We start from the raw sequence: 72,089 nt of genomic DNA, 5'->3' as shown, positions 1-72,089 counted from the left end.
TTGACGATCTGGGCATGTTACAACATGCAGTCGTGCTGCTCCAGTCGTTCTGCCATTTCCTTGCAAAGAAAAAACGACGAGAGACTCCACCCATCCTCACACAAAGGCTGCTTACAAGCAAATGACGCAACCGACAAGCGTGAAAAAAATCACGCATGCGCACGAAGGTTCAAGGTTGGCTCATGCAAGCACACATGATTCAAATCCATCAGGCTTTTGAAAAAAATAACTTTTCTAACAGACCTCGTATGATTCAGTTCTAAAAAGGTACAAATTCTGTGATAAATAAAACCATTACACACAAACCAGTTATTTAAAATAAATGTTAGAAGCCCTGTGTCAAAGATATTTGGTGCTATGGCATCCCATAGAGGAGGAGATGAAGATTATCAGGGAATCTGAATGAGGTTAGATGATGTGACCATACGGGGAGGGGGATGACTTGTTAAAAACCTGATTTTTTTTGCCACTGGTTACAATGGATATACAGTGAGTAAAATAAGCATTTGAACACCCTGCGGTTTTGCAAGTTCTCCCACTTAGAAATCATGGAGGGGTCTGAAATTTTCATCTTAGGTGCATGTCCACTGTGAGAGACATAATCTAAAAAAAAAAATCCGGAAATCACAATGTATGATTTTTTTTTAATAATTTATTTGTATGTTACTGCTGCAAATAAGTATTTGAACACCTGTGAAAATCAATGTTAATATTTGGTACAGTAGCCTTTGTTTGCAAATACAGAGGTCAAACGTTTCCTGTAGTTTTTCATCAGGTTTGCACACACTGCAGCAGGGATTTTGGTCCACTCCTCCATACATATCTTCTCTAGATCTTTCATGTTTGGAGTTTCAGCTCCCTCCAAAGATTTTCTATTGAGTTCAGGTCTGGAGACTGGCCAGGCCACTCCAGCACCTTGAAATGTGTCTTACGGAGCCCCTCCTTAGTTGCCCTGGCTGTGTGTTTGGGGTCATTGTCATGCTGGAAGACGCAGCCATGACCCATCTTCAATGCTCTTACTGAGGGAAAGAGGTTGTTTACCAAAATCTCGCAATGCATGACCCCATCCATCCTCCCTTCAATACGGTGCAGTTGTCCTGTCCCCTTTGCAGAAGAGCACCCCCAGAGTATGATGTTTCCACCCCCATGCTTCACAGTTGGGATGGGGCTTCTTGGGGTTGTTCTCATCCTCTAAACATGGTAATTACAAAAAGCTCTATTCTGGTCTTATCTGACCACATGACCTTCTCCCATGTCTCCTCTGGATCATCCAGATGGTCACTGGTGAACTTCAAATGGGCCTGGACATGTGCTGGCTTGAGCAGGGGGACCTTGCTGCCCTGCAGGATTTGAAACCATGACAGCATCATGTGTTACTAATGTAATCTTTGTGGCTGTGGTCCCAGCTCTCTTCAGGTCATTGACCAGGTCCGCCTATGTACAAGGGTAGGCTGACAAGTTCTAAGGCTCACCAAGAAGGAGAAATGCCATTTCAGTAAAACTTGGCATGCATTAAGTTCAACTCTTCTGATGACTAACTGTGTTTTTTTCTTCCAGGTTGTGAGGTAGTTTGTGGTTCATAGCCAAGTTTGAAAGTTTGTGGTAGAGGGAAACAGCAAAAATGGACAAAATCTGGCATCGAGGTGTGATTAAGTACCTGCATAAGAAGGGGTTAAAGCCCAAGGACATTCATGCAGATATGGTTGCAACATTAGGGGATGAAGCTCCCTCCATATCTACAGTCCAGAAGTGCGCAGCTGAATTTAAGAGGGGCAGAGAGAACCTTGAAGACAACCCTAGGTCTGGGCGGCCTGCAACAGCCACAACCCAGAAAAACATTGACCTTGTTCATGAAATGGTGATGGACGACAGACGATCGACAATTAATCAGCTAGCAGATGCAGTGGGAATATCCTGTGAGAGAATTGAACACATTCTGCATGAAGAACTTGGAATGTCAAAGGTGTCAGCTTGGTGGGTGCCACATCTTCTGACGCCTGATCAGAAACGCACCAGGCTAGTCATGTCGAAGGCAAACTTGGCGCAATTTGAAGAGGATCCAGCCAATTACATGGAACGTTTTCTTACCAAGGATGAGTGTGGGTTCACCACTTTGAACCAAAGACAAAAAACAATTAATGCAGTGGAAACACCCAAGGTCACCACCTCCAAAGCAGGCCAAGGCCGTTTCGTCTGCGGTGAAGGTCATGGTTTCAGTTTTCTGGAATGCCAAGGGCATTTTGTTCGTGGACTATCTTGAAAAGGGACAAACCATAAATGGACAGTACTATTCTAACCTACTGAGACAGTTACGCGAGGCTATCAAAAAGAAGCGACCAGGAAAGCTGACGAAAGGGGTGCTGTTCTATCAAGACAATGCCCCAGCTCACAAGTCAACAGTGGCCATGGCCACTATCCACAAGTGTGGATTCGAACTGGTAGATCACCCACCATACTCCCCTGACTTGGCACCCTCGGACTTTCATCTGTTCCCAAACCTGAAAAAAAACTTGGCTGGGAAGCACTATCAGAGCATTGATGAGGTGATGGCTGCTGTTGAGGACTATTTTGACTCTCAAGATGAAAGCTTCTATGCCAAGGGAAACGAAGCACTCAAGCACCGCTGGAAGAAGTGTGTGGAGTTACAGGGAGACTATTTAGAAAAATAACCCTGAATTTGTTCAATTCAACAACTGCATCATAGTCAGCCTTAGATCTTTTCAACTTACCCTCGTAGTTCTGAGCTTTCTCAGAATCATCCTTACCCCACAAAGTGAGATCTTGCATGGAATCCCAGGCCGAGGGAGATTGACAGTCATCTTGTGTTTCTTCCACTTTGTAATAAATAATCATAACAGTTGTTGTCTTCTCACCAAGCTGCTTGCCTGTTGTCCTGTAGTCCATCCCAGCCTTGTGCAGGTCTACAGTTTTGTCCCTGGTGTCCTTAGACAGCTCTTTGGTCTTGGCTATGGTGGACAGGTTGGAGTGTGATTGTTTGAGTGTGTGAACAGGTGTCATATATACAGGTAACAAGTTCAAACAGGTGCAAATAATAAAGAGTGCAGAATAAGAGGGCTTCTTAATGAAAAATTAACAGGTCTGTGAGAGCCAGAATTCTTGCTGGTTGGTAGGTGTTCAAATACTTATTTGCAGCAGTAACATACAAATAAATTATAAAAAAAAAATCATACATTGTGATTTCCGGATTTTTATTTTTTATTTTTTAGATTATGTCTCTCACAGTGGACATGCACCTAAGATGAAAATTTCAGACCCCTCCATGATTTCTAAGTGGGAGAACGTGCAAAACCGCAGGGTGTCCAAATACTTATTTTCCTCACTGTACATGTAAAATACATGTAAAATTATTATTATATGTATTTATAACATGAACACTGCTTGTGAGCAAAAACTAACAGGCTAATTAATGTTATCATACGAGGCACAAAAATGTGAGCGTAAACTACTGCTTGTGGCCACTGTACAGATGATCATAGGTGAGGTAAATGTGTGGTGTAATTAAATGTTTGAAAACACATGCATTATTTATGAATAACACAAACACTGCATTAGTGAGCAGAAACTAATGGGCCAATTATTGCTATTGTACCAAGTAGAAGAATCTCAGTGTAAACTGCATCTTGTGGCCACTGAACAGATGCAAATCACTACTCAGTAGCTCTGCTCAGTGCAATTAAATGTTTGAAAACTGTTTTGTGAGACATTTGCAAAAATAGCCTTACCATAGCTAGCATAGCTGTCCCACAGGTTGCTGTTCTTGTTGTCTCATACAGTCCAAACAAGTGGAGCACTGAGTAGTTTGAATGTTATGTTCCCTCTTTTTATTCCAGAGCCTAGTCTTTCAGTTTAAGAGCGTGATTTATTAATTTAACTTGTTCTCTAAAAAATAGAGTATCTCTCTCATTCATAGCTTATTATCATTCTTCTTGTTTTATGGAGGTTCTTATCCTATGTAATGGTGTATTACTGCCACCTTCTGTTCCAGAGTGTGAAGTCACAGTATCTCATTCAGTATACAGGAGCAGCTTGTCACTCATGTAGACAGTACCATCTTGTGGTCATAGATGATAATACAGTAATTTTTCACATAAAGGTTGTCACAGCACATCCTCCCAAACTAGTAACAAAAAAGACTTATGGTCCAGAAAATACAGGTATACAGTTTTTGTCCCACCCACCACACACTTATGTAGTATAGTGATGCAATGTCCAAGTTGGAGCTTGACATGAAATCGATAGCAATAGCGTGTGCTATGATAGCCAGACTGAGGCATGAAGGTATTTTTTAGGCTCTGTAGTAAGATGAAGATATATTTTTTTCCACCAATGACACAATATGTGATGGCAGACTGAAATTTACCAAATGTTCCATAGAGTCACTCAAAATCAAGGTTTTAGGGCACAGAAATACAAAGCTGGGCAGAACAAAAAATTAGACAATCAGACATACGAGGTCTGTCAATAAAGTATAGGTCCTTTTTATTTTTTTCAAAAACTATATGGATTTCATTCATATGTTTTTACGTCAGACATGCTTGAACCCTCGTGCGCATGCGTGAGTTTTTCCACGCCTGTCGGTGACGTCATTCGTCTGTGAGCATGCCTTGTGGGAGGTGTGGTCCAGCCCCCACGTCGGAATCCCTTTGTCTGAGAAGTTGATGAGAGACTGGCGCTTTATTTGATCAAAATTTTTTCTAAACTGTGAGGCACATCGAAGTGGACACGGTTCGAAAAATTCAGCTGGTTTTCGGTGAAAATTTTAACGGCTGATGAGAGATTTTGAGGTGATACTGTTGCTTTAAGGACTTCCCACGGAGCGGGACGTCGCGCAGCGCTCCCAGGCGCCATCATCAGCCTGTTTCAAGCTGTAAACCTCCACATTTCAAGCTCTATTGATCCAGGACGTCGTGAGAGAACAGAGAAGTTTCAGAAGAAGTCAGTTTCAGCATTTTATCCAGATATTCCACTGTTAATGGATATTTTTTTTAATGAAAGACGTGCGACGAGCCGCCGCGATGCGCCGCCACTGGAAAAACACCTCTGTTGGAAGTCTTAAGGACAATTTGGAACATGCCCAGCTGTTAAACAATTTCTCAGATACTCACTCCACTGAAAGCCATCAAAAGCCGCCTGGATTTTACAAATGGTTATCAACACGGAGGTGTTTTTCCTGTGGCGGAGCGTCGCGGCAGCTGCGAGCCGACGCTGCAATCTGTCCGCACGTCTTTCATTAAAAAAATCTCCTTTAACAGTGGAATATCCGGATAAAATACTGAAACCAACTTCTTCTGAAACTTCTCTGTTCTCTGACGACGTATATAGTTTTTGAAAAAATAAAAAGGACCTATACTTTATTGACAGACCTCGTATATGATGAGAAGAGATGATGAATATGGTATTAAAAGAGTGCTGAGAATAGAAGCAGATGGGAAGAGAAAGCCTCAGTGGTGGGTAGATGGAATGAGAGGAAGAATGTTCATCTGACACATCAACCCCATGTAGGTAAAGATAAAAGAATGAAGATGAATAAAAAAGAATCTGTTAAATTTCCATGATGATCTGACACTGCGGATGTCTTTAATATGATCTAAAGTCCATGAACAGCTGTACGCTTTTCATAGTGAAAAGCAACACTGTCTGTTAGCTTTTTCACTTTGGTGTGTTGCGTCATTATCTGCAGAAACACCTTTTTCCCAATATGCATCTGCTTCTTGCCTGTCTAAAGTGGAATGCTAACTCTTTCTTTCTAATACTGCAAACCTGCTTTTGTCCTTTGTCCAAATTTAGTTGATTTCTGGATTCCCCGTATCTTTGGCTCATTAACTCTCATAAATTACTTCAAGAACTAATAAAAAAAAATTCTTGCACCAACCATCAAAAGAGTAAGGGAACCTTCACACATAGTACGAATAAGTACAACTCAGGGCAACTCACGGCGAATCAGCTCTTATGAATGAACCACAAAAATATCGCAGCGACACTTAGGCGTGCACGATCCTGGTGCGATGGTTTGTACACGTGATGGTGCATTTCAAGCAGGAACACAGTGCGAGCAGCTGCAACACATCATGCCACTGATGTGGAGAACAATAAAATAAAAACCTGCTGTATAATTAGTGAATATCACTGGGTTGATATAAATAATACATAAAAGGGGACGCAATACAGATCCTCGAGGTAAAACAACCCTGGTTAAAAAAAAAAAATGTCACTCACAGGATTCAAACCCATAAACTCTGATTACAAGACAGAAACTTTACCACTGCACTACCATTGCTGGCCTGTAATCAGTACAGAAAAATGCCTGAAATCAACAAAGACATGGATGAGGTGCGCTGTGTCTGGCCGCTGCAGCCTGGCAAAAGGCTAAAGATGTTTTATATATTTCTACATGAGGACAGCAGGCAGAGACACACACCTCATAGAGGAATGTTGTAAGTTCATGTCCTTCCAAACACGGAAAATGTTCTCAAGCTGGGACGTCCAGGAGCAGAGATCTTTACAGCCACGGCTGTGAGCAGACATGCCTCCCCTGTCCGTTCAGCACCCAGACCAACGTGTCACTCTCTGTGTTCTGTGGTCATTCAGTTTCATTATTTGTTATGTAATTGTGTATGTAGGTATTGTCGTAATTCTTTATATAACTGTCCTGGCTGTGGATTGTGTGTTTGTAATGTACTGAGCTGTCATCCAGCTGGCAGTGTGCTGTGATCAGCTGACAGGCCCCTCCCCACGCTGTGTGCGATCAGACCTGGCTGTCTGGCCCCCATGTGATCAAATCTGTACATACATATAAGCATTTTATGCAAGTGTGCCCCATGCACACACGTGCGAGACACATGCACCACATGTGTGTGGCTTTTTGCAACTCCACAGTTGCAAAAAGATCTCTGCTCCTGGACATCCCAGCTTGAGAACACTTTCCGTGTTTGGAAGGACATGAACTTACAACATTCCTCTGTGAGGTGTGTGTCTCTGCCTGCTGTCCTCACTGCCAGAAACAACCATTTAGCCTTCTTGGACTGTGATGTTACGATGGGAGAGAACAGGCAGCTCCAGACAGGGGTTTACATAAAACCCACTCACACTGACCAATATCTGCTCTTTAGCTCAAACCACCCCCTTGAACACAAGCGTGGGGTGATCAGGACTCTTCAACACAGAGCCCTACAGGTGCCTACAACTGCAGAGGAAAGGGCTAAAGAACAACAACTTGTCTGGAAAGCCCTCACAGTATGTAGGTACCCACGATGGTCCCTGGACAAAGTGCAGAAGTCCCAGAGAACAAAGAGACAAGATAGACAGGACACAGAGACAAGAAGAAGAGGAGTGTCTCTCCCTTATTTAACAGGAGTAGGGGAAAAACTACAGAGGATCTTTAGACAGCACAAAATCCCAGTTTACTTTAAACCGGTTAACACCTTGAGACAGAAATTAGTTCACCATAAGGACAGGATCCCTAGTTACAAACAGAGCAATGTAATGTATTCTATCAGATGTCAGGAAAACTGTAACGAACACTACATAGGTGAGACTAAGCAACCTTTACACAAAAGGCTATACCAGCACTGCAGAGAGGGCACCAGTGGACCTCAGTCTGCAGTTCATCTCCACCTTAAAGACACTAACCACACGTTTGAGGACAAGGAAGTTAAAATCTTAGCCAGAGAGAAGAAATGGTTTGAGAGAGGGGTCAAGGAGGCATTCTATGTGAAACAGTTGAAACCCAGCCTTAACTGGGGAGGGGGTCTGAGATACGCTTTGTCCCCTGTTTAAAATGGGGTACTCAGGTCAAAGCAGTTTCAGTCTTTTGTTCATGGTAATGAGTCATTCACGTCATCAGGATAGTCATCAAGGGAGCCATCAGGAGAGGCCTCCATCCCATCATTAGGAGGGACAGCTGCCCTGTCATTAGGAGGGTGCTAACTAGAGCACAATAGGTGCTAATAAGAGCTATTGTTTAGTCACTAGCCTATAGCAGTCTGCCTCTCGGTAGGAGGGGTCTGGTTAGGTTAAACTCCAGCTTTTGTGGCTTCTGTTTATTCTTCTCTACAAGAGTCAAGACAGAAATCAGACTTCCAGAGCAAGAATTTTAGCTGAGGAAGCTTCTGTGATTTGATGCGAAACATCCTCGCATCAAGCAACCCAGTTCAGTTGGAGATTCAAGCTTCTCCACTATGGAAACCACCTGGACAACTGAGAGCCTACACAGAAACAAAACTCCACAGTCGTGGGGCACTTTGACAAATTTCACATCCAGCTCAACAGTGATTGTCTGCGCACTGTTTTTGTTCTAATAGTGCGAAAGGCCACACATTTTCTAAGTGCCATGAGAGTGGTGTTAGATGTTCTTGTGTGTCAGATGGAATTTGGCCAACACCTGCCACGAGAGGGTTCAGTGGGCTCTCACAGTGCACACTCTGTCTTTCAGCCACTAGTGTGCACAAATAGCAGCTACGATTTTACACGTTTTGCATACGATTCCTGCTACATGCACACTTGATGCGCAATTTGAAGAAATTCACAGTATTTGTGAAGGGGCCCTAAGGGGGACTAAGTTGATTGTTGTAGAGTTGGGCAGATCCTGATACACCTTTGAGCTACACTACACGACTATTTGCTGCTAACAACAGGCAACATAACCTGCTCTCCTTACAACCTCCACAATCTCATAACAACATACTCCAGTCTGCTGGAGTAAATCGGGATCAAATCAGAACAGACTTGGATTCACTGATACTGTGTGTGGATTCAGGATATGTGACTGATAGATCCAATGAGTGGTTGAGATACACTTCCTCATCAGTGTGAATCAGATTGGAGTAAGATTTGTTGATCATGGTTCCCTATGTGCTGACTCAAGGCTGATGTCACAGATTGGCTGTGAAGAGTAGGTTCACTTCCTGCTTACAAGATTCATGTGACTCAAAAAATCTCAACAAGTGCAACACAGAGGACCACAGAGTCCCGCACTGGGATGTTAAACATTTCCAGTGTCACTGTTCTTAGAGGTGATTCTCCACTCAACTGTGAATCACCAAATGCTCATGAGATTGCAAATGCTGTGAAACAGCTGAGAGCAGGTAAAGCTCCAGGGACCTGCGCATTGTTGCTGAGCACCTTCAGGTAGTTGGAGATGCTGTTTTCCTGGCATTGCAAACATCCTTTCAGTCTAGAACAGGGGTGGCCAAGTTCGGTCCTCGAGAGCCACATTGCTGACACTCTTAGTTGTCTCCCTGCTCCAACACACCTGAATCCAATGAAAGACTCTTTAGCAGACTTTTAATGAGCCTTTCATTGGATTCAGGTGTGTTGGAGCAGGGAGACAACTAAGAGTGTCAGGAATGTGGCTCTCGAGGACTGAACTTGGCCACCCCTGGTCTAGAACATAGGTGTCAAACTGATTCCAGAAAGGGCTAAGAGGGTGCAGGTTTTCTTTGTAACCACTAACTCCAGCAGGTGATTTCACTGATGAACTCTTCCCATCTGCTCAAAGTAATGTTCATCAGTAAGTAAGACATACCTTACTGAATTTTCATGAATACTAGCAGTGCTTCTTTGCCACCAAAGTTCCTTTTCACACAGTTGATTGGGCTGCTCTTTGGACACCCTGAGAATTTGGGGGATTGCCAAAAGTTGCTCGACATCATAGCCAGCCCATACCTAGATACTGTGAGTGCTGTACAGGGCAGAAGCAGAGACGCCGTGTTTTTCCCAGTAAAAACTGGTGCCCATCTGGGATGTGTTCTGGCTCTGACACTGTTGAATACTCGCATGGACTGGGTGTTTTGTAGGGTTGTGGAAACCAGTGACTTGGCCCCTATGCGTACTGGAAAGACGTTTACTGACGCTGACTTTGTGGATGATGCTGTGATCTTTGTGGAATCAGTCGATACTGATTGCAGCACTTGAGAAGCTGAGTGATGAATATGAGTGACAGTGTTTATGATTTCCCTGGATCAAGATGAACATCCAGGCTTTTAATGACTTCATGGACTCACCCAACAGACGTGTATCTGAATCTGGTGAAAGTGTTGAACTTGTAGATACATTCACTTATCTTGGCAGTGATATTCACGTCTCTGGGTCCTCAGCTTTTGAGATTGAGATCCACATGGGAAATGGAGTCATGTGGGTGCTGGAGTGAAGTATTTGCAGATAACACTGCAGAAGAAGGAAACCAGTCACCTAAGGTGATGACTGGATGTCTTTGGGACCATGTCTGTTCAGAGGATCCGATTCCTTAGGTATTGCTGGAATGGCTTTGTCTTAAATAAGCGGCAACTCAGGGTGACTAAGATGATTCAATGTTTTGGCCATGTGGAAAAACACACATGGATGATCTAGCACAATGGTGCCTGAGTGCTGAGGACCAAAGTGACTGGAGAAAGCCAAAGGGAAACCTATGCTTTGCCTGGCTGTAGCAGATAGATATTTATTTTCAAGAAATGCAGATGGACTAGTTATTTGCCTGGTTGGATGCCATACTTGACCCAAGGTGGGTCTATGGGTTCATGAATGAGGTGAAGCACAGTGCCAGTGCATGCTCCTAGAGTTCACTTGACTTGACTTAATGCAGTGTTTTATTTTAGAAATCAAAATGAAATACACACAAACAAAAGGCTACCCTTAATTTACAGTATTTATTTGTTGACAGAAAAAGTTACGTTACTGCGCCGTTTATAATACTGACTCAAGTGAGTCAAAGAACTCGCAAAACACAGGTCTGGGTAGCCAGGGACTCATAATGTGTTGGAGCCATAAAATAAATTGAAACCACACAGAAGGCATGTGCATGGTGTGTTAGTGTCAACCATTGCCATGTTATGAACTCGCTCATACTGGGGACATCCGGCATACTGTATGTGCAGCATGTAACCATGACACATTCATGCCATGTGACCGCTATGTGCACAGTGATCAGTGGTGCTGAAGGTAACATGCTGTCTGCTGCTTCTTGGCCAATGTTTTATGACCTATGCCTTTTTTTTTTCCTTTTTATCATGGATTCCTCATTTCAGAGGAACCTTGTCCTTTCCAATCTGTCACACAGATGGCGTGTGCATGGTGTGCATGTAGACAGTTAATGGCATGTAAGGGGAGACCTCTCAACAAGTGAAGTTGAGTGCTGGTGTCGCTGACTGAGCGGTCACCCCTAAAAATCGGTCCTCCTGCTTTCACTGTGCCTGCGTCATTTCAGAGCATCAGCAGCAATTATCGTTTCATCTGTGCTTAAAACGGCCTCGTTCTGCTTAAAACTGACTTTAGAATTATTTAAGAGGTTTAACTTTGTCTTCTGATGGTTAATAATCACATTATTCCCTTTGATCACTTTGGGTGTAGAGAGTCAGACTCAGAGAGTCAGACTAAGATGTGCTGCTGAGGCGCTCTGATTGCTTCCTCCATCTTTTATTATGAAATAAAGATGAATTGATGTGGAAATGATTGTTGTACAAAAGCTTCTGATATCTTTCGCTGAGATAGATGATGACTGGAGTGCAGTTTTAAGCAGAAATGAGGTGATAATCAGTGAATTGCTGCTGACACTCAGAAATGACGTGTGAAATGTAAATAAAAACAGAATACAGTGATTTGCAAATCCTCTTCAACCTATTTTCAGTTGAATACACCACAAAGACAAGATATGTTCAAACTGATAGATGTTTTTGTTTTGTGCAAATATTTACTCATTTTGAAATGGATGCCTGCAACACATTTCAAAAAAGCTGTGACAGGAGCGACAAAAGACTGGGAAAGTTGATGAATTCTCAAAGAACACCTGTTTGGAATATTCCACAGGTGAACAGGTTCATTAGGAACAGGTGATTGTGTATAAAAGCAGCATACCCAAAAGGCTCAGTCGTTCACAAGCAAAGATGGCGCAAGGATCACCACTTTGTGAACAACTGCATGAAAAAATAATCTAACAGTATAAGAGCAATGTTTCTCAACGTTCAATTGTAAGGAATTTAGGGATTCCATCATCTACAGTCTATAATTTAATCAGAAGATTCAGAGAATCTAGGTGTCAAACTGATTCCAGAAAAGGCCAAGCAGGCGCAGGTTTTCTTTTTAACCACCAGCTCCACCATGTGATTTCATTGATGAACTCATTCAATCTGCTCAAAGTGATGCTAATCAGTGAAATCGCCTGGTGGAGTTGGTGGTTACAAAGAAAACCTGCACCCTCTTGGCCCTTTCTGGAACCAGTTTGACACCTATGTTCTACACATAAGTGGCAAGGCCGAGAGTTTATACTTTTCAAAAAGCTTTGAGGATTCTGTTTTGGACTGTAAATTTCATTTTCATGTGCTTCAGAGTGAGAATGATGGGTGAATAATTAATTGTTGGCTAACCCAAAGAATCTGAAGAAAAGAGAAGTACCCAGACACATGAGTAACATTCACACACTCCACTGGAACTTTGGGAGCTGAATCCAGACAATAAGTCCATATGACAAAGGAGATTTGAAGTTTTAGCTGCTTCATCAACACATTCATCATCACCACAGCTGTTTAATTTTTTTAACTTGACTTCCTTCTCTTTTTGTTGTCATTCCATTGACCCTGCCACTAATATCCAAGGCTTCAGGGTTGCTATGGTTTCCTTGGATTCCACTGCATTGGCGATTTGCTGCTGAGAACACTAATGTAGACATGGAGCTGTGTGAATGGGAGACTTACTGTGACCGTGACTGAATGTACTGTATTCATATTTACTTGGAGGACCTTGTGTTTGACAGTGACTCCAAATAAAGCTCAATGAACGTATTCACTTGATGCTGCATGCTGAAAATACTGTGGATCAGACTGATGTGAATTCAAAGGAAAAGCAATAATTTATACCTTTCACAATTTTCACAAAACTGTGATGACAGTGTATCATAACATGGCAGTTCATTCATGAACTAAATATACAGTTCCCAGCTTCCTTTTAGTATCTTAAAAAGAAAATATGCCATCAAACACCAGCGTGTTCTGAGGCCAAATCAGGCAGGTGCTGAAACCGACTCCCTCTGGATGGGACTCCAGTCCATCACAGGTTGCTTCCCCAGCCAAAGCTGGGCTCCATTTCCAGCTGGGTGGACTCAGCAATGCTGATGAAGTGTTTTGTCCAAGGACACAAATTGGGTTCAATTCCAAGTGAGGGGAATTAGATTAGATAGAACTTTATTGATCCCTTGGAAAGACTCCCTCAGGGAAATTGAGGTTCCAGCAGCATTGTATAGGACCATAAAATTTTATTACAGAGATTAGAGCATGCCATAGGTATTAAAGGCACTGCACGGCGGTGGTTTGAATCATATTTATCTAATACATTACAATTTGTTCATGTAAATGGGGAATCTTCTTCACAGACTAAGGTTAATTATGGAGTTCCACAAGGTTCTGTGCTAGGACCAATTTTATTCACTTTATACATGTTTCCCTTAGGCAGTATTATTAGACGGCATTGCTTAAATTTTCATTGTTACGCAGATGATACCCAGCTTTATCTATCCATGAAGCCAGAGGACACACACCAATTAGCTAAACTGCAGGATTGTCTTACAGACATAAAGACATGGATGACCTCTAATTTCCTGCTTTTAAACTCAGATAAAACTGAAGTTATTGTACTTGGCCCCACAAATCTTAGAAACATGGTTTCTAACCAGATCCTTACTCTGGATGGCATTACCCTGACCTCTAGTAATACTGTGAGAAATCTTGGAGTCATTTTTGATCAGGATATGTCATTCAGTGCGCATATTAAACAAATATGTAGGACTGCTTTTTTGAATTTGCGCAATATCTCTAAAATTAGAAAGGTCTTGTCTCAGAGTGATGCTAAAAAACTAATTCATGCATTTATTTCCTCTAGGCTGGACTATTGTAATTCATTATTATCAGGTTGTCCTAAAAGTTCCCTGAAAAGCCTTCAGTTAATTCAAAATGCTGCAGCTAGAGTGCTAACAGGGACTAGAAGGAGAGAACATATCTCACCCATATTGGCCTCTCTTCATTGGCTTCCTGTTAATTCTAGAATAGAATTTAAAATTCTTCTTCTTACTTATAAGGTTTTGAATAATCAGGTCCCATCTTATCTTAGGGACCTCGTAGTACCATATCACCCCAATAGAGCGCTTCGCTCTCAGACTGCAGGCTTACTTGTAATTCCTAGGGTTTGTAAGAGTAGAATGGGAGGCAGAGCCTTCAGCTTTCAGGCTCCTCTCCTGTGGAACCAGCTCCCAATTCAGATCAGGGAGACAGACACCCTCTCTACTTTTAAGATTAGGCTTAAAACTTTCCTTTTTGCTAAAGCTTATAGTTAGGGCTGGATCAGGTGACCCTGAACCATCCCTTAGTTATGCTGCTATAGACTTAGACTGCTGGGGGGTTCCCATGATGCACTGAGTGTTTCTTTCTCTTTTTGCTCTGTATGCACCACTCTGCATTTAATCATTAGTGACTGATCTCTGCTCTCCTCCACAGCATGTCTTTTTCCTGGTTCTCTCCCTCAGCCCCAACCAGTCCCAGCAGATGACTGCCCCTCCCTGAGCCTGGTTCTGCTGGAGGTTTCTTCCTGTTAAAAGGGAGTTTTTCCTTCCCACTGTCGCCAAGTGCTTGCTCACAGGGGGTCGTTTTGACCGTTGGGTTTTTCCGTAATTATTGTATGGCCTTGCCTTACAATATAAGGCGCCTTGGGGCAACTGTTTGTTGTGATTTGGAGCTATATAAATAAAATTGATTTGATTTGATTTATGAGCACACAGGGTAAGAAGCACACAGAGTATCAAAAGTGAAAAAAGAAACATTTTGCAAATATAAATAACAGACATAATGATCAATACTGGGTTACTGGCTACTACTGGCTACGTTGGGTTTTTCCGTAATTATTGTATGGCCTTGCCTTACAATATAAGGCGCCTTGGGGCAACTGTTTGTTGTGATTTGGCGCTATATAAATTAAATTAAATTAAATTGAAAAAAAATAGTGTTCCTCTCATTCTCATTCCCGATCTCTGTCTTCCTTGCCTACAGGATAGTGATCCAATTTCAATTCAATTCAATTTAATCAGCTTATAATGTGCCAAATCATAACAAAAGCCGTCTCAAGGCACCTCAGACAGAAGAACTCAACATAAAAATTAAATAAATAATTAAATATGAATAAAAAATTCACATACATAATTAAAAACAGAAGTAAAAGAATAAAACAGATAAAAAATAATAAAAAACTATTCACAAGAAAGAGAATAAAAATGGGTTTCAAGTCTTAATCCATCTCCTACACCACACAACCACCACTTGCTCTTGCAAATCAAATCAAATCAAAAGGACAGCATGAGAGCAAATAACCCACACTGAGCAAGTGTATTTGGGCTTTTTGCTATTAATATGTCAGGCAATATGAGTGTAAATTTAGTCATTTAAATAATCAGGGTGAAGGTTTTGGGCTACACATTCTCACTCCCAACTCGGCACATTTTTACACTTTGTCAGAGCCCCTTTCTGTCATGATGTGATGAGGTAGGGACCCTTGTTGCATCATTTACTGACAGATGGGGAGACATGTTTTTGACAGCTATGTCATTTCTTTCTGACTATGCACAAAACTATCTGCTTCACTTCAGTGTTATCAGGGAACATTCATCTTTGTGTTAGTTATGGTTAGGTTGAGGGTTAGTGTTTGTCATATATTGACATTCGGTAAAAAGGAGTCGTTTGCTTCAAAATGTGGTGGTAAATAATGGTAAATGGATTGCATTTATATTGTGCTTTTCCATCTGCATCAGATGCTCAAAGCACTATCTACAGGGTGAATGCCTCACATTCACCCCAGTGTCACACTTCTCAAAGCTTAATGTATTCAGTTGAAACCTGCATCATTAAATATATTTTTAGGGTCCTTGTGCAGACCATGCACTAAAATGTTAGTGTTGCATTTTAACCTTGCTTGAGTTTGCTTTCACATTGCAAAATTTCTTAGCAGAATTAAATGTGGGTGCAAAAGCTATGCGTGTGCACACTATGCTACCACTGGTTAGAAGATCTAAGTTCATGTTCCATGTTTTAAGTCAAAGCCACAGCAGCAGCAGCAGCAGCAGTCTCTGAACAGATGCTAATTTCAGACCTATCACCAGTCCTAACAAATTGAATTCTCACAGCAATTTTATTTATTTATTTATTTATTTATTTGTGGCTTGACATTGAATTGCAGTAATGTAGATGTCCCTTTTAAAAACTGGAGTGTTAGAACCTGGTGCACTGCTATTGACTATGCTGCCTATAAAAGGGCCAACAAAGCTCCCTGGGGTGAAGCAGTGAAACAGAAAGATGAAGCTTTTGTTCATTCATTCATTTTCCGCTGCTTATTCAGGTTCGGGTCACGGTGGCAGTTGGCCAAAGAGGTTAATAAATGAGAACTGGAGTCCGCACTCGCAATGCTGCCAACTAAATGTGAATGTTCCTTCATGGACAGCGACATGACACCTCCTAACGGACAAAATATTGATGAAAGTGCCCGGATGTTAATGCATTTTCATTGTGGATTCGCGACTGAACACACTCAAAAACACTCGCAAAATACTTGTGAAAATGCCATTCTGACCTGGATATCGAGCCAGTACAATTAATTTACATTAAATTATGTAAGGAAAGTATTAAACTTACTTTGACAGACACACATTCCAAAATATTAGTGTTGAAGGTTACACGGATCTGATTTGTTCAAGCTGCTGAGCTGAGACGTCCTGCAGCTGCTGTTGTGTTCAACACAGTGTGGCTCCTAAAACCATTACAATACATTTATATATATTATATTTTTACACATTTATGCTTTATTGACAGAGTTTCATTCATGAAGTCAGTGGTGTGGGTGCACATCTCTGTGTGAGGCTGTGACTGAGCGGCACAGTCATTATAATCTCCCAGCAACGGCTCAGTTATTTAAGGTGCAAAATAAAAAAATAAAAAAATCGCTTGTCTTCTTGAACACTTTTAATCACTAATGACAAGTATTTTAACGAGACATCGGTCTGGCAAGGGAAAATATTAACTAGATATAAGTGAAGCGTTAACGGTCTGTGTCGTCGGACGACACAGGCACGGCAGGCAACATTCATCTGTTTATTGACCAAATGTCACGGAAAAAGTGATAAGAATAACCAAAACCACTTACTTATGGAAGGAGATGTTGTCTCCCTTCTTCCTCCATTAGTGGCTTTGCCAACATGCCAACAGATTTCCGGCATATTCCACCTGTTTCTTGATGAGACTAATTGAGCTTCTATACACACCTCCCAATGAATTGTCCGGAATTAAAATGGCAACCACGCCTCCTTGCCGGGACACGGTCAGCACGACTGCAGACTCTAGTTCTCATTGATTAACCTCTTTGCAGTTTACTAAGCACATCCCCCCACACTTCCCTAGGCAGGCCTAAGAAGACCTTCCTAGGCAGGTGACCAGGGAGAGCATCCTCACTACATGCCTGAACCACCTCAGCTACTACTATTCCAAATCCTTCCTTCTCACTCCGTCCCTGAGTGTAAGCCTGGATAGCCGATGGACAAATCAAATTTTCACTGTTTGTATCAAAATAACATTTTTTTTTTGGAGCACAAAAAAAAAGCGTGAGACTGGGCTGATATCTATCTATCTATCTATCTATCTATCTATCTATCTATCTATCTATCTATCTATCTATCTATCTATCTATCTATCTATCTATCTATCTATCTATCTATCTATCTATCTATCTATCTATCTATCTATCTATCTATCTATCTATCTATCTATCTATCTATCTATCTATCTATCTATCTATCTATCTATCTATCTATCTATCTATCTATCTATCTATCTATCTATCTATCTATCTATCTATCCTATCTATCTATCTATCTATCTATCTATCTATCTATCTATCTATCTATCTATCTATCTATCTATCTATCTATCTATCTATCTATCTATCTATCTATCTATCTATCTATCTATCTATCTATCTATCTATCTATCTATCTATCTATCTATCTATCTATCTATCTATCTATCTATCTATCTATCTGTGTGTGTGTTTGTTTCTCCAACTATTACTATTGTTTTTAATTAATTTTCCCTGTATGCACATAGAAATATTCTGCATGTTGTGAACCAGCCTTTATAAGGTGCATTTGAATATTGCACCCTATAATAATAATTAAAAAAAATGCTCTACTATCCACTTCAGACCAAAGATTATTGGTCTATGATGCAAAAGTCTTCTATTGCCCCACAACTGCAATGTGTCATCACTGCACCTGACAACACATTACTTTAAGACCAACGCTCCCATGGCTGCACAAATGGGCATTTGGACTAAGAAGTGAGAGGTTTTCTGGGGAGGTGATGGTCTAATTGGGCATTGGGCTTGAAACTAGAGGATCCTTGGTTCAAACCCCAGCCAGACCGGAAAAACACTCATGGCCCTTGGGCAAGGTCCTTAATCCCCAAGTTAATCATGGTGTGTAGTGAGCACCTTGCATGGCAGCACCCTGGCATCGGTTTGTGACATTGTAAAGTGCTTTGAGCTTCAGATTGTGATGGAAAAGTGCTATATGAATGCAGTCCACTTACCATCCTGATGAGCAAATGATTCTCCTCTCAGTGTCAAAGTAAGAGGATCATTCACAGGAACAACTGCCATGGCTTTGGATTTGATTGGCATATTTTATTCATGTTATGCCCCAAATTCTCCCATGACTAGTTACATGAATAAACACAACCCCCTTGCACAAAACTTTGTGCTCTATGTTATTAGCATTGTGTAATTGGGAACACCCCAATTGCATTTTCACTTTGTGCTTTAGATCATTGATTTTTTTTTCTACTTTATTGTTTTGTTCTCTTTTCAGTTTTGTTATTTTCTTGTTGGTGTTTCATCTTTCAGAGTGCTTCACTCTGCTTTGATCATCCAGAGCAGGTCACTCTGTCCTCAACAAGGTTATTGTGTTTTGTTTTGTTTTTTCTTCCGACCTTGTTGCTTCTTTCTGGTGCTTGCTTACTCGTCTTATTTGTGTGTTTCTTTGTGCTTCAGTGTGCTTTCATCATCCAAACACACACTGATGATTTAAAGTGTACACTGTAAATTGTAAGTGTGAAGGCGAGTGTGAATGTGTTTCATGAGCGAGTTCTATTGCGCCTGGCAACATTTTCAAGCTGTTTCACTTGTTTCATCTGTCACCCAGCACTGACTGTCAGCACCAAAGACACACAAGTTTTCAGTTCAAAACTAGAGGACACTCAAATAAAATCAAATCAAATCAAAACTGCAAAAAAGCAGTCCTACATATTTGTTTAATATGCGCTTTGAATGACATATCCTGATCAAAAATGACTCCAAGATTTCTCACAGTATTACTAGAGGTCAGGGTAATGCCATCCAGAGTAAGGATCTGGTTAGACACCATGTTTCTAAGATTTGTGGGGCCAAGTACAATAACTTCAGTTTTATCTGAGTTTAAAAGCAGAAAATTAGAGGTCATCCATGTCTTTATGTCTGTAAGACAATCCTGCAGTTTAGCTAATTGGCTTCATGGATAGATAAAGCTGGGTATCATCTGCGTAACAATGAAAATTTAAGCAATGCCGTCTAATAATACTGCCTAAGGGAAATGTATAAAGTGAATAAAATTGGTCCTAGCACAGAACCTTGTGGAACTCCATAATTAACCTTAGTCTGTGAAGAAGATTCCCCATTTACATGAACAAATTGTAATCTATTAAACAAATATGATTCAAACCACCGCAGCACAGTGCCTTTAATACCTATGGCATGCTCTAATCTCTGTAATAAAATTTTATGGTCAACAGTATCAAAAGCAGCACTGAGGTCTAACAGAACAAGCACAGAGATGAGTCCACTGTCTGAGGCCATAAGAAGATCATTTGTAACCTTCACTAATGCTGTTTCTGTACTATGATGAATTCTAAAACCTGACTGAAACTCTTCAAATAGACCATTCCTCTGCAGATGATCAGTTAGCTGTTTTACAACTACCCTTTCAAGAATTTTTGAGAGAAAAGGAAGGTTGGAGATTGGCCTATAATTAGCTAGCTAAGATAGCTGGGTCAAGTGATGGCTTTTTAAGTAATGGTTTAATTACTGCCACCTTAAAAGCCTGTGGTACATAGCCAACTAATAAAGATAGATTGATCATATTTAAGATCAAAGCATTAATTAATGGTAGGGCTTCCTTGAGCAGCCTGGTAGGAATGGGGTCTAATAGACATGTTGATGGTTTGGAGGAAGTAACTAATGAAAATAACTCAGAACAATCGGAGAGAAAGAGTCTAACCAAATACCGGCATCACTGAAAGTAGCCAAAGATAACGATACGTCTTTGGGATGGCAGGGAGCGTATACCTCCTCTAATTTATCCAATTACAATAAATCAGTTTTGCTTCATTCATACAGCACCAAATTGCAACACAAGTTGCCCCAAGGTGCTTTACAGGGACAAGGTCTAAACCAGCCGACCAGGCCCAGTGAGGTAGCCAGGCAAAAACAGTAAAAGCTGTGAAAATAAGACAATTAAAAAGTAAAATACAAAAAAATTAAAGAGCAGCAGTGTATAAACAGATAATGTGCCAAATGATAACACAAATAACTGATATTTGGTATATGATAAAGAAAATAAATGAGTCTTTAACCGAGATCCAACTGTCTATCTCAATTGGCAAATTATTCCACAACCAAAGTGGGCAACAAGAAAAGGCTCTGAGACCAGTTGACTTCTTTTTCACCTTTGGGAACCATCTGAAGACCCCTGCTGCAGGTATGTGACAAAACAGAACATTACATTCGTCAATTTTAGATGAACCAAGGGCGTGGATCAATGGTTCCATTCGTCGACAGAATAGGTTGATTCTTTGCAACATTACCTAGGTAGAAACAAGCTGTCTTTTTAATTTCTCTAATATATAGATCAAAGAACAAAGTAGAATCAAAGATCACTCCAAGATCATTTTACCTTAGCCTTAGTATTTTGTTGAACAACACAAGCATTGGATCTAACTGATAACCAGTCAAAAAGATGTCTGACCCTCGCAGGACCAATGACCACAAACTCTGTCACCACCACCAAGACTATCAAATCATGGCAGGTCCTGGGAATGGTGTTAGTGTGTCTTGGAACCACTTGATAAGTCATAATGGAAGAAGATGCCACCATAGCAGTTCAAACTATCGTGGAACCTTAACAAATGCTCTTGTGTTGTCGCAATCTTGAAGGTAATCCTACATATTTCTGGACAGGACAGAACATGGTGTGTTCTTGGAGAGTAAAGGTCAAAGATGTGTATGTGGGAATGGGGCTCAACTACAGCACAGGTGAGGGGTGATGTTTCCGTACATTACAAATAAAAAGGGAATCAAAGAGAGACATTACAAAAATCTGAAGTGGAAATAATGTACATGTGGCATAACATCTAATCACCACTCACTTGATCCAAGGGCTAATTATCCCCCGCCAGCCATGCTGGGATGGAGATAAAGAAGCAAGCTTGCTGTACATGCATGCATCCATTTCTCTGTCACGTTTTTCCTTCAGCACTGTATGCGATGAACGCCTTATCCAGTTATTACAAAAATCAATTTACATGATCATATACTATGTTTCCTCAAGATTTTTACAGGAGAGGTACGTCAAACAATGTGGTCTCTGTACAGCATATAATTGCTGAACAATATCAAAAGCCTCTGTCCAATTTATTATTTTTTTGCATAGGTATATAATAGATTTCCCCACACTACGAACTTTTAGGCCATATACGTAGCACTGCAGTCCCCATGTTGTCCATCATTTTCTGGATTATGAGTGTGAGTTAAAGCTATGCATCAGTTACTACTGGTGGGAGATGCTCAGCCGTGAGGTGCCTTAATCACATCAGATACCTGAGATATAGACAGACAGACCAGATAACCAAACACACAGGGCTGAAGACAGTATCACACTGATGTGGCAAGTAATTTTCTTTTCTTTACATCTCCATACACACACAAACAGATAGATAGATAGACCAGTCCAAATAAAATTTTGAAAACATGATCCATTCATTCACTCCACCCACTCCTGTGGGTTCACCACCTGCAGAGGGGGCCATGGGGGTCGGGTGCAGAGAGGATTGGGTGGCGGTCGAGGGTGGGTGGCCCGGCGGCCCGGTCCATGCTCACAGCCCCTGGCTGTTGGGAAGTGGAATGTCACCTCGCTAGGGGGGAAGGAGCCTGAGCTTGTGTGGGAGGTTGAGAGATACCGACTAGTGATAGTCGGGCTCACCTCCACGCACAGCTTGGGCTCTGGTACCCAACTCCTGGAGAGGGGCTGGATGCTTCATTTTTCTGGTGTCGCCCACGGGGAGAGGCGGAGAGCTGGGGTCGCATTGCTTATTGCTCCCCAGCTCAGTCGCCAAGTGTTGGAGTTCACTCCGGTGAACGAGAGGGTCGCGTCCCTACGCCTTCGGGTCGGGGACAGGTCTCTCACCGTTGTCTCGCCCTACGGGCCGAGTGGCAGTGCAGAGTACCTGACCTTCCTGGAGTCCCTGGGAGGGGTACTAGATAGCGCTCCCACTGGGGACTCCATTGTTCTCCTGGGGGATTTCAACGCCCACGTGGGCGGCGACAATGAGACCTGGAGGGGGGTGATCGGGAGGCTGTGCTTCCCGATCACCCCCCTCTGAACCCGAGCGGTGTTCAGTTGTTGGACTTCTGTGCTAGTCACAGTTTGTCCATCACGAACACCATGTTTGAGCACAAGGGTGTCCATAAGTGCACGTGGCACCAGGACACTCTGAGCCGGAGGTCGATGATCGACTTTGTAGTCATATCATCTGACCTTCGGCCATGTGTCTCGGACACTCAAGTAAAGAGAGGGGCAGAGCTGTCGACTGATCACCACCTGGTGGTGAGTTGGATCCGCTGGAAGGGTAGGAAGCCGGTCAGACCTGGCAGGCCCAAACGTATCGAGAGGGTCTGCTGGGAACAACTGGCGGAACCCTCTGTCAGCGAGGTCTTCAACTCCCACCTCCGGGAGAGCTTCTCCCAGATCCCGGGGGAGGTTGGAGACATGGAGTCCGAGTGGACCGTGTTCTCCACCTCCATTGTCGATGCGGCTGCTCGTAGCTGCAGTCACAAGGTCTCTGGTGCCTGTCGCGGCTTCAATCCCCGAACCCGGTGGTGGACACCGGAAGTAAGGGATGCCATCAAGCTGAAGAAGAAGTCCTACTTATCTTTGTCGGTAGGTGGGACCCCAGAGGCAGTTGACAGGTACCGGCAGGCCAAGCGTGCCGCAGCCCGTGCGGTCGCAGAGGCAAAAACTCGGGTCTGGAAGGAGTTCGGGGAGGCTATGGAGGAGGAGTATCAGTCGGCCTCGAAGAGATTCTGGCAAACCGTCCGACGCCTCGGGAGGCGGAAGCAGCTCTCCACCAGCACTGTTTACGGTGCGGGTGGGGAGCTGTTGACCCTGACTGGGGATGTGGTCGGGAGGTGGAAGGAGTACTTCGAGGATCTCCTCAATCCCATCGTGATGTCTTCCGAAGAGGAAGCGGAGACTGGGGACTCGGAGGCGGACTCATCCATTGCCCAGGCCGAGGTCGCCGAGGTGGTTGGAGGGCTCCTCGGTGGCAGGGCCCCTGGGGTGGATGGGGTCCGTCCTGAGTGCCTTGGGTCTCTGGATGTTGTGGGGCTGTCTTGGCTGACACGCCTCTGCAACATCGCGTGGCGATCGGGGACAGTGCCTCTGGATTGGCAGACTGGGGTGGTGGTCCCTCTGTTTAAGAAGGGGGGCCAGAGGGTGTGTTCCAACTATAGGGGGATCACACTCCTCAGCCTCCCTGGTAAGGTCTATTCCAGAGTACTGGAGAGGAGAATTCGACCGATGGTCGAACCTTGGATTCAGGAGGAGCAGTGTGGTTTTCGTCCTGGTCGCGGCACACTGGACCAGCTCTACACGCTCCATCGGGTGCTCGAGGGTTCATGGGAGTTCGCTCAACCAGTCCACATGTGTTTTGTGGATGTGGAGAAGGCGTTCAACCGTGTCCCTCGGGGCACCCTGTGGGGAGTGCTCCGGGAGTACGGGGTCCAGGGTCCTTTGCTAAGGGCTATCCGGTCCCTGTATGACCACAGCAGGAGCTTGGTTCGCGTTGCCGGTAGTAAGTCAAACCTGTTTCCAGTGCACGTTGGCCTCCGCCAGGGCTGCCCTTTGTCACCGGTTCTGTTCATTATTTTTATGGACAGAATTTCTAGGCGCAGCCAGGGTGTAGAGGGGGTCTGGTTTGGGAACCACAGAATCTCGTCTCTGCTGTTTGCGGACGATGTGGTTCTGTTGGCTTCATCAAATCAGGACCTTCAGCATGCACTGGGGTGGTTTGCAGCCGAGTGTGAAGCGTCCGGGATGAAAATCAGCACCTCCAAATCTGAGGCCATGGTTCTCGACCGGAAAAAGGTGCTTTGCCCTCTTCAGGTCGGTGGAGTGTCCTTGCCTCAAGTGGAGGAGTTTAAGTATCTCTGGGTCTTGTTCACGAGTGAGGGACGGATGGAGTGTGAGATTGATAGACGGATCGGTGCAGCATCTGCAGTGATGCGGTCGCTGTATCGGACCTTCGTGGTGAAGAGAGAGCTGAGTAGGGGGGCAAAGCTCTCGATTTACCGATCGATCTACGTTCCGATCCTCACCTATGGTCATGAGATTTGACTCATGACCGAAAGATGGCCGAGATGAGTTTCCTCCGCAGGGTGGCTGGGTGCTCCCTTAGAGATAGGGTGAGGAGCTCAGTCACTCGGGAGGAGCTCGGAGTCGAGCCGCTGCTCCTCCATGTCGAAAGGAGTCAGTTGAGGTGGCTCGGGCATCTTTTCTGGATGCCCCCTGGACGCCTCACTGGAGAGGTGTTCCGGGCACGTCCCACTGGGATGAGGCCCCGGGGAAGACCCAGGACACGCTGGAGGGACTACATCTCTCGGCTGGCTTGGGAACGCCTTGGGGTTCCCCCGGAGGAGCTGGGGGAGGTGTGTGTGGATCGGGAGGTCTGGGCGGCTTTGCTTGAGCTGCTGCCCCCGCGACCCGACTCCAGATAAAGCAGAAGAAAATGGATGGATGGATGATCCATTCATGTCTACTATTTCATCAAGAAGGTGTATCTGAGAGGAGGGTGGAGGCTGATCAGTCAAGGAGCTAAGTTAATAAATAGTTTTGGGCAACACTTGGATAATTAAGGGCCCCTTCACACAGTGTGAATTTTGAATTGTGAAGTCGATCGGCGCATAAAGTGCACATGAAGCAGGAATCATGCAAAATGTGTAAAACCATAGCTGCCTTGTACACCTGTTGCTACAACTATTTGCGCACACCAGTGGCTGAAAAACAGAGTGTACGCTGTGCGAACCCATTGAACCCTCTCATGGCAGGTGTCGGCCAAATTCCAGGTGACACACACAAACACCTAACACCACTCGCATGGCCATTCGTACTGTTAGCACAAAAACAGTCAGCAGACAATCATTGTCAAGCTGGCAGTGAAATTTGTCTAAGTGCCCGACGACTATAAAGTTGCACATGTGGCGTGCCAGTGTGTCGGCTCCCCCCACAATGCACCCCCCACCTCCACCCCCCGCAGGTGAGGCATCTCTTATCTGATCACAGAGTGACATCTTGGTCTGTGCACTGACAGGACAGGGGGTGTGGCTGGCTGCCCACAGCTGTTGAGATATCTCAGGTTCTGGACATCACAGCTGCAGCACATGTCCCGTGTTTTGACAGACGCGTTCATGTGTGTGCTTGTGCGGAAATACATAAAAACTTCAAAAAATTCAGTTTTGTTTCTTTCTGTAACACAGTACGGGATATTGGGTGGTGGCAGCATCATGTTGTGGAGATGTTTTTCAGTAGCAGGAACTGGGAGACTAGTCAGGATTAAAAGATGAATGCAATGTACAGAGACATCCTGGATGAAAACCTGCTCCAGAACACTCTTGACCTCAGACTGGTGTGACTGGGGTTCATGTTTCAGCAGGACAATGACCCTAAGTACACAGCCAAGATATCGCAGGAGTGGCTTCAAGACAACTCTGTGAATGTCCTTGAGTTGCCCAGCCAGAGCCCAGACCTGAATCCAATTGATCACCTCTGGAGAGATCTGAAAATGGTTGTGTACCAATGTTCCACATCAATCCTGATGGAGCTTTAAAGGTGCTGCAAAGAGAAATGGGTAAAACTGCCAGAAAGACTGGTGCAGGAAGACTTAAGGCTGTAATTGCTGCCTAAGGTGAATCAACAAAGTATTGAGTAAAGGGTGTGAATACTTATGTACATGTACATACTTATGTAGCATGTTTTTCCACAATGTTATTATGGGGTGTTGAAGTAAATTATATTTTCCCCTCAAAATTCTACTCACATTTTGGATTAAGGCTCTAATATAACAAAATGTGGAAAAATTAAGTGCTGTGAATACTTTCCGTAACACTTCTGTGATAATCGCAATGTGTCCGATTCATTTCCTCAATGCATGCGTTATACATCCATGATTGTTCGTCATATATTTGCTATATATTATTAATATATCCGTAATTCATACTGAGAAATTTGTCATTCCTGGCCAACTTTGTTGCGGACGACAACGAACGCCCGAAATTTGTATACTCAATTCATGCGCAATTAATCCTCTCCCCAGTGAGACTGCGCCTTTAGAGCAAACAAACGGTAAAAAAAAAAACCCGACTGGAGTGGAGGCAGTGACCGACACAACATGAGCCATTTTCAGCTCTGTCTTGTCAAATGCTCTGCGTACGATATGAAACAAGTTCACCAAGTAACTTTAAATAATATCATACAAACTGAAAAAGAGGCGAGCTGAAGAGAGAGCACAGCACGGAAGCCAAGCACAGAGAGAGATCCTGTGTGTGTGAGAGAGAAGCTGCAGTGAGACGAGTGTGTGTATGGAGGGGCAGGCGCTTTGTGTGACTGGCCAATCACAGAGCGTGAAGACATTCAGTTCACCAATGAGAATTTTCCTTCAGCATGAGCACAGATATTAATGAGTTTTATTCAGATCATGCTTGTACTCGTCAAAAATGCTTTATCCATACCGGATACTCTGAAACGAGTACTCGGCTCAACCTTAGTTAATTGTCTCGTGAATGATTTTGGTTTTACTGCTAGTTTCATACCATTGTGTCACTTTAGTAAATATACTCATCAGCAGATTAGTTCTCTTATCAGCAAAAGTGTGAAGTTAAAAACTAACAGTGGAGTGATGAAGAGTTACTGTATATTCACAACCAATCCTTTTGCTAGAGTTGTAATTTTTAAACAACTGTGCCAATCACAATGCTGGAGAAAAATGGTATCCAATAGTGAGGAGAGGATGGAGCAGCTTCTTCAAAAGCAACCGCTTTCCAAGCTGTGCTGAAAGTAATAAAACACCTTGTAGTGTTCCATCCTGGAGATTAAAAAAAATAAAAAATCATACTATTGACATATTCGGCATTAATTCATAACAAAGCAAATACATAAAAAACATGGGGTTGTATTACAAAAGGCAATATAAACTTTTTTAGTGATGTATTTGGACCCACATTGAGCTTGCAAGTGTCATTCAAATGTGGGGAGGTAGACTTTTTGACCAGATGATACTCGGTTTGACAGGGAAATCACTAAAGTGCTGAGTACTTGGCACAATTGAGCACCTTGCATGGCATGCTGACACTGGTGTTTGAATGAGTGACTATGACACATTGTTGTAAAGGACTTTGAGCATTTACATCAAATGGAAAAGTACTGTAGAAATGCAGTTATTGACTAGTGTGTTAATGTGGCATTGACAACCGAACATGAAAAATTCCTGACAAGGGACTGTGTTAGCCTTAGACTTACTTAAAATGAGCCTTTTCCATCTCCAGGTTGCACCAGCACAACCATTGATATTGGATAATATCGGATTACTGCTATACAATTGGAATTAATTATTTGCAGTCATTTGCACTACTATATATTTTTAAATTCATTTTGGGCATTTACAGTATACAAATAGCTTATTTGTTATGTTGTTTTGGTTATGCGTATGTGACGAATCTGCTGCACGGTGACGCAAAAGTCTGGGCCATGGCTCTTTGGAGTAGCGAGTCTCCCATGTTTAACACATTTTCAGAGTTCTCCCGTGAACTCCATTTATCCAACGTTCCAGCAAATTTCCCCTCTCCGACTCCATTGCTCCCCCTGCTGTCGAGCCTTTGGAGCTTGGCAGGGCAAAAATAGCCCGGACGCCTCTACTTCATTTTAGGCATTTTTTTTTTTTTTTAGGGGTCTCTGCTGAGTTTAGACACTGGCTGGTGGGTGTTGCAATGCTTTTCTTGGGGGGCTTTCCTCAAATTTTCTATTTGCCTAATCAGGTCAGCTTTTCCTTTTCCATCATTCCACAGGTGACCGTGGACCTCGTCTTCCAAGGTTGTGTGGGGGCTACCCTGGGTTGATTGTAAATGTCCTCTGGGAAGCGCTGTATTTCCCCCACATGTGACCTTGGGCCTTGTTTTTCCACGGTCGTGGTTGTGCATGCCTGACTTGATTGTAAATGTCTGCTGGGAAGTGTTGGATTTTTGTCCTGGACCCTGAATTTTTGTTTTCTTTTTCCTCAGTGGACCTTTCCTCTGACCCTACTTCCCCATGGGCCCTGGATAGTTGCACAGCCTCTGTGTCTGTGTGTCTCTGTGTCCTCTGTGCCGTGGATTCTGGATGGTTCCATCCTGCCCTGTTTAGTCTTCAGAAGGTGCTCTTTGGGGGTGTGTGGGGGGGTACTGTCATGGTCTGCCTTTGTCTGCCTCTCTCCTTTCCTATTTTAACCTAGTTTGTGAGTTTTTCCCTCAGATGGCACACTCAGAGCCAAGTCTCACCTGCTGCACATCACCGCCACAGACCTGCCGTGCAAGAGGATCCCATCAGCGGCAGGCTACTAATACCCAGGCATTCAGCTCATTCTCTGCCGGATTCTTGGTTTTCCATGCTCTTGGTTTTCCATGCCGTGAAGCCAGATATTTGCAGATCCTGCCAGATACTTGTAGAAACTCCTGACCTTGATCTCATCTTCCTGCTGCTTCTGTGCACTTTGACGACGGAGCTTCCCACAGCTATATTCAAAGTAACCTGGCCAACTCTCTAATTCCCATATTAGAACATGTTGATTTTCCTGGTGTTTCCAGACACTATCCTGCGCAGCTTCCAGGCTGCATCAACTCCTAGCTTCACAGCTACCTGCACTACAACGTCACTTTGGAACTCTCCGGCTCTCAGCTCAGAGCATGCAGCTCTGCCACACTTCAGTTAAGTTCGTTCAAGTTCTGTGGGATTCTGCTCTCATGCAAACTCTTGTCTGTGACTGTGCATGAATAAGAACTGTATCCAAACACTGTTCCAAGAACTAGTCCCAAGAACTACTGAACTGTTAGAACAGTTTCCCCAAAGAAGAACTGTTTCCCCAAAACTGTATGAAATCTGATATTGAACTACTAGGAACCTTCCAAGTAATTTCTATTGTCACGTCCTACGTAATTGGAACCGCGTCACAAACACGCGGTCCTTGACTTCTGACCTCTGAAGATAATTTGTGAACCATGAACGATTCCTGAACAGCAAACCTTATTTCCTAAACAGAGATCATTATTTCCAGAACTGCAAACATTCCTGTTTTAAGCCTTTAGTTAACTGTGAATTGTTAAAGGTTTCCAGTGTTACGAGTGCAATCACTCACCATCTCTGTCCTTCATTCTCCTAGTTCTTGTTCTCGGCTCTGTGCATCCCATCTGGCGCCTGCTCCAGAACCTTACACGCCAGGATTTCAGTCCTCTTTAAAGACTGACTCAGAAACCTGCAGCAACCTAATTTCCACCGCTACAACTGGACCCTGTCTTGGCTCAGCAGGTCATCTAGCCAGCATAGAATTGTTCTCCTGTTTATTGTAAATAAATCTCTTTTCATTCACAACCTGTTCTGTTCCTTGCTCCCAGTGTGTAAGTCCATCACCAAGTACCAGTCCAGTCCTGTCCGGACCTCTAACCATAACACAAGATTTTAAATCAAGGAAATATTTAAGCCTAATTTTTTTGTCCATCTTATACATATGATGGATTTGGATTCTAACACACAAAATTCTCTTGTTCACCTGAATCCGCTATATGTGAGTTTTCCTGTAGTTGTTTTCTTTCATCCTCCCCCAATTGTGCAGGGCCACTGCAAAGGATCCAGTACAGAATCACATTGGAATTTGGCACAACATTTACACCAGATGTCTTTCCTGATGCAACTCCAGTTTTACATGGAGAAACAAACATGGCCTTTGGTCTTCCATCAAAATACCATCCAGGAGGCACTTTACCTAGCTTATGAGATCTGACAGGTTAGACTGGTTGTTCTTTTTCCAAATGAAAGTCAATTTTGCATTTAATGTGCAAATCTAGGTGTCAGAGTCTGGAGGAAGAGTGGAGAAACACAGAATTCAAGTTGTTTGATGTCCAGGGTAAAGTTTCCATAGTCAGAGATGATTTGGGGTACCATGTCTTCTGGTGGTGTTGGTCCTCTAGTGTTTTACCAAGCCCGAAGTCAACACGGCCATCTAACAGGAGATTTTAGAGCACTTCATGCTTCCATCTGCTGACAAGCTTTATGAAGATGCTTAGTTCCTTTTCCAGCAGGATTTGGCACCTGCTCACATTGCCAAAACTACTAGTAATTGCTTTATCGCCAACTGTATTATTGTACTGTTCTAGCCAGCCAACTTGTCTGCCCTGCACACTATGAAGAATCTATCGCGTATTGTCAAGAAGAAGATGAGAGAGGCCAGACCCAACTATGCAGCAAACAAACTGATTGCCTACATGCCATGTCACACTGAAGCAGTAACACAGGCAACCAAGTACTTATTCATTCCTCCATCAATTTTCTGCTGTTTACTGGATCCAGGTCACAGTGGCAGCAGACTAAGCAGCTGCACCCACACTTCCCTGTCCTTGGCCAAGACTTGTAACTCATCCCAGGCGTTCCCAAGTCATTTGGAAAACATAATCCCTCCAGCATATCCTGGGTCTTCCCTGGGGCTTGCTCCCAGTTGGACCTGCCTAGAACACCTCCCTAGGGAGATGATCAGGGAACATCTGCACCAGATGCCCCAACCACTTCAACGTTCTATGTGAAGAAGCAGCAGCTCTCCTCCAAGTCTTTCCCAGATGGTCAAGCTTCTCACCCTGTCTGGGAGTGGAAGCCCAGATACACACAGGAAATTAATTCACACCACTTGTATCCTCGACATTATTCTTTCAGTCATTACCCAAAGTTCATGGCCACAGGTGAGGAAAGGAGCATAAACTGACTGGTAAATTAAGAACCTCACCTTCTGGCTCAGTTCCATCTTAACCACGATGGTCCAGTACAGCATCAGTAAAACAGTAAACACTGCCCCAATCAGTCAGTCGATCCCGTGCTTCAACTTACCCTACACATGCACAAAATACTTAAACTCCTCCACTTGGGGAAATAAGTCTCCCCTGACGCAGACGGGACATTCCACTCTATTCTGACAGAGGACTGTGGTCTCAGATTTGGAGGTCAAATCAAATCAAATCAAATCAATTTTATTTATATAGCGCCAAATCACAACAAACAGTTGGCCCAAGGCGCTTTATATTGTAAGGCAAGGCCATACAATAATTACGGAAAAACCCCAACGGTCAAAACGACCCCCTGTGAGCAAGCACTTGACAACAGTGGGAAGGAAAAACTCCCTTTTAACAGGAAGAAACCTCCAGCAGAACCAGACTCAGGGAGGGGCAGTCTTCTGCTGGGACTGGTTGGGGCTGAGGGAGAGAACCAGGAAAAAGACATGCTGTGGAGGGGAGCAAAGATCAATCACTAATGATTAAATGCAGAGTGGTGCATACAGAGCAAAAAGAAAGAAACACTCAGTGCATCATGGGAACCCCCCAGCAGTCTAAGTCTATAGCAGCATAACTAAGGGATGGTTCAGGGTCACCTGATCCAGCCCTAACTATAAGCTTTAGCAAAAAGGAAAGTTTTAAGCCTAATCTTAAAAGTAGAGAGGGTGTCTGTCTCCCTGATCTGAATTGGGAGCTGGTTCCACAGGAGAGGAGCCTGAAAGCTGAAGGCTCTGCCTCCCATTCTACTCTTACAAAGCCTAGGAACTACAAGTAAGCCTGCAGTCTGAGAGCGAAGCGCTCTATTGGGGTGATATGGTACTATGAGGTCCCTAAGATAAGATGGGACCTGATTATTCAAAACCTTATAAGTAAGAAGAAGAATTTTAAATTCTATTCTAGAATTAACAGGAAGCCAATGAAGAGAGGCCAATATGGGTGAGATATGCTCTCTCCTTCTAGTCCCTGTTAGCACTCTAGCTGCAGCATTTTGAATTAACTGAAGGCTTTTCAGGGAACTTTTAGGACAACCTGATAATAATGAATTACAATAGTCCAGCCTAGAGGAAATAAATGCATGAATTAGTTTTTCAGCAACACTCTGAGACAAGACCTTTCTAATTTTAGAGATATTGCACAAATGCAAAAAAGCAGTCCTACATATTTGTTTAATATGCGCATTGAATGACATATCTTGATCAAAAATGACTCCAAAATTTCTCACAGTATTACTAGAGGTCAGGGTAATGCCATCCAGAGTAAGGATCTGGTTAGACACCATGTTTCTAAGATTTGTGGGGCCAAGTACAATAACTTCAGTTTTATCTGAGTTTAAAAGCAGGAAATTAGAGGTCATCCATGTCTTTATGTCTGTAAGACAATCCTGCAGTTTAGCTAATTGGTGTGTGTCCTCTGGCTTCATGGATAGATAAAGCTGGGTATCATCTGCGTAACAATGAAAATTTAAGCAATGCCGTCTAATAATACTGCCTAAGGGAAACATGTATAAAGTGAATAAAACTGGTCCTAGCACAGAACCTTGTGGAACTCCATAATTAACCTTAGTCTGTGAAGAAGATTCCTCATTTACATGAACAAATTGTAATCTATTAGATAAATATGATTCAAACCACCGCAGCGCAGTGCCTTTAATACCTATGGCATGCTCTAATCTCTGTAATAAAATTTTATGGTCAACAGTATCAAAAGCAGCACTTAGGTCTAACAGAACAAGCACAGAGATGAGTCCACTGTCCGAGGCCATAAGAAGATCATTTGTAACCTTCACTAATGCTGTTTCTGTACTATGATGAATTCTAAAACCTGACTGAAACTCTTCAAATAGACCATTCCTCTGCAGATGATCAGTTAGCTGTTTTACAAATACCCTTTCAAGAATTTTTGAGAGAAAAGAAAGGTTGGAGATTGGCCTATAATTAGCAAAGATAGCTGGGTCAAGTGATGGCTTTTTAAGTAATTTTTAGCACTTCTAATATTCTTGCGTGAGTATAAAGTACTGAGTGCACTGAGTAGAGTACATAAGTTAACATACTATTCACAAGTTAGACATTTCATTTTTACAAATGCTTTATGGATTTATCTTATAAAATATTCTAATTTTTTGAGATACACATTTACTATTTTTTTTTAGCTGTAACTATCTAAATTAAAATAACTTATAATAAACATTCCTCTGTCCACAGAGGAATATTGGAGCTCTATAGTGGTAACAGAGTAACTACTGGGTTCTTGGTCACCTCCTTGACTAAGGCCATTCTCCCCCGATCAGTCACTTTAGATGGGTGGCTAGCTCTATGAAGACTCCTGGTGGATCCACATTTCTTCCATTTATGGGTGATGGAGACCATTGTGCTCATTGAAACCTTCAAAGTAACAGAAATGTTTCTGTACCCTTCCCCAGATTTGTGCTTTGATACAGTCCTGTCTTGGAAGTCTTTGACTTCATGCTTGGTTGTGCTCTGACATGCACTGTCAACTGTGGGACCTCATATGTAGACAGGTGTGTGCCTTTCCAAATCATGTTAAATCAACTGAATTTACCCCAGGTGGATTCCAATTAAGCCATAGAAACATCTCAAGGATGATCAGTGGAAACATGATGCACCTGTGCTCAATTTTGATCTTCACTGCAAAGGCTATGAATATGTATGTAAATATGATATATATATATATATATATATATATATATATAAATTTGCAATGAGCTCCAAAAAAAAAAAAAAAAAACCTTTTTCACATTATCATTATGAGGTACTGTTTGTAGAATTTTGAGGAAAAAATATGATTTTTATCCATTTTTGAATAAGGCTGCAACATAACAAAATGTGGAAAAAGTAAAGTGATGTGAATACTTTCTGAATGCACTGTATATCCAGAACCCTTCTGCATGCCCATTTACTCACTTCCCTTCCCATGACCGCATCACCTCTGTTCTCCAGAAGCCTCATTGCCTTCCTGTCCTACAATGGATCCATTACAAAGTCCTTCTCTTCACTCACAAAGCCCTCCATAACGACCTGCTCCACTGCCGCACTGTTTCCCGCAGACTCTGCTCATCTAATGCCAAACGTCTGTCGACACCACTTAGGACCAAGTCCTAGACCTGTGGCACATTCCTATAGCTGCCCTGTATGTGTAGAACACTGCACCAGTGTATCCAAATCTAAATGGTGACGCAAACATCACCTTTTCAGAACTGTTTTTAATGTGCGATAAATGTGTGAATTACGTTTTATTGTATTGTTTTCATGTCCAGGTAATGTGTCTAATTTATTCATTTTCTATACCTGCTTACTCTAGTTAAGGGTCACAGCGAAGCTGAAGCCTATCCCAGCTGACATTGGGTGAGAGGCCGGATATGCCCAGGACAGGATGTCAGTCAATCACAGGGCCATATAGAGACAAACAAACACATTGTCAATTTAAAGTTTCCAATTCACCAAACCTGCATGTCTATGTAAGTGGGAGGAACCTGTTGCACCCAGAGAGACCCACAGGAACACAGGAAAAACATGCAAACTCCACACAGAAAGGACCAGGTGAGACATGATCCCATGACATTCTTGCTGCGAGGCAACAGTGCTACCCACAGAGCCACTGTCCAGTAATCATAATCATCATCATCATGGGCAGCACGGTGGCTTCATAATTAGCACTGTTTCCTCACAGCAAGAAGGTTGTGGGATCACATCCCACCTGGGGCCTTTCTTTGTGGAGTTTGCATGGTCTCCCTGTGTTTGTGAGGGTTCCCTCCTGGTGCTTCGGCTTCCTCCCACATCCAAATACCATGCATGTTGTAGTAGGTGAATTGGAATGTTCAAATTGACCATGGGGTGTGTGTGCAGGTGTAACTGTATTTATCTGTCTACATGTGGCCCTGTGACAGACTGGCATCCTGTGCAGGGTGTGCTGTGCCTCATGGGGTCAGGGTGCTGCCATAAAAGGCGCTCACTACACACCGGGAGCAATAGGGGATTAAAGACCTTGCCCAAGGGCCCTTGAATGCTTGCGTGAACTGGGTGTTGGGTGGGGTTGTGGAAGGTTTTCCTCTGTCCACAGAGGAAGGTTGGAGCTCTGCAGCGGTCAAAGAATAACCATTGGGTTCTTGGTCACCTCCCTGACTAAGGTCATTCTCAACCGATCACTCACTTTAGACAGGCGACCAGCCCTTTTACTAAGGAGTGGCTTCCATCTGGCCACTCTACCATATAGGCTTGATTGGAAAATTGCTACAGAGATGGCTGTCCTTCTGGAAGGTTCTCCTCTCTCCAGAGCTGAATGCTGGAGCTCTGACAGAATGACCATTGGGGTCTTGGTCACCTCCCTGACTAAGGCCCTTCTCCCCAAATGCTCAGATCCTGGTGGATCCAAATTTCTTCCATTTATGGGTGATGGAGGCCACTGTGCTCACTGGGACCTTCAAAGCAACAGAAATGTTTCTGTACCCTTCCCCAGATTCGTGCCTTGATGCAATCCTGTCTTGGAGGTCTACAGACAATTCCTTTGACTTCATGGCTTGGTTTGTGCTCTGACATGCACTGCCAACTGTGGGACCTTATATGTTGGGTGGGGTCATGGAAACGAGTGAGAGTGACTTGGGTGCTTCTGTTTGCGAGGAAAGGTTGACTGACCTTGAATTTGGGCACATTGCTGTGATCTTTGCAGAATCAATGGATACACCGTTTGCAGTACTTGAGAAGTTGAGTGAGGAATCCGACCATCTGAGATCCGACCATCTGAGTTTGTAAGGCTTTAAATGACTCAGCCATCAGAAGCAAAAACTTTCATTTTGCTTCATCAGAAGCAAGCTTTCAAAAACATCCAAAACTTTCTGCATGGGGTGCAGAAAGTTTTGGACTTATAAAGACACTCACTCACTCACAGGAAAACAAACATCCATATCTTTAAGGTCCTGGTGCTTCCTCTCTTGCTGTACAGTTGTGAGACTTGGAAGCAAAAGTGACCTAAGGCAATAACTATACCTGGTGTCACCGACTGAATGCCCCCCCCCCCCCCGCTAAAAATTGGTCCGCCTTGCTTTCATCATTTGGGACCACAGCAGCACATCTGAGACTGACTCTCTCAGGGCTTAATGTGATTATTAACCATCAGATGACAAAGTAAAACCTCTTAAATCATTCTAAAATCAGTTTTAAGCAGAAACGAGGCCGTAATCGGTGAGTTGTTACTGACACTTTGAAGTGACATAGGCACAGCAGCACATCAGACTCAGACGTGCTGCTATGCTCTGATTGGTCCCCTGTCTTTTATTACGTAATAATTGTGAATTTATGTGGAAACAATTGTTGTACAAAAGCTTCAGATATCTGTCACTGAGATAGATGATAATTGGAGTGCAGTTTTTAACCAGAAATGAGGTGATAATCGGTGAACCGATGCTGACGCTCAGAAATGATGCTGTTGACTCTCCCAAGTGACGCATACGCAGTGACAGCATTGTGGACCGATTTTTAGGTAGGACTGTTCGGTCACCGACACTGGCCTCTTCAGAGAATCTGTGGGTACTGCTGGGGTGACTTTGTGTCGAACAAGCCATCACTTCAACAGACTAAGATGAGGAGTATCATCTGCATTTTGATTGTCAACTTTGACATTTTGGCCTTTTCAAGCATCTCTGTGCATGACCCAATGCGCAGGTACCTGAGTGATGAAGACCCCAGCTGCTGGAGAAGGGGATACCCATATTTCATTTACTGTCACAGACAGACGTCTATTTTCAAGATGTGGGGAAGAACTGGTTGTCTGCCTGGGTTGTTGCCATACAGGACCCAAGGTGGCTGTGTTGTGTCGTGGATGGAGTGAAGCAGAGCCCCAGCACATGCTCACAGTCCTGACTTTGACGTGTGTTGACACTGCAGTAAGTCACAGGTTATACTCAGGCTGGAGCTGCTGTGAAGGTCCATATTTTATTTCACATATCTGGAACAATATGGCTTGTTGTGTGGTTAATTCCCACAATGGACCATTAAAGGTGTGTGTGCAGGTATTTAATGGGTATCTACTATCTTGTGATGTAATTTTGAATGCAAAATGTGCTAGCATTTTTAGCAGCTATCAATATCTTAAGGACATTAGGTCCAGTTTATCCATGATTACTAAGGAAATAAGTGGATCTATTAATGCCCACACCAAAGCACTATCACTCACAACTCCACCCCCCAAATATGATGCAATAAACACTCAAACTAAGGTCAGTCTGTTAGCTGTGCTTGTCTGTGTTCGGGTTTCAATGGTCCTTTCCATGACATGAAAGTTCTCATCCATGCTCCGCCGACTGATGTTTCATCATTGTCAAACTTTGATGTTGATCAATGACCTTCAATCTTGATTGCTACCCTCTCTATTTTTTGTCTCAACCTTTGAACCTGATTGCTGAACTTTGACCCTGATTGCATATATGGTTGTTTTGATCCTGTTATCCAGATTAAAGACAAATTTCCAAGATCAAAGTCAGGATCTGCAATTTGATTTATATCTTGGCCAAAATGGAATGACTTCTTCCTTTTCACATGCCCATGTCTCTACAAAATGTCATTCAAATTTATTTGTGTTTGCATAATCCTGTTAAAACATGCAAACACTGTTAGTGATCCCTATCTTCCACGTGGAGCAAAGGAGAATACAGCAAAATGCAAATGTCATTGCTAATTTCCACCCAGTGCAGTTGTCTTTTACAATATGCATTCACTGCAAATTTTCCTTTCATACCAAATATACTCATCTGTGTGGCCATGGCCATGTTCATCTAAACAGTATGCTGCAATGATGTGTTGATCTCATTCATTGCATCAAAGCATTTGTGCCTTAGACCACCAATAAAACAAGTCTAAGGGCCTCTTCACACATAGTACGAATAAGTACAAATCAGGGCGAATCATGGCAGAACAGCTCGTATTAGTGAACCACAAAAGCATTGAGCTAACGGCCAGGCGTGAACGATCCCGCTGTGACGGTTTCGTGCATGAGCGTGCACAAAACCATCGCAGCGGGAACACAGTGGGACGTGTTGCACCACATCGCGCCGCTGATGTGGAGAAAAATAAAATAAAACCAGCTGTATAATTAGTCAATATCAATGGGTTGATATAAATAATAAATAAAGGGGATGCAATTTAGAACCTCGTGGTTAAATAACCCTGGTTAAATAAAAAATAAATGCAACTCACAGGATTCAAACCTGTAATTTACAGACGGAAACTTTACCACTGCACTACAATCACTGTCTTATAACAGGAGCGTGAAATGAGTAAAATAACAAGGACATAAACATATTTAAAAAAAAAACCCTGAAAAAATAACTGACCAAATGGCATTTGTTATGGTATATTTCTACTGATATGTGACTGCAAGTGGCATGGCCCGGGCCTGTGCGCGTATCCGGCCTGACACGCGTGTCCTGTTAGAAAGACGTGACATTCACATCACCTGCTGCATGTCCACATGAAGGACAGGATCCCTAGTTACAAACAGAGCAATGTAGTGTATTCTATCAGATGTCAGGAAAACTGTAACAAACACTACATAGGTGAGACTAAGCAACCTTTACACAAAAGGCTATACCAGCACCGCAGCGAGGGCACAAGTGGACCTCAGTCTGCAGTTCATCTCCACCTGAAAGACACTAACCACACGTTTGAGGACAAGGAAGTTAAAATCTTAACCAGAGAGAAGAAATGGTTTGAGAGAGGGGTCAAGGAGGCATTCTATGTGAAACAGTTGAAACCTAGCCTTAACCGGGGAGGGGGTCTGAGACATGCTTTGTCCCCTGTTTACAATGGGGTACTCAGGTCAAAGCATTTTCAGTCTTTTGTTCATGGTAATGAGTCATTCACGTCATCAGGAGAGTCATCAAGGGAGCCATCAGGAGAGGCTTCCATCCCATCATTAGGAGGGACAGATGCCCTGTCATTAGGAGGGTGCTAACTAGAGCACAATATGTGCTAATTAGAGCTATTGTTTAGTCACTAGCCTATAGCAGTCTGCCTCTCGGTAGGAGGGGTCTGGTTAGGTTAAATCTCCAGCTTTTGTGGCTTCTGTTTATTCTTCTCTACAAGAGTCAAGACAGAAGTCAGACTACCAGAGCAAGAATTTTAGCTGAGGAAGCTTCTGCGATTTGAAGTGAAACGTCCTCGCGTCAAGCAACACAGTCCAGTCGAAGATTCAAGGTTCTCTACCGTCCACATGAACTGATGGTCTGTTTCAGCTGGACAGCCTGTCAATGTTTGCGCTGTGCATGTTCTCCAGCCCATCGCAAAAGAGATATATGTTTTTATGTATTTTCAGGTAAGGACAGCAAGCACACACACACGAGTGTCCGTCAACATGGTATGTGTTCTTCAGCTGTGACGCCCAGGACCAGAGATGTCAACAGTTCCTGCTGTTGGCAGCCAGCCATGCCCCCTGTGCGTTCAGCACACAGACCAAGATGTCACTCTGTGATCAGATGAGAGGCACATGCATGCCATGTGTTGGGGGCACGCAAAACACACGCACACGTGTTGTGGGGGGAGCCGACACTCTGGCACACCACATGTGTGCTTGGCAACTTCACAAACGTGGGGGCACTTAGACAAATTTCACCACCAGCTCCAAAGTGATGTCTGCTGACTGTTTTTATTCTAATAGCGCAAATGGCCGCACATTTTCTATGTGCCAAATGAGCGGTGTTAGATGTTTGTGTGTGTCACCTGGAATTTGGCCGACACCTGCCGTGAGAGAGATTGAATGGGCTCACACAGGGCACACTCTGTCATTCAGCTGCTGGTGTGCGAAAATAGTTGTAGCAACAGGTGTGCGAGGCGTTGGAGGCAGCACCGATTTTACACGTATTGCATACGATTCCTGCTTCATGCACAATTCAGCCACATTCGTACTGTGTGTGAAGGGGCCCTAAAGTCCAACACTCTGTTCTGATGTTTTTGTAGACCACTGGACATGGACATGTCTTCCACAAGTGGATTCACAGCACATGTACACTCTGCACAAATCATTGTATAATAGCACCAAACAGAACTGTGGAACTGAAATCAATACAAAAATGATTGACATTTGCACAATTCTGGGCCTAGAAACATGCGAGAGATAGAGCAGTGCCCACGTTTGCATGTATATTTTTATGTATATACTTTCAATAATAAAAAAGATGCTTCCAAAGTGCCACCAGTTGGTACTTTATGAACTGACGGATGCTTCATCATAAAACCAGGCTGATAGACTGTTTGCTAAATGGCAATTATGCCCATTGTGAAGCTGGCTTGACTATACGTAGTATCTTTTTATGTCTAATTCATTCAGAGTATATAAAGAGCAAATGAGAGATTTTGAGTCTTTCTGCAGGTTTCATCCTGTATAGTGGATAATTAGGTATTCTTGCGAGATGTATTCATCTTAATACAACTATAATTACCCTCCAAATCACTCTCACAAATTCAAGCTACCAGCCTGGAAAGAAACCACTGGTAAACATGAGGGACATAAATGTGCTTTTTATTTCAACACTAATTTGGTTCTGTTTGAATTACGCAGACCATTAGCACCAGTGAATGTGCTGCAGGCCAGTGCGTGTGCGTGTGTGTGTATGCATGCATGCATGTGTATGTGTGTGTGGGTGTGTGTGTTTAAATAGAACTGAGTATGTTGGAAACAACAATGTTCAATTGCATGTTTGTGGTTTTAATTGTGGAGTGGGTGGGGCGGTGGAGAGACGATGCAGTTGTTTTTCCTTGTGCCTGTGCTGCATATTTACAACCTTATCACCTCCAAACATTTTGGTTCAGCTCCATCAATGCAAATGAGCTAATTGCCTTCGTCTTCCACTCGTGTTTTCATTGCAGCCCCGTTCCTCCCTCTCTCTTTCTTTCCCATTTTTCTTCTATCCACAAGCATTGACCGCTACATCTTTCTCCCTTGCTCTCACTTTTCTCACCGTCTCTCACTCCCTCTGTCTCACACAGTTTCTAAAGGCCTCTACTTAATTTGGATTCTGTCTGAGAATTGCACCTTGTCTTAATTGCCTATGCAGCTGAGTCATAGCCCTTCCTCCAAGCTGTTTTCCTTTCTGTGACTCCTTTTCAGCATATCTCGTTATCATCTGCTGCTTTTTTTTTAAAGCTATAACCACATTATTTGTTGGATATTTTTTCATCTTCCATCGTCCTCTCTCTGGATCTCTTCCGTAGCCTTTCAGTGAGCGAGGTAGGATTATACCATGACAAAGAACCATGGTGCAGCAGAGGAGGATTTGGGGATGCCAAGCACTCTGTCATCTCAGGATTCACTCATCTGCCTCTTCACTCCATTATTGTCCCACTGACGCATCTGTCTAACAGAGAACTGCATGTGGGTGGATTGTTGGGCAATGGCTTTAATTGACAGAACATTAATGGTATTTTGAGTTTCTTTGACAGTTCAGACAGGAAACATTGTACAATCAAAAATGTACCTTTCAGGAATTTCTCCCCAAATATGAACTCAGATTTTACACATGAATATAGAAGCTTAGAGCTACTTTCTGTAAAAGATCGAGGCAAGGACCCCAACATAGGAAGGATGTCTAGGAATGGTTCTATTGCTTTTTCAGTAATGAGTAATCTAACGCATTAATCTTTCCAAATCAGTAATCAGATTAACGTTACTTTTCCAAGTTACTGTACGTTACTATTATTTTTGCATTGCATGTCGATTGCAGCATTAAACTTGGTCCGTGAGCAGGGGGTCAAGGTTCAACTGAGCTGCCCAGTTCACCCACCTTCAACAAGCTGCACGTTTTTCATCCACGGTTTTCTGCAGCAGCTCCGAATTGAAAAAAAAAAATCAGTTGTCATCTCTCAAAGTGCGGTGATGACAGCACACCTGCACTCAGCTTTTCAAAGACATTTTTGCACTACTTTTCTCCCCTTAAAAAAAAACCTCTGAGCTGTTCTGTGTGTCCTCGCTAAAAACAGCTGATCCGTACACATTACCAGCTAACACCTTTTCCACCCAAATGCACCTAAACTCTCTTTCTGAGGATGACATGATGTAAAAAACACTTTTAAAACTTTTAAAAGCAGGGGCGAATCCAGAAGGAAAGGGGGTGTGGAAGGGCACCCCCCCATAACATCCCGCGATTAAAGGTCCAATTTTTAAGCCTTTTTTTTACTACTGCTACTAATACTATTTATAATAATAGTTTCAACAACTAACATGTTTAGAAAGAATTTAATTGTTATATAGAATTTAATAGTTACACTTATAAAACTAGAAGCACTCGGAGAGCGCAAATCACTGCCAAGGCCATAGGGTCCCTGACGTCACATGGAATACCCTTTGGCAAAGAGATTTATTCCACGTTGTTTGACGCATCTACCGTCATGTTTCAGATTCAGTGGTTAAACCCTTAGATCTTCAGCAACTGTATTTATAAAGAGAAACTGCATGAACTACACAAGTTTTTTTTTCTAATAACAAGTTTATTCAATGAGGAGAACCAAATGCTAAATTATTGTTGTGTCGTAACTTAATTTTTGTTCAGCCTTTCTGACCCGTCTTCATGAAGTTAGATGCAAAAATGTTGAAATTGGCCCTATCCTGCAATGATAAAGAATCCTATAAAAAAAAATTACTGGAACCGGGTCATGTTCCGGATCATTACCAAAATTTAAAGACTTCTAAGTTAGGCCAAGATACACCCCTGGTAAAAATTTCATTGAAACCCGTTGAGGATTTTTTGAGTAATCCTGCTAACAATCCAACCAACAAACCAACCAACAAACAAACGGACACGACCGAAAACATAACCTCCTTGGCAGAGGTAACAATATAGGTTAGAAATCAAAGGTTTTACTGTTACAGTGCTGTCAACAGTTCAATATGAGATCAAGAAAGGTGTTTTTAATTATCTTTAACAAAACAAGCATTTGTGTTCATTGAAGTCAAGAAAGAGTGACTATAAAGTGAGTATTGGCAAAATGGGTTATTTTCATGTTGAGGTGGCGGGGGTGTTGTCGGCAGCTGCTGAAAGTAACTAGTAATGTAACTTAGTTACTTTTGAAATTGAGTAATCAGTAACATAACTAAGTTACTTTTTCAAGGAGTAATCAGTAATGGGATTACTTTTTCAAAGTAACTTTGGCAACAGTGCTTATGAGTATCTGTAAAATTATGTTTATGATACATTTAACATCTTGTCATAATTGTTCAGATGAGCTGCGCTGACGCAGTGTCTCGCACTGACCCTCAGTTTTTTTTTGTTTGCGCAATGTTCATGTGATGTTCACATAATTAATGCATGCCAGAGATTCTGAACATTTCAAATTTTCTTTGCGCAATTGCACGAAGCCGCACACAGTTTACAACAGTTTATAATGAGTTTACTCTCTGGCACGGAAGATTGTGTACCAGTACCTGGATCAAATTTGCGCAAGTGTCAAGGTACGTTTAGGCAGCAGGAACTAGAGGTTTGCATACCAAAGACTCCAAAATGCCAGACAAAAGACAGGAACCCAGAATAGCAGCAAGGGTCTATAACATGGAGTCAAAAACATTATAACCAGAACAACAACAGTAGGCAAGAAACAGAATCTGGAGTGATAGCAAATGTCAGTATTGAGGAGTCACAAAACACTGTCCAGAATGGCAAAAACTGTCAGTTACGTGGAATCAAAAACAATGCAACATGGAACAGTAGAGAGCAGGGCAGAACCTAATACTGGTGACAAGGAGGTGTTTCAGTGGTGATTATAAAGGATGCCAGCTGATTAAATATGGAAGTAAGGGGACATGCAAATGCAGATATCAACAACCCGGAAGTCAAACTAACATAGGAGAAATGTCACAGTAAGAGCTCAGTTAATAAACACTGTGACATGATACACAGGGAAAAAGACTAGAAATAACTTAGGATGATTTACAACATTTGAACAAAACAGCAAAATAAGAGTCAAAATAAGACCCATGACAACCTTCTAAGTAAATGTATTTGGTGGAGGAAAGGTGTCTTGTGTAGTGGACTCTCCCTCTGCGCTTTGAGTTTTATGTCCCATGTTTACATTCTAGGTGTGGCTGCACATACGCATTTAGTGTATGAGATCTTAGAATGTACACGTTTAGTGCATGTGAGTCCTGCAGTCCTGTGAGTCAAGTCATGACTTGAGAGTGACTTGATGGTGACTTCGTCCCACCTCTGGCATCAGTGCCATATCCCATATTTATAGAGACAGCAATACTCACTACTTCCTGCATAACTCTTGAATTATTTTCAAGACTGTAGATGGCAGCAACTTTCCATAAAGCATAAAAAAATAAATAAAATCAATTAAATCACATTTAGAGGTGAAAAAGGCCTCTGAACAAGAATGTGCATGACTAGACTGAAATCCATGTGCTACTGGATTTTATCACATAGACATGCATAAGACCTGCTAAAAGGCACCAACTGCCGTTCCTTCTGCTCAGTGTTGAGTAGGGAGGTTTGAGGGAGAGTGGCCAAGGCTGGATGCTTTGTTTACATCCTGAAATGTAGCCCTAGTGTGCAAAAACACATGTACAAGCATGTCCTGGTTGGTTCATTGAAACTGTAGTGGAGTACTTATGAACGCATGAGGCTGCAGAACAGAGGTTTTTGGTGATGCTCTTACCTTTGCAGGAAAGCAAAGGTCCAAGTCTTGAGAGTCCCAACACTTCCTGTCTTACTGTAAATGGCTGTGTCACTGGGACACATTGAGAAGAAATGTGAGCTATGACAGTTTGGCTATGTGGCATGATTCTCTGGGCAGGATCCAGCACACAGGTGCCTCAGTGTTGAGGACCACAGAGACTGGAGGAGGCCAATGGGTCACCCACTTTTGCCCGGTTGTGGGAGATAGTTGGCTACTTTCGACATGCAGAGATGGATTGCTTGTACATAACATGGTTCAGCACACTGAAAAAAAAAAACAAAAAAACAAAAAAAAACAAAACAAAATGAGACATATTTAAATATGCAGGCTTACAATTTTCCCCCAAAACCAAAGCATGATTTTATATTTATTTGTACTCTGTCCACTTTGTCTGAATAAATTAAGTTTTATCAGTCAGCAACAGATGAAAATATTCTCATAGGTTTTGCATGCACAATTTTATTATTGATTTTGTTTGTTTGGTCTTTGGTATTACCATGTCTCTGTGCGGGCACACACACAAATGCACGCACGCACGTACACACACAGAATGCTGTATAATTCACCTTCATTAACAAATATTAACAGACTCAATTCGTCTTCTTTTGTCTGCTCCTGTTCGAGCCACCACCACAGATCACGTGTCTATCTCACCGTGTCCTCTGCATATTCCTGTGTCACACCAACCACCTCCTGCACTTCTTCCCTCAGCACATCCTCTTTATCTGTTTTGCTCTTCACCTCTTGTCTGGCAGCTCCATCCTCAGCATCCTACTCCCTATATATCTTGCATTATTCCTTTACTCAAACATAAATCATCTCAACCTCACTCCAAATAGTCTTATGTGCACTGTTCCTCTGATATGCTAATTCCCATCTCACCACTCCAAAGGAAATTCATAGCATCTTTACAAGGTTTTCATCATTGGATTCATTCTCCACCACCTTATCTAACTCAATACAGAAGTCTTCTTTCTCACAACCATCTTGCAGGACATATCTGGGTGTTCATCATCCATTCAGACCAGATGTCCAGCCCATCAGATTAGCTGACATAGGATGATGTCTTGATGGCATCCATATTGGCCAAATCCAATAGTGCTGTAGTTATGATCTTTTCCTCCCAAGAGATCCCCAACATATGCTGCAGGCAGCGCTGGTTCAAGTGTTCCAGGGTCTTGATGTGGTGGCGGAATGTGACCCAGGTCTCACATGAATACACGAGAGTGCTGATGACCATACCCCTGTACACTTCAAGTTTCAATCCCTTAGAGAGGTCCCTGCTCTCAAAGACTATTTGGAGGAGTCACTGAAACGTGGCAGAAACAAGTTGAATTCTGTTGGTATGCAAAGAGGACATTGCAACATCATAGAAAAAGAAGAAGAACCTTTAATGTCATGGTACATGTATACATTCACACAATGAAATTTGTCCTCTGAATCAGAATCAAATTTATTGCCAAATACGCTCTCACATAAAAGGATTTGATCTGGTGTTATTGGTGCATAAATAACAATAAAAAAGAAAAGGAAAAATACTTCTGTAAGAAGTAAAAGAGTCAAATAGGCAAAACTATGTTCACTGTCAAATATAACATAATGGAATAGGACTGTGCAAAGGCAGGGTATACGGGGGTCTCTGGCATTATTTATTAGTCTAGCTGCGGATGGAAAGAAGCTGTTTTTGTGTCTTGAGGTTTAGTTCTGATGGACCTCAGCCATCTGCCAGAGGGGAGGTTGACAAAAAGTTTGTGTGTTGAGTGAGAGGGATCGGCCAGAATCTTCCTTGCTCACCTCAGGGCCCTGGAGGTATACAGGTCCTGTAGGGATGGCAGACTGAAGTCAGTCACCTTCTCTACTGTGCAGATGATACGCTGCAGTCTGCTCCTGTCGTGCAGTGGCAGCAGCATATGACAGTGATTGAAGAGGAGATGATGGACTCAGTGACTCAATTTAACCCATCCTAATTACAGTTAGACACAATCCACCCACGAGGAACAGTGGGCAGCCACAGTCCGGAGCCCAGGGATCAACTCCAGATGTTTAGATGCTGCCTTGGTCAGGGGCAGAGAAAAGAGCAGACCTTAAATAAGCATGTTTTGATTGTGGGAGGAACCCGGACAGCATACCCACATGCAAACTCCACACAGAAAGGGTGGAAAGCGATCCCATGACTTTCTTGCTGTGAGGCACCAGTGCTAACCACTAAGCCACCATGCAACAATACTTAATAATACAAATAATTCCAATTTATTGTGTATTTAAAAAAAAAATGTTAAAATACACTTCACAGTGCTTTCACTCATTAAGGATTGATAACAACAGAAATATAATTACAAGACATAGTTATAAGTAATAAAATTGATAATACTGTGTTCGACCATCTATAATCTACAGACCATCTATACATCTGATCAAGCACTGACAGCAGGTGATAATTTTGGCAGCACTGAGGTAGTGGGAAAGTCTCCCAAAATCCAATTCTGCTTTAAGCCCCATAAATACTTAGACTAGCTCTGGTTATCACCTTTCCATTTCCACCTTCATACTCATATGGATTCTGATTCCCATGTTATTAATCTCAAGAAAATATTGTGGAGAAAATGCAAATGAATGCATACGAAGAAGACAATTTATCAAAAACCTGTAAGATGTGTAAAATCAGACACTTTCTTATCTGTCTCCCTCATCTCATAGGAACACACCCACAGTAATCCTGTACTTACAGATACCAAGGACCGGCATGTTATTTCAAATATAAAGAATTCAAGGTCATCTCAGCAGTGACATTTCTGTCTCTGGGTTGTCATCCTTTAATATCAGGAGATGCCTGAGAAGAGCTTATGGAGTCATGAGGTCTGTGGACAGAGAAGTTTGGTGATGACTGGAGGTCTCTTCAGAGAATCTTTGGGCACAGCTAGAATGACTTTGTATCAAGCAAATGGTTATTTAGGGAGACTAAGATGAGGAGTATGACTTACACTGTGAGGGAACATCAGCTGTGACATTTTGACCATGTGTCCAATTTCTCTGGGCACGATCCAAGGGCACGTCAACATTTTACCTGGATGTGGCTGAAAGATGGCGGAGTTCTCTGACTGGGTGGTTGTCATCCAGGACCCAAGGTGGTTTTGGAGTGTAGTGGATAAACTCTACACCAGTACATGGTCCCAGACATAACCTCACCTCTTAATTTTATATAAAGATAGATGGGAAAATAAAATATTGCACAACTCCTGAGTTACATTTGCACAGAATTTGGTGCTGCTTACCTTTTGTTGCACCCTTTTCATTTTTATGATCAACTGTCTTCCAGCTGAAAGCTGCCTGTCCCCAAAAACTTTAAAACATCTTACCTGCCTTTCATAACTTTTCTCACCTTGGCTTGTTTTCCTTCTGTGTCACAGAAGAAGTAAATAGCCAAAGGGAGTCAGATTTGCTTCACCCTCTTGTTCTTACTTTGCTATAAAAAATGATCTTTTAATATCTTTAAACCCACATTTTGAAATATCATACTTCACATAGATACTGTGCCTGAGCTTTTGCAGCTGAGCTGGAGTCTTACCTTTAGCCACTTAAACTAAGGCTGTCACTTGGGCTCTCATGCTGGATCTGACTGGGTTTCTCTGGAGAGCAGCCGGCTTAAGGCCTGTTAGAATTAGATTGCAAATCAGGCCAGCGGCATTACTTCAGAGACTGTTAAAACATGCAGTATTTTGGGCATTCTGAGCCTCTTTTATCATCCTTCTCCACTGTGTGTGAGCTGCTCAATTTTTTATTTTCATTACAATGATCCCCACAGCTATGTTTGTGTCTGGGTGGGCAGACACAGATTGGACTTGCCTGTTTCATGACATCTCTGGGTGATACACGTTTGAAAAAAGCGATAGATTACATTGAATAAATCATATTTTCCAGAATATACAGTTGTATGCAAAAGTTTGAGCACTCCTGATAATTTTCATGATTTTTCTTTATAAATCATTGGTTGTCTGGATCAGAAATTTCAGTTAAATATATCATATAGCAGACAAACGCTGATATTTGAGAAGTGAAATGAAGTTTGTAATATTTACAGAAAGTGTGCAATAATTATGTCAACAAAATTAGGCAGGTGCATAAATTTGGGCACACTTGTCATTTTATTGATTTGAATACATTTAGCACTAATTATTAGAACACGTAATTGGTTTGGTAAACTCTTTGACCCTTGACCTCCTTACACAGGTGAATCCAATCATGAGAAAGGGTATTTAAGGTGGCCATTTGCAAATATTTCCCCTATTTGCATCTCTTCTAATGAGTACCAACATGGGAGCCTCTAAACAACTCTCAAATGACCCGAAAACAAAGACTGTTCAACATCATGGTTTAGGGGAAGGATACAAAAAGCTATCTCAGAGATTTCAGCTGTCATTTTCCACTGTGAGGAACATAGTGAGGAAATGGAAGACCACATGCCTAGTACTAGGTAAGGCCCGAAGTGGCAGGCCAAGAAAAATCTCAGAAAAGCTGAAGCGAAGAATGATGAGAACAGTCATGGTCAACCCACAGACCTGCTCCAAAGACCTACAGCATGATCTTGCTACAGATAGTCTCTGTGCATTGTTCAACTATACAGCACACTTTGCACAAAGAGATGCTGTATGATGCTGTAATGCAGAGGAAGCCTTTTCTGTGTACACACCACAAACAGAGTCGCTTGAGGTATGCTAAAGCACAGACAGCTTCATTTTGGAATAAGGTGCTGTGGACTGATGAAACTAAGGGCCCTGTCCGACTGGCGTTTAGGAGGATTTGCGGATGGAATGCGCACAAAAGTGGCCCACATCCGCCAAACAACCGTAATAACCATGTAACATTCCTGTATGAGTCGGCCGCCATCCGAACACGTCCGTGATCATCCGCAGAGGCACGCATGTCCGCAGCCAGGATTTTTGAGCGGCTCAAAAATCCTGCTGCGGATGAGATCCGCATCACTGCCTGAACTCATACTGAAGACATACGCAGGACATACACAACCAATGTGCTGCATATTCCCTGTCATCCGCTGATATCCGCAACCAACGGGTTGGCGCGGCTTGGCGATGGACCGGGACAGCATGCAAAACAGATATGACGCATGCCCAGCACGGCCACATCATGGTCGCAAGTGGTATGTCGCGCATGCAGACAGAGAGGGCACGGATGAAGCGAGTGCATCACGGCTGCTGTGCCCCTCATGGGGGCGCCTCCGCGGTCGCCTTCGCTTCTGTTCCCTGTTATATCCGCTTTTCTTCCTCATGTATTCGCTGATCCACCCCGGGACATTTGTCATTTCCACCCACCTTTGTTGCAGACACTCAGCTTTTGTCTCCTCATTTCATGCGCAAATCCTCCTAAACGCCAGTGGGACAGGGCCCTAAAATTGAGTTATTTGGACATAAGGGGCAGTATGCATGGCTGAAAAAGAACACACCATTCCAAGAAAAATGCTATACTTACAGTAAAATTTGCAGGTGGTTCCATCATGCTGTCTGGTTGTGTGGCAAGTGCAGGTACTGGGAATCTTGTTAAAGTTGAGGGTCACATGGATTCCAGTCAATATCATCAGATTCTTGAGCACACTGTTCATGAATCAGTGACAAAGTTGAAGTTGCGCCGGGGCTGGATCTTTCAACAAGACAGTGACCCTAAACACTGCTCAAAATCTACTAAGGCATTCATGCAGAGGAACAAGTACAAGGTCTGGAATGGCCATCTCAGTCCCCAGACGTGAATATTATTGAAAATCTGTGGTGTGATTTTAAGCGGACTGTCCATGCTCAGAAACCAACAATCCTGAGATTTTTTTTGTAAAGAAGAATGGTCCAAAATACCTTCATCTAGAATCCAGACTCTCATTGGAAGCCATAGGAAGCATTTAGAGGCTGTTTTTTCTGCAAAAGGAGGATCTACTAAATATTGATGTATTTATTCTGCTGGGGTGTCCAAATTTATGCACCTGTCTAATTTTGTTTAAATAATTATTGCACACTCTCTGTAAATCCTATAAACTTCATTTCACTTCTCAAATATCACTGTGTTTGTCTGCTATATGATATATTTAACTGAAATTGCTGATCCAAACAACCAGTGATTTATAAATGAAAATCATGGAAATCATCAGGGGTGCCCAAACATTTGCATTCAACTGTAAATGGCTTACTTTTTCTAACTAGTTTTGACGTTCCTGCACCATATATTTCAAAGTGACTTATACATAAATCAGAAAAATGTTGCAACAGTATAAACAATATATTAAAAAAGAGATGCATACATATAATTTGACTAGTCAGCGTCATTTGTTTATTTATATCCATTCCTGCAACAATTTATTCTAAATATACTTTTCAAGCCAGTTTTCTTGGGATGAGTCAGGGGATGGATACATGAAGAGTCCCAGGTCACTAAATATGTCTTGGACTTCATTTCCATCAATCTTTAAGAAATAAATTGAAAAGAATTGTGGCAAAGTGGGCGAAGCTGATCGAGACTAAGGAGTTTGAGTTGTCAGAAAGCAGGACAGCGAGCATTTAGGACAGCTACAAGCACCTGGGAATCTACCAAGCCAAAGGAAACCATGATGAAGATGCAAGAAGGGCAGCCACATCCAAATACTTCTAGAAGGTAAGACAGGGGCTGAAAAGCCAACTCACCGGTAGGAATAAGGTCCAAGGCATCAACACATACACCTTAGCAGTCATCAGATACCCAGCTGGAATAATATCTTGGCCATGGGAGGATATAGATGCAATGATTATCAACACAAAAACTCCTTACCATACATGGAGGTTTCCCCCCAAAGTCCAACACCCTGAGGCACTATGAGCAAAAGAAAGCAGGAGGGTGAGTATTACTGAGTGTCACAACCACGATCAAGGGTGAAACAAGGAACATTCAAGAATATATCAGAAAAATTGCCCTAAGAAATAAGTGTGTCAGACAGCTGAAGACAGATGACAATAATGAACAAGAGGAGCAGGTATCATAGAAGACCTAGCTCCTCCATGGGATGTATCATCCATAGATCGACAAAGTGATTGATAGCAAGAATGGCTAGAAAAGGCTGGCCTAAAGGACAGCACAGAGACTGTGATTATGTCAGGAGCTCCCATATGAGGTCCCACAGTTGACATCAGAGCACAAACCAAGCATGAAGTCAAAGGAACTGTCTGTAGACCTCCAAGACAGGATTGTCTCAAGGCATAAATCTGGGAAAGGGTACACAAACATTTCTGCTGCTTTGAAAGTCCCAATGAGCACAGTGGCTTCCATCATCTGTAAATGGAAGAAGTTCAGATCCACCAGGACACTGCCTAGAGCAGGCCACCCATCTAAACTGAGTGACTGGGGAGAAGGACCTTAGTCAGGGAGGTGACCAAGTGTTGGGAAAGTGTAGGTACACGGACCCACAACAGGGGGCGCAAATGAACGGACAATGGAGGAAGTCAAATAACAACACTTTACTGTTGTGAATGGGCACAACAAATACAACAGATTACAACAATGGACAAAAAGCCAAATCACAAAAGGTGTCGTGTGGGCAGGCTCGAAGATAGGAGACGTCTGTCCAAAGCAGAACCGGAACCACACGATTTCCTCCGCCACCAGACCCCGGGAATACTGGAGCCGCCAAGTCCCGAATTCCCAGGTGGCCACTGCCTCCGCGTGTCGGACCTGGTACTGCTGGCGAGGAACAAAGAAACAATTAAATGTGGGCGCGTTTGCACCCAGCAATCCGCACGGCAGGAAAACTACCTCCACCTCTCGTTGGAAAAGGAGTCTGTTATACAACGCACAAAAGTCACAAAAGGTTACTATCACACAGTTAGCTAAGAATGTTACCTTCCAGGTAGAACGATATCTCGGCAAAGAGGTGGAGACGTCGTCCTGCTGATTGGTAACAGCTGTTGCAGGTGATGCGTGACAGCTGTCACCCTGGCTGCTCCTGTGAGGCGGCTGCGCCCTCTGGTGCCTGGAGCCCGCACTCCAGGCAGGGCGCCCTCTGGTGGTGGGCCAGCAGTACCTCCTCTTCTGGCGGCCCACACAACACCAAGAACCTGATGCTCACTCTGTCAGAGTTCCAGCATTCCTCTGTGGAGAAAGGAGAAACTTCCAGAAGGGCAACCATCTCAGCAGCAATCCACCAATCAGGACTGTATGCTCAAGTGGCCAGACGGAAGCCACTCCTTACTAAAAGGCACATGGCAGCCCACCTGGAGTTTGCCAAAAGGCACCTGAAGGACTCTCAGACCATGAGTAACAAAATTCTCTGGTCTGATGAGATAAAGATTGAATGCCAGGCGTCCTGTTTGGAGGAAACCAGGCACGATCTCTACAGTGAAGCATGGTGGTGGCAGCATCATGCTGTGGGGATATTTTCAGTTGCAGGAACTGGAAGACTAGTCAGGATTGAGGAAAAGATGAATACAGATGAAATGTACAGAGACATCCTGGATGAAAACCTGCTCCAGAGCGCTCTTGACCTCAGATTGGGGCGATGGTTTGTCCTTGAGTGGGACAATGACCCTAAGCACACGGCCAAGATATCAAAGAAGAGGCTTCAGGACAACTCTGTGAATGTCCTTGAGTCCCCCAGCCAGAGCCCAAACTCCAACTGAACATCTCTGGATAGATCTGAAAATGGCTGTGCACTGACACTCCCCATCCAACCTGATGGAGCTTGAGAGGTGCTGTAAAGAGAAATGGGTAAAACTGTCCAAAGATAGGTGTGCCAAGCTTGTGACATTATATTCAAGAAGAATTGAGGCTGTAAATGGTGACAAAGGAGTATCAAAAAAGAATTAAGCAAAGGGTGTGAATATTTATGTAACGTGATTTCTTTATATATATATATATATATATATATATATATATATATATAAATTTACAAAAAATCTTTATGTTATCATTATGGGGTGTCGTGAGTAGAACTTTGAGAGAAAAAATTAATTTACTCAATTTGTATAATAAAAGACAAGTGGCCTCTGTGTGTATCTGGAGCATCAATTGAAATCCAGAAAGAGCAGACTTTTGTCCTTTGGCATCCTTAAAAATTTTTCCTGAGGATTCAACTCGGGAAAACAGCATGGTGATCAGACCAGTATTTTTTGAGAAATCAGTAGTAATTTTTGAAAATAACAAGCCTGTTTATGTCGCCCTTTCACAATAAGAGCCAGCTATATTTCAAAATAAAAACATGTCAGGTTGATGCACACCTGACAGAATTCATCAGTCTGTCCATCCTTGAACATCCCAAAATGCAACACGTGTTCCACATGTAACATATGGAAAAAGTGAAGCGCTGTGAATACTTTCCAGATGTATTATATTTTATTTTGTTTTGGGAGTTTCCACAAATGTGAACAGAAGGAACAGCAATTGGAAGATTTGACTTGACTTTCACTAGTTCTATGTCCTGCTGAAATTGTGGATGGGAAATTTAAATTCTGGCTCCATTCAGTTGTGACCCCATGGGCCTAGTTTGCATCAGAGAAAAATTAGATTTGATCCAGTAGGAACTTTATTACCATGATTTTCTTTCCTGCAGAAACTGTGCATGGAATTTTGAAATCCTGGCTGCACTTATTTTTGAGCCTATTTGTCTTGCTTGCATGGTAAAATTCTGACCCAATATTACCCCCCTGGTAGGAAGAGGAATTTGTAGTAAACTTTGATGGGCTATGGATGGAGTGATAGAAAACAACAGGTCTGCCACTGTATATTGTATCACCAGCATGATGCTCTTTGATCAGTAAAGGAAAGGAGGGGCATGCAAATATTTGGGCAACTCAAGAGATTCTGAGAGCTCTCAGATGACTTTTTCCAAGGTCTCAGATCTTAGTTTTTTGGGGTGATGGCTTGTTCACAATCATCATTAGCAAAGACCAAGGGATGCAAATTTCTGACATCTTATGAATACCCTGACTCTTCAAACTTACTCTCAACAATCAGCATCCATGGAGTCGTCGAAGCAGGTCTAGTACGCATTGAAAATCAAAATAATTGATGCCCACAAAAGAGGAGAAGGCTATAAGAAGATGGCAAAACCTTTTTCAGAAACCTTTTCCTCAGTTCAAATTGTAATTAATAAATAGTAGTCAAAAGGAAGGGTCAAGGTCACATTGCAGTCTGAAAAGCCAAGAAATATTTCTGAGCAAAGGGCTAGAAGGATTGCTGGAAACTGGCAAATCAAAAGACCTCTGACTGCTCAAAACCTTCAAAAGGATTTAGCAGAGGTAAGTGGTGGTGCAGCAACACACTGCACAAATATGACATTTATGGAAGAGTCTTCAGATGTTACCCTTTCCTGTACTTTTGCCACAAAATTCAGCATTTCAAAACAACATCTAAACAGGCGTGATTGATGCACTCTTCGAAACAAGTCCTGATAAAGTGGAACTAGAAGTTTTTGGGTGTGCAATTTCATGAAAAATCTCTCTCCAACTGTTAAACGTGGAAGTGGATTGATCATGCTTTGGGGTTTTGTTGCAGCCTGTGGCACAGGGAGCATTTCACTCGTAGGAGAATGAATTAATTAAGTACCAGCAAATTCCCCATGCAAATGTCTGGCTAAAAAAAAAAAAAAAAAAAAAAAAGCCTGGAGATGAAAAGCTGAGGCTTTTAAAAGGATAATGATCCTAAACACAATTCTAAATCCACAGAGAAGAAAGTTGAAGGTTTTAACATTCACCACAAAGTCCCCCAAACTAAACGTCACTGTGGATAGACTTCACAAGAGCGGTGCATGCAAGACTGTGCATGCCCAAGAATCTCATAGAAGTAGAAACCTTTTGCAAGGAAGAAAGCATAAAAATTCTCCATAGATTATTAGCTGGCAACAAAAAGTGTTTACAAAGTGTGACATTTTGACCAGGGGTATCCAATAGAGGTGGGCGATACCGGGAATTTTGGTATTGATCCGATACCAAGTAAATACAGGCCCAGTATTGCCACTATCGATACCGATACTGATACCTTTTCATATTTAAGCTTCATAGATCCAAAGGATCCAAAAGACCTAGGATAGAATTTCACCAAACATTGTACGTGACAACAAAATACTTTATTATCACAGTCAACATTTTTGTTTAAAAAAATATTACTCAACACAACTTAAAACAAAATCTCCTGAGGTAGAAGGCTGACAAACCACAATACAAGGGTGTGCTGCTCTGTGTTGTGTGACAGTGCAGTGCTGCTGTTACAGACAGAGTAGACTTTGATGAATCTGTATGCACAGCAGTCAGTGCGTGCGGGAGAGAAAAAAGCTTGAGTATCTATCTTTTTACATGAGGATCGTTCAATATCAATACCAGCGTTGATATAGATATAATCGATATTAGGATCGATCCACCCACCTCTAGTACCCAAACTATTGAGGAGCCTCCTGAGAAATTAAATCTGCATCATTACAAAATATACTAAAGCAAACTGGGCTTAATCACCAGACTAAATCTTTGACGACATGAACATGTATATGTCATCTTCAACATTGTAGTAACATTGCTGAGAGTCCACAGAATGACACTGTGGCAACATTAAGCCTCAACAAAATACACTGTTGCATTTAGTGTTTGCTGGGTGGCAACCACAGAGTACAATTAGGAAATAATTTAGTCCAGTTCACAAATTACAATTGCCATAACATCATTAAGATCAAGATCATTGGAGTCAGACAGAGACACTCGTGTTCCCTTTGGGAGAAACACATGAAACAGAAGGCAAACAATATTGTCAGTCACCCTGATCACATTTTATCTTCTGAATTCAAGGTGATGCCTTCAGGCTGCCACCATTATGTACCTGTGTGTAGAACTAATAGATACTCCAAATATTTTATTCCCTCTGCTATCAAGCTGCTGAACGCTGGTAGTCTGATTTTTAGTTTTTAGTATTTGTTTTCATCTTGCTTTCCTTCACTAACATCTATTTGTTTGTTTGTTTGGTTGATATGTGCCTTGACATGTAACACAATGTTGTTGTGCGATTGTGGACAGCATAAGCTGCAAATGTATTGTCCCACTTGGGATCAATAAAGTTGTCTGAATCTTAAGAAAATGCAATACTTTTGAACACACTTTATTTAATACAGGTATTCTCTGAAGGGTATTCATTAAGACACCTTGGGCCCTAGCTTCAGATTTTATAGTCAGGCTGGGAGCTGAGTGTGTACACATGGAAACAGCTGACAAAGGAGACATAACACTGGATAATGCTGTGACAGTTGGATAAACACCGATGGGAATGTTGAGTACTATTACACCTGTTACTCCACTGTGTGAAGACAGTCAACTGTAGGTGTTTCAGGTAGACTGTGAGATGCATCCCACCAATGCACGTGGGCCCATTTCAAGTTATTGCTGTTCATCTGTAATCAACTGCTGTGCACTCTAATGGTGCACTGTGACATAGTTGGAATAAACCTTCTCTTTTTGTTACAAGGTTGGACTTTGTGATTACAGTTTCTAATGTCTTTTTTTTTTTTTTGGATAAAAGTGTAATGAATTGAAGTCACCTCACATGGATGCACCATAGTAATATGTTGTTGTTCATTCGGCTGCTCCAGGTTCTGTTCGGGGTCGCCACAGCGGATACAGCCAGATCCGCATTGGTAATTGGCACAAGTTTCACGTCGGATGCCCTTCTTGATGCAACTCCAGTTTTACCTGGAGAAACACACACAGCCGCTGGTATTCCAAAGAGGTCTCCCATCCATGTACTAACCAGATCCTGCTCTGCTTAGCTTCTGAGATCTGACAGGATCAGGCTGACACAGAGAAATCGCACCACATGGGGCACCATAAAACATGTAAAGAATTGAAATAGAATCAACATTGAATGGCCTCACATGGCAGCACCATAAAATATGTAGTAAATAATGAGTATAATCAATATTCAATCGCCTCCTATGGGCATGCCAGAATATAATGTGTAATGTAGTTAAAACAGTATTTTATATATGAGACTTAATTAAATACCTCGAAAGGGGCACCACCTGCTTAGATGCTCTGGAATGTCAGCATTAACCAGTCTTTGATCTGAAAGTCATAAGTTCTGGATACAACTGACCAAACATCTGTCCTCAACTGGACACAAGAAAAACAACTGGTGTAATATTTACTATTATTTACATATATACTGATACAAACACACGTGACTGTGATTTTGATAATATGACTAATGATTCATAATTTTATTACTGATAAGATCTGTTGTTAATGAGATGTGGAAAAAGCAAGAGAAATGAAAGAACAAAGTATAGAAATTTAATAAGAATAAATCTGGTTGGAATTTAATGGTGAATTTTAGGTTAAAAATGTATATTATTATTATATTTAAGAAAATTAACAAGCAAATAGCCACACTGCATGATTGACAACAAAGAACGCCAGAACACTTGGCAGGTTCAACTATCTGGGTTGGATCGGGTAGAGTAAGCAGTCCAGTCTGGTCCAATTTCCTGGTCAGCCTTTGCTGGCCTTCTTTCATCTGCATTGGGGTTAACTACTGGTTTCCCAGGTGACTGCAGGCACAGGTGATGGAGGTTGCTTCTGATTGACCCAAGGATGAAGGTTTAGGTGTTTGCTCACAAAAATGTGCTGGCATCGTCAATACTTGAAGCAGAGTTGTAGTTTTACACAACTCTCTGCAGCTTCTCTCCCCCTGCCATCCCCTCATTACCCCATCCCTGTAGAGACGGTGCCTGCTCCCAGACCACCAATAACCAGCAAAAATCTATTTAAGCATAAAAATTCAAAAATAAAAAATAATATAGCACCTTCAACTGCACCACAGACTAAAACAGTTAAATGTGGTCTATTAAACATTAGGTCTCTCTCTTCTAAGTCCCTGTTAGTAAATGATATAATAATTGTTCAACATATTGGTTTATTCTGTCTTACAGAAACCTGGTTACAGCAGGATGAATATGTTAGTTTAAATGAGTCAACACCCCTGAGTCACACTAACTGCCAGAATGCTTGTAGCGGAGGATTAGCAGCAATCGTCCATTCCAGCTTATTAATTAATCAAAAACCCAGACAGAGCTTTAATTCATTTGAAAGCTTGACTCTTAGTCTTGTCCATCCAAATTGGAAGTCCCAAAAACCAGTTTTATTTGTTGTTATCTATCGTCCTCCTGGTCGTTACTGTGAGTTTCTCTGTGAATTTTCAGACCTTTTGTCTGACTTAATGCTTAGCTCAGATAAGATAATTATAGTGGGCGATTTTAACATCCACACAGATGCTGAGAATGACAGCCTCAACACTGCATTTAATCTATTATTAGACTCAGTTGGCTTTGCTCAAAATGTAAATGAGTCCACCCACCACTTTAATCATATCTTAGATCTTGTTCTGACTTATGGTATGGAAATTGAAGACTTAACAGTATTCCCTGAAAACTCCCTTCTGTCTTATCATTTCTTAATAACATTTACATTTACTCTGATGGACTACCCAGCAGTGGGGAATAAGTTTCATTACACTAGAAGTCTTTCAGAAAGCGCTGTAACTAGGTTTAAGGATATGATTCCTTCTTTATGTTCTCTAATGCCATATACCAACACAATGCAGAGTAGCTACCTAAACTCTGTAAGTGAGATGGAGTATCTCGTCAGTAGTTTTACATCCTCATTGAAGACAACTTTGGATGCTGTAGCTCCTCTGAAAAAGAGCTTTAAATCAGAAGTGCCTGACTCCGTGGTATAACTCACAAACTCGCAGCTTAAAGCAGATAACCCGTAAGTTGGAGAGGAAATGACATCTCACTAATTTGGAAGATCTTCACTTAGCCTGGAAAAAGAGTCTGTTGCTCTATAAAAAAGCCCTCCGTAAAGCTAGGACATCTTACTACTCATCACTATTTGAAGAAAATAAGAACAACCCCAGGTTTCTTTTCAGCACTGTAGCCAGGCTGACAAAGAGTCAGAGCTCTATTGAGCCGAGTATTCCTTTAACTTTAACTAGTAATGATGTCATGACTCTTTTTGCTAATAAAATTTTAACTATTAGAGAAAAAATTACTCATAACCATCCCAAAGACATATCGTTATCTTTGGATGCTTTCAGTGATGCCAGGATTTGGTTAGACTCTTTCTCTCAGATTGTTCTGTCTGAGTTATTTTCATTAGTTACTTCATCCAAACCATCAACATGTCTATTAGACCCCATTCCTACCAGGCTGCTCAAGCATTATTTAATGCTTCGATCTTAAATATGATCAATCTATCTTTATTAGTTGGCTATGTACCACAGGCTTTTAAGGTGGCAGTAATTAAACCATTACTTAAAAAGCCATCACTTGACCCAGCTATCTTAGCTAATTATAGGCCAATCTCCAACCTTCCTTTTCTCTCAAAAATTCTTGAAAGGGTAGTTGTAAAACAGCTAACTGATCATCTGCAGAGGAATGGTCTATTTGAAGAGTTTCAGTCAGCTTTTAGAATTCATCATAGTACAGAAACAGCATTACTGAAGGTTACAAATGATCTTCTTATGGCCTCAGACAGTGGACTCATCTCTGTGCTTATTCTGTTAGACCTCAGTGCTGCTTTTGATACTGTTGACCATAAAATTTTATTACAGAGATTAGAGCATGCCATAGGTATTAAAGGCACTGCGCTGCGGTGGTTTGAATCATATTTATCTAATAGATTACAATTTGTTCATGTAAATGGGGAATCTTCTTCACAGACTAAGGTTAATTATGGAGTTCCACAAGGTTCTGTGCTAGAACCAATTTTATTCACTTTATACATGCTTCCCTTAGGCAGTATTATTAGACGGCATTGCTTAAATTTTCATTGTTACGCAGATGATACCCAGCTTTATCTATCCATGAAGCCAGAGGACACACACCAATTAGCTAAACTGCAGGATTGTCTTACAGACATAAACACATGGATGACCTCTAATTTCCTGCTTTTAAACTCAGATAAAACTGAAGTTATTGTACTTGGCCCCACAAATCTTAGAAACATGGTGTCTAACCAGATCCTTACTCTGGATGGCATTACCCTGACCTCTAGTAATACTTTGAGAAATCTTGGAGTCATTTTTGATCAGGATATGTCATTCAAAGCCCATATTAACCAAATATGTAAGACTGCTTTTTTGCATTTACGCAATATCTCTAAAATTAGAAAGGTCTTGTCTCAGAGTGATGCTGAAAAACTAATTCATGCATTTATTTCCTCTAGGCTGGACTATTGTAATTCATTATTATCAGGTTGTCCTAAAAGTTCCCTGAAAAGCCTTCAGTTAATTCAAAATGCTGCAGCTAGAGTACTAGCGGGGACTAGAAGGAGAGAGCATATCTCACCCATATTGGCCTCTCTTCATTGGCTTCCTGTTAATTCTAGAATAGAATTTAAAATTCTTCTTCTTACTTATAAGGTTTTGAATAATCAGGTCCCATCTTATCTTAGGGACCTCATAGTACCATATCACCCCAATAGAGCGCTTCGCTCTCAGACTGCAGGCTTACTTGTAGTTCCTAGGGTTTGTAAGAGTAGAATGGGAGGCAGAGCCTTCAGCTTTCAGGCTCCTCTCCTGTGGAACCAGCTCCCAATTCAGATCAGGGAGACAGACACCCTCTCTACTTTTAAGATTAGGCTTAAAACTTTCCTTTTTGCTAAAGCTTATAGTTAGGGCTGGATCAGGTGACCCTGAACCATCCCTTAGTTATGCTGCTATAGACTTAGACTGCTGGGGGGTTCCCATGATGCGCTGAGTGTTTCTTTCTCTTTTTGCTCTGTATGCACCACTCTGCATTTAATCATTAGTGATCGATCTCTGCTCCCCTCCACAGCATGTCTTTTTCCTGGTTCTCTCCCTCAGCCCCAACCAGTCCCAGCAGAAGACTGCCCCTCCCTGAGCCTGGTTCTGCTGGAGGTTTCTTCCTGTTAAAAGGGAGTTTTTCCTTCCCACTGTCGCCAAGTGCTTGCTCACAGGGGGTCGTTTTGACCGTTGGGGTTTTTACGTATTTATTGTATGGCCTTGCCTTACAATATAAAGCGCCTTGGGGCAACTGTTTGTTGTGATTTGGCGCTATATAAATAAAATTGATTGATTGACTTGTGGATGACCATTTGTAAAATTTTATAAAAAATTCAGTGCTTTGCAAAGAAAGTTGTGAAGGAAAATTAAGGTTAACAAAACTACTTTTGGCACTGAGCGGAAAAATAATGAATTTGGAGACTCATAAATTTGCTCTTAATTTGAAAAACTCAGCTAGGAAGTTCTCTTCAAAATGCAGAGAACTTGAGTCATGCCTTAGAAGTTATTAAAAACTGGTGTAACAACCAACGAAAGTTATGGAAAAAGAAACAATGGAACAAAAGCCATGAGCTAGGACTTAGAGAGTCAACGAAAAATGGTCTGAAAAGACAAAAAAGAGAACAGGAAGAAAGGGCAGGAAGAGAACTAAGAGTCAAGAGAGAGTTCATTTGTTTCAGTGTCCTTATGAAGAGCTAAGCACATGGTCATAAGGTCCGCCCATTTAGCATTAGGTTTCTTCCCCACAAGAATGTTATTAGAGAACACATCAGATGCTTCGTTTTCTTTAAGTAACAAAATAACTAACATGACTGAGTTTTCTAAATACATCCTAGAACAGGAAAGCAATTAGAAGAAATACTTTTCACCATGACAATTCAGTAATAATTCCACAAATAATATTTAACATACCAAGAGTTATAAAAAATACTCATAATATCACACAAAAGTAACAGATTAAATTGGACTATACCTTTTGTCTTTGTTTATACAACAGAAAAACAAATTACAATTTCTCTTTGTTAAAAGAAATATATTCATGTATTGGAGGGTCCATGTTCTTACCCATCATGATCCACAAGGAGACACAGTGTTTCCATCCCAATGTTGGTCACTTTTAGGACTTTTGATCTTTTGTGTCTGGCTGCTTGGGAGTTTAGGTTTATTGAGGTGTTATCTGTAGGAATTGTCCATTTAGTGCCTGGACATCCTCTGATGTCAAACAGGTTTCATTAAACTGTCTAATAAATTCAGGTTGCACTGGGTTTCACCAGCCCCGGTTCCAGAGGAAACTGATGCATAGGGAGTGTTTGGTCACTTTTGTGAGAAGGTGGGAGCTTTCTGGCTGTAGTGATAACATTGGGTCAGAGCAGTGTCACATTCCATCCTTAAGTATTGTCTGGAGAGTGCCAGTTCTAGAACATTAAGGCAACTTTTGATTCTGTGAAGATGTCTGTGGTTAGATCCGCTACAAAAGCACGGGACATTATACATTTTAATGCTGTATTATTGACAAATATGGTTTTGTTTCAGTCACCTGATGAACTCTAGACTGGTCTCCAGGGGTATGATTATGTTTTTTCCATAATAATTAGTTTGTTATTATGTTTGTGCTCAATTCAGTTTCCTGTTCCTATTATGTACACTGTGTGCAAAGTATATGTCTGTGGTCAACCTGCTAATGTAAGGCACATCTGAGTGCTGCTCTCATAAAATACCACAAAGCCACTGTGCTGGACATTAGACTTGATTTTTTTTTTTTTTTTAGTCTAAAGAACAAAAGCGCCTGTTTTTTGTGACATGGTTATCTTGTATTTTGCTATGTATAATCAGTGGGGGGCACAGCTAACCAAAAAGTTAGCTTCGATAACCATTAATCAGATAACTGAAAAGTTATCTTTTATGATGATAAACCGATAAACTGCAAAAAAAAATTATCTTTATTACAGATAACTGATAACTATTAGTACTGATATGGACGCAGCCACATCAGATTACACTGTTGGCATCTGATGAACCAGTTTCACTTTAAGAACTGCAGGGACTGCTGGGTAATTTCAAGAATCACAAACACAAAGAACACACGAAAAATGATGAATAAAAAATAAAACCCCAAACACAGTCATCATCTTTCAAAAGCAGTAAAACATAGTATTAGAAGCCACATTTTATCTCAGTATTAGATTTATGAGCTAAAAGCTGCTGCTTTTTTTACACGCTTTGAACGCTGCGGCTTAAACAACCAAAATACAGACTAAACTACACGTAGTAAATATAAATTCTTACCTGTTAGTTTCAGTGGGATTCATCTGAATAAATAATCCACATAAAGCATCCTTTTTTTAAAATCCAAAACAGCATCTAAACATGAAGAAAAGTCTCTCCTTCTGTACACACAGCTGCGCCACGAGAGCTCCTCTCCCCCACCAAGTCTTGGCAATTAAATTACAGCCACAAAGAAATAAAATGTTAAAATTAGTCTGTTTTGTTTTTGTGTCGAGTGGACAAGTCACTGTAACATCCAAAGTGAACCTGAACTACACTACCCACAACGCTCCCTGCGTTGAGCGGCCAGTCATGTTTTGCGCTTAATGAAGACGTCATCAGCAAGCGACAGGCAGCCAGTCTGCTACAAACACACAACAAATGGACTAAAATTTTTGATTTCAGGGTTTACAAACATTTTTGACCGTTAAACTTTACCAGCAAAAAAAAAAAAAATGATATCAGACTGAAAGTTATCGGAACTAAATTTATTGGAAGATAATTGGTTCAAAGATGGTTTTAAAACTTATCTGAAAAACTAATCTGATAGCAAAAATATTAGCTTCGATAATTATCTGCTATTGGATTATCTGAACTGTGCCCACCAGTGTGTATAACCCTCTCCTTCTCCTAACTCTAACCATAGCATAAGTGTGTACCCTCCCCTAACCCTAACCATGACCCCCCCACCATCACTCCACATTTCGTTCCCCCGCCACAAAAAGCGGCCCATTTTTTACCACCGTCAAGAACCCATAGATTAATGTACTTTTCGTAATGCTGTCACAAATTGCCATGAGACTGGGTTACTATGGGCTCACAGATGTGCAAGTGCATTTAGTATAGAAAGAAAATCATTGCTGGGCATAAAAATGACTGTTATCAAGTGTGCCACTTAAATAACAAACAAAATAAGTTCCCTTTTGTCCAATTCGAGTCATGTTCCACTCCAACTCTTGACAGTTTTGCTGAGCAAAGATCACACTCTGCTTTACTTTTGTCACCTTATTTTAAGATATGTCCAATCCACTTCTCTTTTCAGCCTTCCCGCCCATCTATCATGAGGGTAATTACTGTTACACAAAGTAGCAGCTAAAGAGAATACTCAATACCAGCATTGACATTGGCGCATCCCTAATTAGCAATATGTGTTTCTAAAGTTGTCACACGAATCGACCTATTGTTGATATTTCCCTGCAAAGAACTAATGAGTGGGCTGAGGGTCTGCACTCTGAATGCTGTGCCTGCCTTTACAAAACCCACATGCACTCAGTCTCTCCCTGTGTGTTTGTTCAGACATTACTTGCCAACAAAGCACTGAACAGAATATTCTGGAGTGTTTAATAAGAAGAGGGTAGGGGGCTGGGTTTGTGAAGCTTCTTATAAGCAGGTTAGGACGCCCAGTAGCATCAATCCTGCTGCAAACTGCTTTGATCAGTTTGTATTCTCAATCCAATTTAAGCTCTTGCCCCAAGCAAGAGGGTGCAAGTGTGTAATTTTGTTTAAAACCGGAGTTTGGCCTGTGGCTGCGGCTGGCTGGAGCTCTGCAGGCTAAAGCGGAATCATGTACAGTAGGTGCCACATGCACGTAGCTACATCCTGTTAGCGGGGTGTACTATAGGGAATAAAGCATCATTGATATTCCAAGCTGGTGCTTGTTTCCACATTCAGGAAATAAGGAGGCAAAACACAGCCAGCTCTTTGTGTCGTACAGCGAACGCACAGCGCTCATCATTGTGAATGCAATGTGACTCGTATGTTCAATATTTGTTGTTCTGAATCTGACGAGCATTTCACCTGCACCAAAAATAAAATAAATAATTTTTTTTCTTCTGGAAGATAAAGTCACAAGGGCCCTGAGAGTGTTTATTCATGTAGCACCCTCGGAGATTCCGCATCGGAGGGAACACTTTACAGTGCACAGCAGAGCTTGTCAGCTGAATATATTACTGGGCATCTGAAGGCAGCAGTATTCACAGAGTGATCAGCAGGGCACACACACAGATTTCTCCCATTTCACACCCGCCCACACCTCAGCATCTCCTCCCTTGAGCTCCTCTTTCTTCCATTTCTGTCCTTAATGGCAGGAGACAAGGATGTTAATAGGCAGGAAAAGGTCAAGGACAACCACCCGTGTCCTGCATTGGACAAACAACAGCACCGGGAAGATTATGTACACTAATGCTGGAAATGTGATATGGATGAATTTCCTATATGTGTACATAATCTTCCCGGTGCTGTTGTTTGTCCAATGCAGGACACAATCCAATTTGACAATGCAGGATGTCACTGTAGAGTGATGAAGTTCTTGTGTTAATGTTGAAGAAATTTACACCACAGTGGTGTCACACACCTCATATTACAGTGTTAATGCAGCTCTTTAAGAGGTGTTAATGCCATCCATGACTGAGTGAGAAAGGTTAAAAATGAGATCCTGAGTGGCAAGTTCTAATAAGAAGACGATTACAGAATCTAAGACAACCTGCCATCTGTGTGAAATCTCTCTGACTTCATGTCTGAAGACGTGGCTCAGAGAAAAAGGCAGAATGTTTTAAATTATAGCAATTGGCAAGAAAACCGCAGTGTTGGAGTCAAGGTGCAACCTCTCAAGGACAAGACTAGAAACCTCAAGGCCAATGCTGGAAACCTCAAGGCCAAGGCTTGAAAGAAGGGCTTTTTATTGACATTGTGCATACAAAATTTGTCCTCTGCATTTAGCCCATCCAAATTACAATTAGACACAATCCAACCACTTGTAACAGTGAGCAGACACAGTCTGGCACCCAGGGACCAACTGCAGGTCTAGAGATGTAGGCATGGTCAAGAGCAGAGAAAGTAGCAGACCCTAATGTGCATGTTTTTTGTTTTTTTGTTTTTTTATGATGGGAGCAAATCATACCGCCAAGAAGAAACTAGACAGACACTGGGAAAACAGGAAAACGTCTCACTGAAAGGAACTGGACGTGAGTGGAATCGAACAGCAGACCTTCTTGCTGTGAGGCAAGAGTGCTAACCACTCATCCATCATGCACCATACCAATGCTTGAAACACCAAGATCAAGGCTGAAAACCTCAAGGCTAATGCATGAATATAGAAATAATGAAAAAGGATCAAACAGAAAGGAAGGTTCACATAAAAACAATAAAGAACATGGATGTTTATATTGAAAGCTGGCATATTATAAAAGTAAGAACATACATTATCTAAAAGTAGTATTTCCAAGTTACTGTTTGTTGGGGTAGTTAAATTATATTGAAAAATAACATTTCCACATGCTGTGAAAACAGATTTTGTTGAACTTTTTTGAGGTGACCAAGTCACTGAACCCTCAAAGACCAAAGCTAAAGCATTCATCACAATGGGCAGACCAAGGACTAGAGAAAAGGGCCATCCGAGATAGTACTGTTGAGTGCATGCAATAGAAGGCATACTTTAGGATTATGGATTTTCATTCATTGCTTGTACCTCGTATTTGTTTGTTTGTTTGTTTTAACTTTGAGATGCTGTCAAAATGTTTCAAGTCACATCCTGGAGCATGTGTTGGTGCAGCACATTGGTGCAATATGAATCAACCAAATCACTTCCACACTACAGAACTGACTTTGGTCATGAATGGCAACCATCCAGGCAATAAGTTGTCATTTTACCAGGTCATAGGGGCAGGGTCCGTTGTAGTCCATGGGCTGAGCAGAATCACCTTGCACCCCCAGCTAAAACTGATGTAAGTGCATATAGCTTGTAGCATTTGATCTGTATTTTCATTTTTTCCATGTTACCACTGAAAATATAGGGACTCAATACCACTCCTATTAAAGTTGGGTGTGGCACCAAATTTTGATGCAGCCAGTTTTGGGGTAGGGGAAACCTAAATTGACATAACTCTGGAATGGGTTGTCATAGGAAAGTGAATGACCTATCAAAATGATTGTCTTCAGTCATTCTAAAGGTTAGAATGGTAAATATGCCAATTCTGTCCATAATTAGGTCAACAAAGGTCAAAAGGTCACACAATTTTGGGAATGCTCAAAACCTGGAATCCGTGCCCGTAAATGTTCCCTGAAGTTCTGAAATAAGGAATAATTCAGCTAGGAGCCTACAAGATTCTTCACAGACATATCTTTCCATATTTAAAGGAGTGGTACAGAGTCCCTATATTTTCAGTGGTAACATGGGAAAAATGAAAATACAGATCAAATGCTACAAGCTGCATGCACTTCATCAATTTTAGCGGGGGGTGGTGCAAGGTGAGCCTGCTCAGCTCATGGACTATTTTCCATTTTGAGTAGTGTGTTTGAAATCATTATTATTCACGGAATATTTGTTTGGCAATTTTTAGGTCTGCTGCATCCACCACACCTACACAACCACCTTGTGCCCTGAATGGCAACCACCCAGGCAGACAGCTGGTCCATCCCCACCTCTCAAAACTAGCTATCTATCTGCCACAGCCAGGTGAAACATGGGCATCTTCTTGGTCTTTTTTCCAGTTGCTGACATCCTCAACACTGGGTCTCAGCAATTTTAATTTAATTCAGTTTAATTTATATAGTGCCAAATCACAACAAATCTGCCTCAAAATGTCCCTCTGTCATGTATTGTGTTTGCCCTCTATTGTAAATGTGGGGTTTTGGTTTTGGATTTTGTTGCTTTTCTGGCTGGGGGTGCTTTGCTTGGGTTTTTCTGGTCTGTATGTCTCTTGGCTGCCTTCTCTAAGCTTGGTGGGGGGCGGTTCTTTGTGATTGGGTCACGCCTTGTTCTGGGTCTTTCTGCACCTTCTGCTGGGGGTATTTAAACACCACTGGTTGCACCGGGTTTTTGCCTGATCGTTGTGCCCTGTGCCATTGTTTCAAGCTCTGTACCTCACTCTGTCGAAGTCCTGCTTCCACCTTGTGTTTGGACCGCCTGCCTGTATTTTTTGACCACGCCTTTGCCTGACGTTTTGGACTTGTTTGGTTTTCTTGGACTGCCTTCCTGTGTACCGTACCCAGCTAAGCCTCTCAGTAAACGCTTCCTTGCACTAGAGCTACTACGTGAGTCCTACATTTGTCTCCTGCCTTCTTTGTCTGACACCCCTGAGACCCTCTGATGAAACTGAGGAATACACCTCAAGCAGACCAGACTCAAAGGGGTGACCCACTGCTTAGGCAATTCTTACAGTTACAAGGTTTTTACAAAGCTTTACAAAAGGTGAAGAAACAGAAAAAAAAGGAATTCAAAACAACATGACATAACAACAAAAGAATATATATTTTGATGAGAAGCCCATGCAGGCGGTTATGCCACAGCAGGGGTAATCCAGCAGTCCTCATACCATCAGTGGGCCTGTTTCCGTGGCAATGTCCATTTCAGTCTGTCAGTCTGGCATTCTGTATTCAGTAGGCATCTCGCGATCCGTTCCTCAGACAGGAAGAAAAAGAGCAGAATCAGTTTCCCGGAAAAACTACACCAAAGGTAAAATGCATCAGTACTAAATCAACAGGAAAGCAGAGAAAATACTAAGGTGATCATTAGCCGAGAGCTGTTCCATTGCTAATAAAATTAATTTAAAAGGATTGAATGCATAGTAACCTACTATGCCAGTATGGTAGCCATACAAAATGGAGAATAGCTCGGCAATAAATCCAGCAATGTGCATGCTGGATTATACCTAAAGAAAAGTGTCACATGGCCAAAATGTCACAACTGACAATCCCCTACAATGCAAATGGTACTTGTCATGCGAGTCCCCCTAAATAACCATTCATTTGACATACTACCATGCCAGTAGTACCCAAGGATCATCCAAAGGGACCTCACACAAGACACAAATCAAATCAATTTTATTTATATAGCGCCAAATCACAACAAACAGTTGCCCCAAGGTGCCTTATATTGTAAGGCAAGGCCATACAATAATTACGGAAAAACCCCAACGGTCAAAACGACCCCCTGTGAGCAAGCACTTGGCAACAGTGGGAAGGAAAAACTCCCTTTTAACAGGAAGAAACCTCCAGCAGAACCAGGCTCAGGGAGGGACAGTCTTCTGCTGGGACTGGTTGGGACTGAGGGAGAGAACCAGGAAAACGACATGCTGTGGAGGGGAGCAGAGATCAATCACTAATGATTAAATGCAGAGTGGTGCATACAGAGCAAAAAGAGAAAGAAACACTCAGTGCATCATGGGAACCCCCCAGCAGTCTAAGTCTATAGCAGCATAACTAAGGGATGGTTCAAGGTCACCTGATCCAGCCCTAACTATAAGCTTTAGCAAAAAGGAAAGTTTTAAGCGTAATCTTAAAAGTAGAGAGGGTGTCTGTCTCCCTGATCTGAATTGGGAGCTGGTTCCACAGGAGAAAATGAAAATAACTCAGACAGAACAATCGGAGAGAAAGAGTCTAACCAAATACCGGCATCACTGAAAGCAGCCAAAGATAACGATACGTCTTTGGGATGGTTATGAGTAATTTTTTCTCTAATAGTTAAAATGTTATTAGCAAAGAAAGTCATGAAGTCATTACTAGTTAAAGTTAAAGGAATACTCGATTCAATAGAGCTCTGACTCTTTGTCAGCCTGGCTACAGTGCTGAAAAGAAACCTGGGGTTGTTCTTCTTTTCTTCAATTAGTGATGAGTAGTAAGATGTCCTAGCTTTACGGAGGGCTTTTTTATAGAGCAACAGACTCTTTTTCCAGGCTAAGTGAAGATCTTCTAAATTAGTGAGACACCATTTCCTCTCCAACTTACGGGTTATCTGCTTTAAGCTGCGAGTTTGTGAGTCATACCACGGAGTCAGGCACTTCTGATTTAAAGCTCTCTTTTTCAGAGGAGCTACAGCATCCAAAGTTGTCTTCAATGAGGATGTAAAACTATTGACGAGATAATCTATCTCACTCACAGAGTTTAGGTAGCTACTCTGCACTGTGTTGGTATATGGCATTAGAGAACATAAAGAAGGAATCATATCCTTAAACCTAGTTACAGCGCTTTCTGAAAGACTTCTAGTGTAATGAAACTTATTCCCCACTGCTGGGTAGTCCATCAGAGTAAATGTAAATGTTATTAAGAAATGATCAGACAGAAGGGAGTTTTCAGGGAATACTGTTAAGTCTTCAATTTCCATACCATAAGTCAGAACAAGATCTAAGATATGATTAAAGTGGTGGGTGGACTCATTTACATTTTTGCAAAGCCAATTGAGTCTAATAATAGATTAAATGCAGTGTTGAGGCTGTCATTCTCAGCATCTGTGTGGATGTTAAAATCGCCCACTATAATTATCTTATCTGAGCTAAGCACTAAGTCAGACAAAAGGTCTGAAAAATCACAGAGAAACTCACAGTAACAACCAGGTGGACGATAGATAATAACAAATAAAACTGGTTTTTGGGACTTCCAATTTGGATGGACAAGACTAAGAGTCAAGCTTTCAAATTAATTAAAGCTCTGTCTGGGTTTTTGATTAATTAATAAGCTGGAATGGAAGATTGCTGCTAATCCTCCGCCTCGGCCCCTGCTACGAGCATTCTGGCAGTTAGTGTGACTCGGGGGTGTTGACTCATTTAAACTAACATATTCATCCTGCTGTAACCAGGTTTCTGTAAGGCAGAATAAATCAATATGTTGATCAATTATTATATCATTTACTAACAGGGACTTAAAAGAGAGAGACCTAATGTTTAATAGACCACATTTAACTGTTTTAGTCTGTGGTGCAGTTGAAGGTGCTATATTATTTTTTCTTTTTTAATTTTTATGCTTAAATAGATTTTTACTGGTTATTGGTGGTCTGGGAGCAGGCACCGTCTCTACGGGGATGGGGTAATGAGGGGATGGCAGGGGGAGAGAAGCTGCAGAGAGGTGTGTAAGACTACAACTCTGCTTCCTGGTCCCAACCCTGGATAGTCACGGTTT

The 72,089-nt window shown here is 42.1% G+C and overlaps 1 long non-coding RNA gene across 1 annotated transcript; it reads left to right on the top strand.

Annotated features, from left to right (window-relative positions):
* The first annotated feature begins 30,470 nt into the window (after nt 1-30,470).
* On the top strand, nt 30,471-51,562 carry LOC117515125. Its single transcript, XR_004562065.1, has 3 exons — nt 30,471-30,608; nt 32,776-32,785; nt 51,551-51,562. It is a non-coding gene; the product is annotated as an uncharacterized LOC117515125 (long non-coding RNA).
* Nucleotides 51,563-72,089: the final 20,527 nt, after the last annotated feature.

Source organism: Thalassophryne amazonica, chromosome 8 (assembly GCF_902500255.1).
Source record: "Thalassophryne amazonica chromosome 8, fThaAma1.1, whole genome shotgun sequence".
In the NCBI taxonomy this organism is placed as follows: Eukaryota; Metazoa; Chordata; class Actinopteri; order Batrachoidiformes; family Batrachoididae; genus Thalassophryne; species Thalassophryne amazonica.
This window is presented reverse-complemented; position numbering and strand designations above follow the sequence as displayed.